Source organism: Helianthus annuus, chromosome 1 (genome assembly GCF_002127325.2).
Source record: "Helianthus annuus cultivar XRQ/B chromosome 1, HanXRQr2.0-SUNRISE, whole genome shotgun sequence".
Classification (NCBI taxonomy): Eukaryota; Viridiplantae; Streptophyta; class Magnoliopsida; order Asterales; family Asteraceae; genus Helianthus; species Helianthus annuus.
This window is the reverse complement of record NC_035433.2, coordinates 108765527-108837615: the sequence shown is the minus strand read 5'-3', so window position 1 is coordinate 108837615 and position 72089 is coordinate 108765527. Positions and strand designations below refer to the sequence as shown.

Sequence of the window (72089 nt, the reverse complement as noted above, 5' to 3'; positions counted from 1 at the left end):
TCGTACGGTCGCGATGTTCGGTTAATTACGACGGAATGCGCTTAAGCGCGAAAGACGATCCAAATTGCGCGACGAATGGATTTTTCTCATGCCATACACTAAGGCATAATATAAGGATGTTTACATAAATTTTTGGATGTCCGGATGTATTCAGAACGTAAGTTATGCGTGAAAGTGCGAACTTATGCACTTTTTGACACTTTTAGTCCCTGAATGATCCAAAAGTTTGTTTTAACACACCAAGCACCTCAAAGCCTATTTCTAAGCTATGTAAAGGATATTTATGGTATGTTTAACTTATGGACATGTTCCAGAATGTCTGTTACAGTTCAAATTGGCATACTTTCGCAGTTTGTCAAGTTTAGTCCCTGTAAGCGAATTAACTTGTTTTTGCCATACCAAAGCCTTCAAAACTTATTTCTAAGTTATGTAAAGGTTATTTAAGGTATGTTGAGTATATGTTGATGTTCCAGAGTATTTGTCGCATTAAACTGAGTACGTTTACGCACCAGTTTGCGTATAATTCTCTAGAAAGCGATGTAAAGTTTGAAATTGCACAAGAATTGATATGTGCAAAAGATACACATATTTATACAAGATCCCAAGTATGAAATACAATATTTCATCGGCTTGGTATTTGTTTGAGGGTCGCGGTGACACAGGTGTCACATTTTCTATCAATGATCTTCAAATTATTGGTTATGTAGAAAGTTTCCATTGGTCCAATATCTTTCAAAATAACAAGTGGTTGATAAAAAACATTTGTAGTGGTGCTGTTGAAGCTGACCTGAGCAATGAAGTTTTTAATTACGTCCAACATGTTGATTCCTACATTGGTGCGAAACGAGCATTATTTATCGAGACCACTGTTTCGCCGATCGATTAGAAATTATTATGCTATATTATAGGGAATGGTGGTCGTTTTTTCGAATTTTGTTTCTTGTTGCAAGTAGTTACGTATGTACAAGTGTATTAACAATTGTCTGCATGGATATTTAATTCCGATTGGTGTTATTTAATCATATATTATTTCGAACTTTTAATATTTTCATTTTAATTTGTTTTACTATATATGTAGGTAAAGAAGTCCTACAAACCTGATATCATGAATTTTGTTTTTTCCAATGGTTTTTGTTTTACCAACGAAATTGTATTTTGGTATTATACATCGTGTATTTTTTGGCTTTTGTGTAGATTCTGATAACATCAATTACTTTTTTTTGTATATGTATCATGTATGTTTATCATTTAGTACAACTCATTCATGGGTGCTAAAAGGCAGTTGTAGAAATATATGGTATGTTTATCATTTGGTATTATCCTTCTTTTGTATAAGATTGTGTTATTATATTAAATGAAATCTTTAATATGTGTAATTTTAATATATGGTATGTTCTAGTGGTTTATAATCCAGGATTTTAGGTTAATAAGTTGTTGTAGTCTTTCTTGCATGTTCTCCTACAAAGATGGAAAGGTAAACTGCTGTGTTCATTTCTTAATAAACCTCTCTTAACCGATTCTAACTCAATTTTGATGTAGATGTAGTTAACTGGAATGGTTATTATTGTGTAATTTTTTAAGAAATTGTGTTGTTTTATGAAGAGTGATATTTTCTCTTATTATATGACAATGTATGTGTTAGAACTTTTGTATTTAGGTTTAACTATTCTTTTGTAGTTGTGTGTCTTATTTTATCTTATTGTATATCATTAAATGCTGTGTTTATAAATTCTGGTGGTAATAATGTTTCAAGTGTTAAGATTGATGATGCTAATACCAGTTGTAATACCAATGAAATCAACAAACGTAAATTGGTTGACGTCTATAAGTCTTCAACTCCAAGTAATTTCAAGGATTTGGAGAAAGTTAGCAAGAAATAATCTTATGTCATATCTCTATTAATTTAAATCAGTAGTTATGATTTTTAGGTTTTTTCCAATGGGTATTTTGGATATTTCAGTTTGTTTCATTAAAATTTAGTTATATGCAGTATGTTTTTTATATGAATTGTGTTTTTTTATATGTTGGAATCGAGTGTAGTTGTGGTTTCTGATTCTGATGAATAGATAATAAGAATAAAGATCAGGTTAATCAATATAACTCAATGTTTGTTAACTAGAAAGACTATGATATATTAAAAAGTCAGTGATGTATTGTATGTTGTAGTCATTAGATAATGTCAGTAGTAGGATTAAATAACGTTATACAATCAATATTTTTGATGTGTAATTCAATTTAAACAGTGTTAGTTTAATTCAGGTATATGTTTTAACATCGCTATAGTGTTATTCAACTTAAACAACTTTAGTTAAAGTAAATAAATATTTGATAAACAACGATGTCATTTTACATATTCATTGTGTATAAAACATCGGTTTATGAGAGATGTATTTAGTCGTGTATTACCTCCATCCACTAATTTCATGATTTCCGAAAATTTTGCAACCTCAGCCAGTTTACAGTTTTTTATTCAAGTAAATATATCTTACCCCTCCAATTGAGTTTAAATTAAAACTTTATTATAAATACATATTCAAAGTTGTTTCAAATTCACACATTAGAAGAGAAAAGTCTCTCTTTGAGGTTGAATTTTTTGAATATTTCAGTTTGTTTGATTAAAACATCGGTTTATGAGAGTTGTATTTAGTGATGTATAACCTCGATCCACTAATTTCATGGTTTCCGAAAATTTTGTGACCTTACCCAGTTTACAGTTTTTATATAACTTGCCTGTCCAATTGAGTTTAAAACCGTTTAAATATTTACCTATATAGAGGTGTGTTCTATTACATTTTCGTTCTAGTTGTTTGAAGAATATGAACGTAGATGTTTATAAGTTAGTGGCAAATGGTGCCAAACCGGAAGAAATCATTGGCTGCCCTGTTTGCAATGTCATATGCCTTAATGAACAACAATATAGGCATCATGTAATTTCAAGGAAGCATACTACAAAGGTATAAGTGTTTGAAATATTAATCACTTTGTGTTTTTACTTGGTAATTTTGTTGTTTACTCATTCGAGTGTTAATCCAACAGTTACAAGATTTATCGTATTGTTGTGTGGATTTTCACTGTGCTCTATGTGACATATATTGTACAAGTGCAGATCAGCTTTATGCTCATTGTAAAGGAAAGAAACATGCAAAGATGTTCCGGCTTACTGTAGGGGATATGCAAGTTGAATCACATTCTGCGTTTGATACTTCTGGTGGTAATAATGTTTCGGGTTACGAAGGAGATTGTGACGAGGGTGATCAACAACTGATGTCTGCAGATGATAATCAAGTCAGTGTAGTCAGTAGTGATATCGAAACTAGAGATGTAGATAATGTTTGTGATGTAGAGGTCACTGATGGTTGTGATGTTGATGGCGGTTTTTCTGTTTGTCCCGGTCATGTGTGTTATGCGTGTGACATATATTGTTCTTCACCCATTAAGGTGCCGTTTTGTGTTGAATGTCATAAATATATATAACTAAACACGTTGAGGAGGTGATTAGTTTAAATGATGTATTGTTTTGTCGTTTTGTTATATTTCAACTTTCATAATGTTTGTTCTTATTTGTTTCGTCATGTTTCAATCGATTGCTTTGGTGCCTTAAAAAAACCAGCACAATCTATTTATTGTCCAGATTTAATATATAAAGTACCACATAATCTGTGTAGTAAAAGTTTGTACAACAATGTTGGCATTACCCAAAATCATATATATTACATGTTTTTTAAATCAAGCTACGAAGCATCATAATAAAATATAATGTCATATGAACCTACAACCAAACATTTCTTAAACTCATAAAACATAGGGTACAATACATATATGTCCTATGAATTTACAACCAAACATTTTTTAAACTCATAAAAGATGAAATAAATAATAATAAAAATAAAGATAATAATAAAATATAATGTCGTATGATCCTACAACCAAGCATTTTTTAAACTCATAAAACATAAGGTACAATACATATATGCAACCCTAAACTATAGTGCAACCAACCATTGCAAAAAGTCACCCTATAAGCATAAAGTACAAACAATGATGCATAACATTGTTTTAAATTAATAATATATAAATGTTTTGTTTATTTAAAGAAACCTTGATTTGGTATTGATTTGTTTTGACCTAGCCAAAGTGGACATTATGATGGTGTGGTTATGTTGGGCTGTTACAGATGGTATTAGTACTAGGGATTGGTCTGGTGTGCCATCGAGGATGTTGGGACCTGTAAGGAGTGTGATTTGTAACATCCCACATTGGTTGTGAAGGGGAATGAAGGCTTCGTTGTAAGGGTCTTGATACCTTCAACTTCAAGACGCGTTGTAAATCAGTGAGGAGATGTTGGAACATCTTGGCTAAAGCGGATAGTATCATGGTGTGGTTAGCCTGGGATGTTACAGATATACATTATATTGTTATCAAAACTTGTCACTTGTCTCTTTGTAATAGTTTCTTACAGTTTTTTTCAATCCCTTTGTATTATAAGTCCACCGTGGTTAGTAAAATGTAAGTTATTTGATTGTGTGTGGTAATGGTATGTTATAGTCGACATTTGAGTGGTACAAATCTTTTTTGATTGTGTCGTCGTCTATTTGAAGACACAACGAGTAAAAACACAATAGTATTTACAACATATTAGCTTTTTACTTTTTTTTTTCAGAAACTGGGAGGGTTTGATATTCTTTTTAATTCATATTTGGAGACTTGTATTAAATAGCAGTTTCTTTTGTATAGTGTTATATTTCTTTGCTTTTATTGTGTTTTTTTGTTAGGTTTTTTATATCACATTATTTTGTATAGAAATTTATCTTTTATTATATTTTTTCGTTACATATTTTTATTTATCTTGCGTTTTTTTTTAATTTTTTATCATTAGGTTTTAGTTGTTGTGTCTCATGTAAGTTTAATCATATCATATAATATTCAATATATATGTATGTTTATAATTATTAATATTTTTATTTAAGAATATGTGTGATTGTTAAATTAACGACATATAATGACATCACATTTCCTTGGTAAAAGGATGACTAGCCATAATGTGTTTTGTCTGCAGAAGTTATAGAGTGTACTTGATTACATTGAGAAGTTCAATATGTCGTTTCTTAGCAAATAACTTTTAAAATCCCAACTGCTATATTCAAGGCACAGTTATATTATATTTGTAACTTCCCACTAACTTATATTTACGTGATTTTTCGGTAACCATATCTAAGAAATACTTTCTCAGTTATATTCATTTGTATGTTTATTTTTTCCCATATAGTTGAATTCGATTTATCAGAAAGATCCCCCAATATAGCAAAGAAAAAATAGTTGATTTCATATTCCAGTTGCTGTTTTAAGGTGTGTAAGCATTGTCTTTTCGTGCTTTTCCTTTGCAATTGTTAGCGAGTTCTCAATCGAGTTTTACTTTTTTAAATTGGGGGTTTTCCTTTTTTCATGTATTGTTATGTTGTTTAGTAATTTTAGTAATTTCACATGTTTATGTTCATAAATGTTAATTTATCGTATTTAAATTTAAATGTACATTGTAGGAAAGTGTTACCATGCCGGAGATTCCGATTGACTTATTTATGTTTGAGATATTGCCAAATCTTACTGCAAGAGACGTAGGCCGTTATAAGTTGGTGTGTAAAGAGTGGTGCTCTTTCCTGTCAACGGTATTCTTTGCTAGGCTTCATTCTTGTAAGATGCCATCGTTAACCAAGATGCAGTTTGTTTTATTAACAGGAGGCATACATCGTCCACTTAGTTATGGTTCAGCCAATATTTCTTTAACTGAAATTGTGAAAGTGCCTTTCAAAACTCGTGCAGAATATATGATGATCTTAGGTAGTTTGCATGGAATGCTGTGTGTCTGTCTAAGTAACACTTGTCAGTTGTTAATATGGAATCCTCTCACCAATGCCTATAGGAACTTGTCCATTCCTAAGAAATATGGGTTTTTTCAAAGTAAATTTTGATGCTGTTGGCTTTTATGTGGATTACTTGAAGGATCACAAACTTTTACATGTTGTATTTAGGCGTAACAATTAGTCGGTTTACATTTACTCCATGGAAAGCCAATGTTGGAGGCAAATAAAGTTTGTTAAAGACTTTATTTTCGATGATCAGACCGTTCAATGGTCATGTGGGACTTTGTGTTGTGATGGATTATACTTCACTGTAGGTTCGTGTTGGGATTATAATGTGGCGTTAATTGTTCGCTTTGATGTGAATTTAGAGACATTTACTAAAGTTTCCTTTCCCTTTGATGAGTATGAAGTAAATTTTAGAGGGTCTTTGGTTAATGTTTCTGATGAACTTCATTTTTTTGTTCTTCATGGTGCATTTGATGTTTCTGTTGATTTGTGGAAGTGAATGTGAAGAATGGATAAGGATTTTGTCTGTACCTAATATTGATTGTATTCCATTGCCTATAAAATGCTTTGTGAGGTACATTGGTTCAAGTAAGAAGTGGTTGTTGATGACTGATTATGGGGATGTGTATGAGTTTGATTTGGAGGTGAGGAAAGTTGATAATTTCTTTCCTGTTGTCAACTTTTATGCATTAAAAGGAGCAGTGTACTATGAGAGCCTTATGTCTCCAAATGTTTAAATCTACGATGTTAGGTGATTTACTTTGTTTTATTTTTGTATGTTTGTTATGTTTTTCATTTGTATTGTGATATACTTTGGTAATGTTAGAAGATATGTTATTTTTGTATGGTATTTTAATTGCTTATGTTCTTTGTTATATATATGGTTATCAACTTCTTAGAGTAAGTTGTATGTTGTGTATTAAAAATTGTTGATTTCTTGTAATTACATAAGTAGTATGATAATATGTGATGTGTAAACTTGGCAGTTAATTATTTGAATAAATTTTAGCAGGTATAACCCCTAATGTTAAGGAGTGGTTATTATTGTGTTTTATTTTATTTTATTGTGTTTTATTTATTTATTGGTCTTTATTTATTGTGTTTTTGTTTTGTTGTGTTTTTTATTATTGGAGGGCTAAAATGAACTCTAAATGTGGGGCCTTTTCCAGTTTTTAACTTATATATGTTTTCAATACTTTATACTAAGAGAAAAATGCAATTTCCGTCCCTGTTGTATGTGTGAAACATCAATCTGAGCGCCTAAATTCATTTTTTGTTTTTTTGAGCCCCTGAGCTTATAAATTCATTACACTTTGAGTCCCTCCGTCACAATTCCGTCTGTTTGACTGTTTGAGCCAGGGGTAAGACCGTCTTTTTGGATTTCTTTCCCTTCAGTGCCTTTTTTGTTCTGTGGGGGAGAATTATTAATGTAATGTTTATTAAATGTTTAGAATTTGTCTTAAAATATTGTTTATTCAATTATCCAAAAATAGTAAATTGTAAAAACCCCAAAATTCTGTATTAAGCCCTAAGTTAAACAGTTAAGCATCAAACATGGACAGAACATATCACTAAGTTAAACACTTAAGCATTATTACAATTAAACACAACATAAATGCACACTTGGATTATGTTAAACATACAATACAGAGACAAAACGTCATACCAAGAAAGATAGAAGGATATCCAACTTGGTAGACTTGATGGAACTTACAGACTCGATAACAAAAGACCGTATCATACAATACAGAGACAAAACGTCATACCAAGAAAGAAATTGTGGATCTTTACTGGCTGGTGCACTTCGGAATGTAGCTGATAACCCCCTTTAGTGTAGCTCTTCGATTTTCCTTGAAATTCCAGAGCTCGCTAATTACATATCTGCCACTAGGGTTATATTCATTTATATGCAATTGATCGTTCTGATCAATCACTTCCTTATGTGCACTGCACCATCTTCTAGGAGGTTGTCAAGTATTCTCGCTTTCGTAGGTGGTGTTTTGCGTATTTTACATCCGCAGCCATTCTCTACAATAAAAACATCCATAGTAAGACGGCTGATACATTACTTTCATAATGCATATATGTATACCCAATATGAGGAACCCAATATGAGGAACCCAATATGAGGAACCCAAAACACAGTTGATCTCATATCAAGAAAACACATTCAAATGACCAATATGAGGAACCCAAAACACAGAGTCTTTAACCAACTTTATATGAGAAACAAAACAATAACCATACCCAGATTTCAACATGAACAAAAGAGACTTAAGAAACCCAGATTTCAACATAAACAGCAGAGACTTAAGAAACCAAGCCCTGTTTTAATCGATTGTATATTTTAAACATTTCAAACAAACTATAAAACAAAAACAATCTTAGATTAACGCCAAAAACCCAGTCTTAATAAACAGAGAAAACCAAAACCATCACAAACAAACCTTCATAATAACCAAAACCCAAACCTCTGTGTTGATACCCGAGACAAAAACCCACAAGAATCAAACAAAACCTCTGTTTTGATACGCGAGACAAAAACCCTCAAGAATCAAACAATATTTTCACACAAAACCTGAAACAAACCTTTATAATAACCAAAACCCAAACCTCTGTTTTGATTCCCGAGACAAAAACCCACAAGAATAAAACAATATTTTCACACAAACCTGTTGCATTCTAGCATATAAAAAACATATACAGATAAGAAGTGTAAAAACATGAGTGGTGAAAATGAGATATCATCAAACATCATTAAACATCAAGTTACAGAGGGTTATACAAGCATCTAACAAGAACAGAGGGTAAACCATAGTGTCGATCATGTTTTAGGTATGTGATTTTACCTTGGATTGTTATAACAACAAATGGTCGGTGTGGAGATTCAATGAAGATGAAGATGAAGATGATGAAGATGAAGATGAAGATGATGATCGATGGAGATTCAATGAAGATGAAGATGAAGATGTTGATCGGTATTGGGAGTTGGGAGAAGAGATTTTCAGATCTTATTGAGAAGTGTGATCGGTGTTAGGGAGTTATTAGATTTTCAGATCTTATTGAGAAGTGTGATCGGTGTTAGGGATTATATGTGTTTATCATTAAGGGTTAAGGGTATAAAGGACATTACACTCAATAGTAGTTGTTTATCTTTAAGGACTGAATTTATTAAAGTTGTTTAACTTTAGAAATGGAATCCTAGAAATCATTAATTGTTTTAACTTTAATGACTGAAATTCATTTTTGTTGAATAATATATCTCATTTTACCCCTTGATAAAATGAACAAACATGATTCAACAATATCAGTGGTTGCAACGGTTATAATGAAAACAGTGGGTGATTTTATCTATAGTGGATGAAAACACTGATTTTGAACAACAGTGATATCCAAGGAAATGAGAGAAGAGGGGTTGACTTTCAGTAGTGGACAGCTTTTCACAGAGCAGATGTTTGAACAAAACAGTGGTTATGGCAGTGGACAGCTTTTCACAGAGCAGATGTTTGAGATAGTGTTTTTTTTTTCATGTGTGCAAGTGCAACTCTATATTCAGGCACAATTTAACATCAAAATAATCCAAATCAATTACAATTCTCCGGATGGTCGCTCAAAGAAATTAAACTGAAGATATTAAATGTTTGAAATAATATATGATTAAATAACCACAATAAAAAACGACCATAATAAAAAACACAATTCATCCAGACTAACTTTCAAGAAACAAAACAAAGCATTCCATTAAAATAAAAATACCACCAATAACTCTTAATAATTGAATACAAACCACTTTACCATAACAACAACTATCACTAAACTTAACAAAACTACTTATAAGGAAAGTAAAAACCGACGCTGCAACTCCATTAACTCATTAACTTGTCTAAATATCTCTAATATCTGTGCCATTAACTGAACATCTTTGTTCCCACTCTCACCATTATTCAAAAGTGTTATGTATTGTTTATGGTATGTATTTGCAGTTAACTTAGTGGAATGTATGGGTTTTTGTAAGTTTGATAGTGTTGTATGTAAAGGGAGTATGACTAATACCTGATATTTTGAGTTGTTTGTGTGGTTACATATAATATTGCGTTTTTATATGACATGATATAAATTTTGTTTTGTGTTATTTTACCGGATAAAGTGTATTAGAAAGTTGGAGATATCATCTGCTATGTTGCCTTTTCTATATATTTATATAGAAGTTTTGCCGTTCAAAAAAAAAAAAAAATTCAACTACTATGTTAGTGGTTACTAATCCTTTTATTACGTGATTAGTTATTAAGCATTTCTCTCCCATTATCTCCAGTCTTTTATGGGTTGACGTTTCTCTCTCACATCTTCCTATTTATATGATTATAGGGTAACATTTCAGTCAGAATTGTTCCAGATCTTTGAGCAAATAAAAGTTGCTGTTTGTAAGTATCTTTTCTTCAATTTGTTTCTTTGCCTTCTATTCTTCATAACTATGATTTACACTTTGATGTTAAAGTGAATTGGACTAACTAACATGTGTTGATCTAATGTGAGCAGTTAATCAATATTTGTTATGTCGGAGTTGCTTGTAGAGATATTAACGTATGGTATTTTAACAAAACTTTCTGCAAGAGATATAGGTCGTTGCACATTGGTGTGCAAAAATGGTTGTCTATTCCTGTCCACACTGGAGTTTCCATTAATTCATTGTCGTAGTACGTCACCGTCAGCTACCAAGTGGGTGCTTGCGAAATTAGATCGTTGTGGTTCTCTTGAAAATTGTTTTATGCATGCACGGGCTTTTGTGGTTCTAAAATGATGTCTGTTAAACCATTCAAAACCCGACCAGATTAATTGATGATATTAGGCAGTTTGGATGGAATGTTATGTGTGTGACTGGAAGAGACTTCTCAAATTTTAATTTGGAATCCTCTTACACAGGCAAGTACAACTTTGTCATCATGTGAATCACATGGTTTCTTCAAAAAAGATTCTGATTCTGCTGCTTTCTATGTGGATTCTGCAAATGAGTACAAGGTTTTACATGTTATAAGAAGACGTGGCACAAAGGCAGTTTATATTTATTCTACCCGACTACATTCCTGGAGGAAAATTACGGACATTCTGTCTGTTAAGCATGGTGGAGAATGGTCATTAGGTCCATTGTGTGGAGATGGTGTATATTTCATTGTTGATTCATGTTCTGGTGATTGTGTGCAGTCAATTTTACGTTTTAATGTTAACCTAGAGCAATTTTCAAGTGTTCCATTACCATGTGATTTTTATGGAGGAGGTTTTGATGGATCTTTGGTCAGTATTGCTGGGCAACTTCACATTTTTATGCGTTATAAGATGATATGTATTTAGTTGGTTTGTGTAAGTTGGGATATGAAGAATGGATTAACTTATGGGTTCTACCTTGTATTGGTGTTGTTCCATCGAGTTTCCTCGGGTTTGTAGAGTATGTAGAGTCTACTGATGAAATGCTGTTGATGACTACTTGTGGGGATATTTATATGTTAGATATGAAAACTATGCAAGTTGGGTACTACTTTCCTTGGAAGTACATGACTGCCTTACAAGGGTCTGTCTATTTTGAGAGCCTTGTGTCTCCAAATTACTAAAGGTATCAAGCTTGTGTTCTTCTTTATGTTTTGATGTATCATGTTTGTTTATAGTTTATGTTAATGTCTTTAGTATTTTAGTAATTTAATGTTAATATAGTGGTTTATTGTGTAAGGATCTTCTAATGTTCGATATTATGTTTTATTATTTGATATATGGATGATGTTTAATGTAGTATTATTTAATATATGAATGATGTTTAATGTAGTTTCTGGTTCGGGTAGTGTAACAAATTGTATACAGGTTTTGTGTTTTTAATTTGGCATTATATATACAGACTGCTAAATGATCAAGTCAACTCTATTGTGGTTTACAAGTTAAACCATTAAGAAAGCTACATCCAAAATGATCGTATCACTAACAACATTAATTAAAAATCCTAACAGTTATAGTGATTTCATATTCAATTTTTAAATTACCAAAAGTTTTTTAAGTTCAAATTAGAAACATAAACTCAAAGTTATGATTAATTATCCAATTGTAACCCAAGCTTAAAGTTTATCATTTTTTATTACAAGTTCAAATTAGAAACATAAACTCAAAGTTATGATTAATTATACAATTGTAACCCAAGCCTAAAATTTATCATATTTTATTAAATTCATTGAAACATTTCAAACAGCATGGGTCCATTTTTGTGTTTGTCCCCGGAAGTCTTGCAATGTTTTTTATTTTTGGTTCCATGTTATTGAAAAAAAGTCAATCTGAATTTAGAACTCGTGTCATTGTTTTTGAAAACACATATAATACATAAAAAAGATACTACATTTAAAATATTCTAAAAATAATATTTTGGTTATTTAGTTGATTAATAAAAGACGAAACAACATCTTGAATTGTCTTATGGATAATGTTAATTGTGTTTTTTGCAACAGTTATATGACAGGCATCCAGTGACTTGAGTCAAGATGAGATTAACTTAACCATTACATTAAAATGTATGCAGATATAAATATTTTTATCACTATACGTCGTTTGAACACAGCTTAAAATTTTGATATGTTATTTTAAACTATTGTTATAGCTCATGTAGTGTCTCATTTATTCAATTTATTAAAAAAAGAAAAAGAAAAACAAAACGTGGTTGGTTAGTTGTCATCTTTTTTGACGAAATAAATGGTGTGGTGACATAATTTATGAATCTTCCACGTATTTTCAGTTAGCAGGGTATCCACGTTTTATGCTCAAGTTTGTTAGCGGTGCATATATATATGATTATATGTATGTATGTATGTATAAATATAATCGTAAAGGAATATTTGAATTCTTTAACCTCTGATTATATCATTCGTTTGTATAATTATATCTGGTTTCCGTCGTTTTAACTTTTAAATAAAAGATGGTCGATGAGGTAGTTTGGCAGTTACAGAGGGATGTCTTGTATATGACTGTTTTGAAGTTCGGTTTCAATCGTGTGGCTAACTTTATAGAAGATATGCGTAAAATAGTAGGTGATTTGTTGGAATTACCTGCTTGCGATGTTCGTGACATTGGTGTTCGTGCTTCTATCGATATGATTAGGAAGGCAATTAATCATTTGGATCGTATTGTGTCCACTCTTGAAAGCGTGAAGTGTTGCATGGAAGTTAAGATTAATTATCTAGAGCGATTTTAGTGCTCATGTTTGTTTTTTTTATTTTTCTATGTTTCTTATTTCTGTTTTTTTTCTTTTTTTTTGTAGGAGAGTATTTTAGTTTGTATAAAAGCGGCTTTTGTTTCAGTTATTGTATTTCTTACAATTAAAGTTAGGCCATCTTTACAGAAAAGAGTGTTTGATTTATATAGTTTGGGTTGTGTTTGTGCTTTTTTTCCACTTAAACAAGTTTTCATTGATAATCAGAATTCAGTAAAAAAGTAAGGTTTAATAAAAAACACAATGCCTTTATTAGAGCTTAATATTGTATAAAATATACATACAACTACAAATAGTATATAAGGACTATTGCAATAGGGTAACATACTATTCTTAAACATAGTGATTTCGTATAAGCACAATCTTTTCCATAATAAAACAAAATGTAATCAACAACATAAATGGTATAGAACAATGTTAGTATATATTATATTTCTATAAAAACACGTTTTGTTTAAAAAAACTTAAATTAGGTTAACACACCTAATGTTTGTAATTATAATTAGCATTTTAAGTTATGCATTCATTTGTGGTAGTTTCGTGTTTACTTTGTTTTTGTATAACATATATAATATTATCTAATTAAAGACAATTATAATTCCTACAATTATGGTGTATGTTCAAAAACTACCCACTATGTTGCCCCATTATTATTTGAACTTTGATAACTGTATTTAATAACCCAACTGTTGTCTTAATATTTTTTACTACAGTTCTTTAGTTTCCCTTATCAATAGGTTTTGAAAAGTTGTAGTTGGAAACGAAGTATCAAAGGAGCTACTATCTATTTAGCAATGTATGTGTGATTTTGTTTTTCATAGTGTGTATCGGTGTTTCATATTCATATTTAATTTCATTGCTTTCTTTTGTTGTTACTTGTATTTAATAGTTGGTTGCAGGTCTTCTTATAGCTATGTGTTGCCATTGTGTTTTGTTAATTTAAATTATGTAGTATAAATAATAGATTAGGGTATAGCTTGACAATGGCGTATTTGTGATCGAGATGTTTGCTTTACCTGCATGAAACAGTGTTATGTTCTAAGTATGTATATAGATCCGATGGTGTTTCTATATAATAGTCGTCTATTTTCTTGGAGTGATATCAAGTATGGATACGGTGTTTTGTGCTTATGTAATGATGGGTTGTGAGATGGTATTTTGGAGTGCATTATACACAAAAGAAGTTTATAAAGTGATAACAGGAAGTTTACTACAAAATATTTTCAGATGTTGTTGGTTTATCTGCTGATTCTTCTAATAAATGTCAGAGCTTGCATATAGTGTGTAAGGTTGGTGTGCATTGGTTGTTTGGTATATTCCATGATACTATGTACGTATGGATTGGTAAGTATTGTGTAGAGCTTCCAGTATGTAATAGCTATCACTATTAGTAGTTGAGATATTTAAGGACTAGATATGAAGAGGAAGAAGATGGAGAATAAAACATTGCCATTATTCATCAAGCGGTATCAAATGAATGTTGTTTGTATACAGATTGTGACAACCCGTAACTTCGAGATATAAATTGTTCGTTTCGCTCATACAAATAAATATATACTTATCTATTTTTGTTCGAAAAATTAAATTTATACTCGTTAGTTATTGCGTGCAAACTTGTAGTCGAAGCCAAGTCCATTTGGTGATGAACCTACCCGCACCGTTTGAACCATGATCTAAACCGCATAACTCAAAACTTTTGAGGCCCGAATCCTTAGCGTAAATATTCTACATTTATGTGAGTTGATTGATAATTATCATTATTAGTTACCCAAGTATATTAGCCCAAATCAAGCTCCCTAAACCCCCCCCATGTGCGTACACTTATCATATATATGCATATACGTTGTTGCCTTTCCTTGTGTAATTCTCGGCCCAATCAATTCTGTTGTGACAGTCAACATCGAGTCCCTTAACATTTGCATGAACTATTAATTGGGCTTGAGCCCATTTATCGACCAAAAATAATGCACCGCCCAAGTTGTAGTATATAGGTATGTAATGTTGTAACTTTGATCACAAGAAATTCAAATCCATACCTTACCTTCCCCAAGAAAAATACGTGCGGCAGACCCCCCCACCCCTATTCGCAAATCTTTGGAGCTCGTCCCTGTGTCTGTTTTCAATTACCCATTTGGTTAGTATTATTTATGTAATATATATAGTGTTGCCAATAAATCTCCTGATTGCATGTATGTGTTTAATGTTTGAATCGGTCAACTCATCATAATTGCCGCCCACCTATGTGTCATAATTGCCGCCCACCTATGTGATAACTTGCATGTGAAATTGTCAGAGAACATGTGTTTATTAATTAAGTTCTTGTGTTTTTTTTTTCGGTCCAATCACAAGTAGATAGCAGCATCCTTGTTGGCTAGTGAGTATAATATGTGTTGAATCAAGTCTCTAAACCTCTTTGTCCTACATGCCTAATGGTACCGAATCTTGACTAGGGAATTACTGATTTCATTAGTATTTGTTTACTATGTGAGTTAATTGTTGCATGTTACTACTAGATGACTTTTGCTTTGATAAGTGGGCTGTGATGAACATAAAATACATATAATCATAATCGATTGTTAGGAAATAATATGGAAGTTAATATGCGATGTTTAATATATGTGGGCCGATTACATATTAGTGTGCTTTATAGATCAAACCACAAATATCTAAATTAGATGAGGTATATGTCCAATCTGAATGTAATAATTAGTATCTGACAATAGTTGATGATGTTTCAAATGAATGATGGCCGACAACTATAATCTTAAATCAGTTTCTATTGGGCCGTTATTGATAAAGCTGGAATTATGAATTATAGATGTATTAGGATAGGTCATGATCTCGGCTATGTTATGATAGGATCATAACACTAGTTAATAAATTGGATCCTTTAGGGATAATAAGAATGGTGGCATGATAGATAACTGTTGTTTTAACCAACTTAAGTAGCTACTGTTGATGATAAATATGACATGGTCATTGGATGATAATTTAGGCCGATTGTTTTGATTATAAGGGACGGGTTATGTTGTTAATAATGTTCATTATATGAATTAATTGGGGTATTGGGCCGAGAGGTTTAAAGGGGCTGCATAGCCCATTGCGTAAATGGCTGGGCTGCATGACCACGGGTCACCAGCTCAGCCCACATTTATCAAAATTACTGATTTGTATATTGCTGGATTGCATTAAACTGTTATGTGAAATTGGGCTTGCATGCTATTAGATTGTATATCTTCTTGTGGAATTATGTGACATGGGCCGCATAAGGTATATATTGGTTAGCTGTGGTATTGGGTAACGGGCACCCAAACAAGGGGCTTGGGTATGAATGATTTTACTATGTGGGTATTTGCAATGTGTTAAAAAGTATTCATGATTGAATACATGCAATAAGTTAGGAGACATGAACTTATGCCGTAAATGTACTATGACCCGGATGCTTGTTATGACATATGTGATAATATATGTTTGGTTGTTATTGCTTGAGAAATACGTGTAACTAGATACGTGAATTGTGAATCCATGAAACTGATTGTCTCTGGTAACCACGATAAGGTTTGATTGATCAACTGTAAACACGTAGCTAATCTTTCCGAGCAAACCAAGGTGAGTTCACACTCTTTCCAAGGCATGGGATTCCCAAGGGTTGGGAATGGGTAAATGAACTAAACGGTAATTACGACCATCCTCTGGGAGTAGGATGCCAAGTATACACACTGGACCAAACCTCTATCATTGAAGTCCCTCACTTTATCGACTTAATCGCCGAGGCCTATGGCGAGCGGGTCATTAGTTAATAGCGCTATTAGGTTTAACAAACCTCACACCGTGTCATTCGAACGGGCGTGTACTAATGGACTATGGGCAAAGGGTTAATGCTGATAAACATTGACTTAGGGCACCACTTACATTTTCATAGTAGTCGATACACTCGGTCTGGTAACACATGGGAAGCCCCCACTAATCTTCACACACATGTATGGGAGACCGTGATACGAATTAATTCGATACTTGGTTTACAAAACGAACATATGATTTTCGAAATGAATACTATAACTAAACAACCAACTGTGAACTCGCTCAACTTTGTTGTTGACTCGTTGTTACATGCCTTGCAGGTCGTTAGGTATCTATGGAGCTTGCACGAGCAAGAGGAGTCGTTGTGGGAGATGGACCGTTGTGTGCCATATTAACATTTAAACTTATTGAACTTATGTTTTGGTTTTACCTTTCTTGCTTCTGCTATTTAACTTGAACTTGGTTAACTTGTTTTTGAACACCAATTATATTGCGTGGTTGGATTTTATTTATTTTAAACACATTGTTCAATATGATTGGTGGCTTGATCCTGGTCGGTCACGCCTCCATGCGGTGATACTCCGCTTGTGGATTTTGGGGGTGTGATACAGATCTTGGTGGTATGGATAGTGTTAATATTAACCATGGTATTGCAAGTGATTCTGAAATATTATCAACACTGTCTTCTTCATCTATGTCGACATTTCGATCTGATGAAACATCCCGTAATATTAGACGTCGTGGTCGTCCTCGATTACGAGATCGCCCTGCTGGTTCAAGCATTGAAAATATGCCAGTTCAACGACGTTGTTATGGTACGTGTTGTTAATTTTTTATGCCAAGTAATGTAAACGCGTTCATGTTTTTAGGACACATCTGATTGTATCTACGTGTATTGCAGTTGGCCCAAATTCAAATCAATTCCATGGATCTAATTCAATGAATAGTGATGCACCTTTTGTATCACATTCTTTAACTTCGGAGTTTGTTTCAACATCGCCTTCTATGCACAACCGGAGGTCATCTTGTGCTGGTGTTTACCAAGATGAAAACTCATCAAGTATGGATTGTTCATTAATGACTGTTAGTTGTTTGAACGCCTCATGAAAATGATAAATATAACTTTCTCTTATATGATTGTTTTATTTTGTATAGGAGATGTATCATATTGGGATTGTGGAATTACAGAATATGTATGTCCTTATTGCAAAGTGATCTTGTGGTATGGTGAGAGAAGTACTAAATATCTTACCCCGTCTAATCCAACTTTCTCTATTTGTTGTGGTAAAGGCAAGGTTGTTTTACCTTTACTTCGGCATGCTCCGCAACCATTGCGATGGCTTTTACAGCCGAATGGTGAACCGCGATCTAAGGTGTTTAAAGAGAATATCAAGCTTCTAACTTCAATGTTTTCGTTTACTGCTACTGGCGGTAAAGTCTGTTCGGATGTTAATGATGGAGGTGGTCCCTATACATATGTGTTGAATGGACATAATCATCATAGGATTGGTACTTTGTTACCTCAGCATATTGATGGACGGCCAAGATTTGCACAACTATATATTTATGACACAGAAAATGAGGTTGACAATCGATTAAAAGCAGTGGAGAAGTGTATTCAGTCTGGGAATGATGATGCATGTATTCGAAGTTTAGTTAATGATTTAATTAAAATGCTTAATCGACACAATCCATTAGTTCAGAGCTTTAGGATGGCCAAAGAAAGATTTACTCACTTTTCGCAGCAACCTGTTAGACTTAGACTGCTTGGTACACAAAGAAGGGATGCGAGACAGTTTAATTTGTCTACGTTCAATGAAGTTACTGCATTGATTTCGGGTGATGGTAATCCTACAGATTGCCGTGATATTATTGTTGAAGATCGTGGTAGTACAAATGCAAAACGTATTTCTGAACTTCATCCCAGTTACATGTCGTTGCAATATCCATTACTTTTCCCGTATGGAGAAGATGGTTTTAATGTGGGCATTCCTCTAAGTAATATTAGTGCTGAAAGTAAAAGAAAAAATGTTTCATTGAGAGAATACTATTGTTTTCGGTTGATGGTTAGAATGGAAGAAGGTAGAACATTGCATAGTTCTGGCCGGTTATTTCTTACATTTGTTGTTGATGCATATACGCAAGTGCTTGAACATGACTTACAATGGTACAAGACTCATCAGACAACAATTCGTTCGGAGTTGTATAATGGGTTGCATGATCGTATATTAGAAGGTGAGACAAACTGTGATTCTATAGGTCGACGTGTTGTGTTGCCAGCGTCCTTCACCGGGGGGCTAGGCATATGATACAACAATATCAAGATGCGATGGCAATTTGTCGTTGGGCTGGTATTTCGGATCTTTTTATTACCATGATGTGTAACCCAAAATGGCATGAAATTCAACGGCATTTGCAGGAAAACACAGTGGGTCACTTAGTATCTGAAAGACCTGATATTGTTGCACGGGTATTTAAGATCAAACTTGATGAGCTCATGAAAGACATAAGGAAAAAGCATCATTTTGGTGTTCCTAAAGCGGGTAAGTTAAGTGAATTTTATTCTCAATGGTTGTATGTTAACATGTGATTAATGTGTTATTATGATGTGTGTTAAAACATTGTGTTTTTTTCTTTTTTGTCTTTGCAGTTCTTTACACAATAGAGTTTCAAAAATGTGGTCTGCCACATTGCCACATTCTTGTGTTTCTTAGTCAAGCTGATAAAATTTCTTCACCGGATGAAATTGATAGATTTATATCTGCTGAGCTGCCTTCTGAATCGGGTGACCCAATCGGTTTTTTAAATGTTGGTACTCATATGATGCATGGTCCATGTGGAAACCTTAGACCTTCGAGTCGTTGTATGAATGATGGCAAATGTACTAATGGATTTCCGAAGAGTTATTGTGACGAAAATTTTATTAGAAATGATGGGTGGTCGTCGTATCGACGACGTAATAACTCACGTAAAGTTCATGTTGGTCGGCAAGATATTATGCTAGATAATGGATATGTTGTTCATTATAATCGTGCGTTGCTTATAAAGTATGGTTGCCATATCAATGTTGAATGGTGTAACCAAGGAATGTTGGTTAAATATCTTTTCAGCTATATTAACAAAGGTCAAGATCGTGCTACCGCAGTATTGGAAGGTCAAGGTGGGAGAACAACATTTACATTGTCACACCCCCAAAATCCACATGCGGAGTACCACCGCTTGGAGGCATGACTGACCAGGATCTTAGCCATCAATCACATTGAACTCATAGGTATATGTAAATAAAACTTTCATTTATTAACAACAAGTGTTACAACATTACAATATTTCACAGTTTACAGTGGAAGCATATTTAACTCGTTAAGTGTTTATAAACCACATGTATAAGCCCTTAGTCGTGTGTTGCGTTTCCATGTAACTCGACCCATGACCACTCCAGCTTCTCAGACAACAAGTTCCGTAGATATGCACCTAAACGCCTGCAAGGCATGTAACAACGAGTCAACAACAAAGTTGAGCGAGTTCACAGTTGGGTGTTCGTTTTACGTTGTTTACGAAAACATAGTTTGTCTTTAGTTGGCTTACTTGCCGTGGGGTTTACCCCATAGTTGAAAATATGATTAACCAGTTTACCCTTTTTCCCAAACATATCCATAGATGGTGGGGGCTTCCCATGTGAATTACCAGTTTACCCTGTTTCCCAAACATATCCATAGATGGTGGGGGCTTCCCATGTGAATTACCAGTTTACCCTGTTTCCCAAACCATAACCATAATCAGTGGGGGGCTTCCCCTGTGAACCACTAGACCATACCATATCGACTACTAACGAAATATAAGTTGTGCCCTGCATCAGTGTCTATCATCACTGAGAGTTTGCCATAGTCCATTAGTACACGCCCGTTCGAATGACACGGTGTGAGGTTTGTTAAACCTAATAGCGCTATTAACTAATGACCCGCTTGCCATCGGCCTCGTCGATTAAGTCGATATAAAGAGGAGGGACTTCATGATAGAGTTTTGTCTAGTAAGTTAAGGTTGTTGTCCTACCCAAGGAGGACGAACGTACGTAGTTCTGCCCAAGGAGAATACGCAGGATTTATAGTGGCATCCTACCCAAGGAGGATGGCCGTATATATCCTACCCAAGGATGATATGTAGATTCTGTTTTAGTTTATTAACCCATTCCCAACCCTTGGGAATCCCATGCCTTGTAGAAAGTGTGAACTCACCTCGGTTTGCTCGGTTGATTTAATTACTTGATTCCAATTAATCAGTCAAAGCCTAGTATATGCAAGTACACAATCAGTTTACACCTACACAATTCACGTACAATCATAGCACGTAGCTGTTGTACAAGTCCATGCAAATCATACATCACATATTTCATTCATATCAACACATAACTGTTTTTCAGTTTAGGCTAACGCAGTTAATCATTAAGAGACTTAACAGACTTAACAGACTTAACTTTGTTACATAACAGTTTACCTACTTGACGAAACATCCCTGTTTCATCGTGATTTCCCTTCGGCGAAACATCCCTATTTCGTCGTGATTTCCCTTCGGTGAAACAACCCTGTTTCGTCAACACAAGGGTTTCGTCGACATATATGAGTTTCGTCAGAATTCATCAGTTACGTCGGGGTATGAACAACTCTATACACATAAAACCTAACAGTTTAGGATTAATATCAATCAGATCCATATTACAACAATAGCAATCATCAACACTTCTCATGAAATCATAGATCAATATTTGATTCCTAATCGTCTATACCCGTTCCATCTTAACCATCGATCACGTAGTTACAATATTCATTAATCACCCTGTATGAACCTTAGTTAACAAACAGCCATAACGATTTAGATTACAACATGTATGCATCCAACGATAATCGAAATACAGCAGGTGTCATACACTGTCAACATCAAACATAACTATTAACACTGAACATAGGACATAACAAGAACTATTACAATCATCAGGCCTAGTCTAACAAGACATCAAACCCTAGTCGATGGCATATGATAGCACAGATATTAACATCATACAAGATAGTCAAGTGACACCACAAACATATCTAGTCGGGTAATCAAATGCTTACCGGTTACAAGGTGTTCTAGTAAGGGTTTCAGGGAGTTGGTGATTGCCGTCGAGTGTAGAGAAGCAAGAGGAGAGGATTAGGGTTTCGCTAAATGACACCCCGCGTATAAAACGTAAATATAACAAATCATGATCGGGCCTTACTTGGGCCTAAAGCCCAAATGGCGAAACAGTCCGCACGGTGATGACGAAACATCGCGTTTCGTTGAGCATATGGTGGTGTTTCGTCGAGTGGAGGTGTGGTGAAATTCTAGATGTTTCATCAGGGGGTTAATGACACAATTCCACATTCCAGCATCCATAAATTTAGTTTATTTACATAGACACTCAGATAATTCACCAGTTCATAATTTAATCAACCATAATTCATATATCAAACATAAATCAAACGTAAACAAATCATAGTGCACAAGTTTCAATGCAACGAACCACAAAACACAATAATCACAATACGATTTAACATATCACAAACGTGTACAGTTACAAAGCAAACAAGTCGTGTAAACAAACAACTTAAACAACTAACGTGCAATTAATGCGAATATAGAATCTTGGAAACTCGAGTTGTCACATTATCCCCAACTTGAAAGAAATTTCGTCCTGAAATTTATCATGCGGTTACTGAGGAAGCTAGTTAAGTTGCGTGGTTTAGCGGTTTTTCCTGGGGTGTCACATCATCCCCCCGTTGATTTGGAACTTCGTCATGAAATTCTGTAGTAGCTTCAGCCTCAGTAGTGGTTGCATTGTTCTTGAACAACTGGGGATACTTGAGTTTCATTTGGTCTTCTCGTTCCCAGGTGAACTCTGGGCCACGACGGGAATTCCAACGAACTCAAACAAGAGGTATTCTGGTGTGCTTGAGGACCTTAACGTCTCGGTCTGTGATTTCAACTGGTTCCTTGACGAATCGCAACTGATCGTCGATAGTGAGCTCCTTCAGAGGAACTACGAGGGTCTCATCTGACAGACACTTCTTCAGATTTGATACGTGGAAAACGTTGTGAACTCCACTGAGTTCTGTTGGTAGGTTCAGTTTGTAGGCCACTTTGCCTATTTTCTCAATGATTTCAAAAGGTCCGACGTATCGTGGGTTAAGTTTACCTCGCTTGCCAAAATGAACTACACCTTTCCACGATGAGACTTTGAGTAGCACTCGATCCCCAACCTGGAACTCGAGTGGCTTCCTGCGCTTATCAACGTAGCTTTTCTGACGGTCACGAGCTGCCGCCATTCGTTGCTGTATCTGAGCAATCTTCTCAGTTGTGTCTACCACGAGTTTTGGGCCAGTGATTTGGCTGTCACCCGCTTCTGCCCAACAAAGAGGTGATTGGAATTTACGTCCGTACAATGCCTCAAATGGGGTGGCCTGAATGCTGGTGTGGTAACTGTTGTTATTCGAAAACTCCACTAAAGGGAGGTGTCGTCTCCGAGCGTTGCCAAGGTCGATTTCACATGCTCGAAATGTGTCTTCAAGAGTTTGGACGGTGCGTTCAGTCTGTCCATCCGTCCATGGATGATATGTTGTGCTCATGTCCAAATGCGACCCAAAGGATTTGTGCATTGCTTGCCACAAATCAGATGTAAATCGTGAGTTGCGAGTAGAGGTAATGAAGGTTGGCACCCCGTGCCGAGCAACCCCTTCCTTTAAGCAGATGACTGCAAGTGTAGAAACTTATCTGTTTCTTTGATGGCTAGATAGTATGCGGACTGCACAAGACAATCAATGAGTATCCAGGTGATGTCGTTTCCGTTTCGAGTTATAAGTAGACTATCGACCAAATCCAGGGCAGTATGTTTTTATTTCCATGTGAATGTTGCTGGTTGCTGCGCTACACCTTGACTTTCCACAAGTCGATCTATCATTCTCATACTTAACTAGATGAGACTTCATGTCGATTACCAGTACAGGGTTTATAAATCCTAATGCCTTCCATCAAAAACCCAGGCGGCTAGAATGTCGAAGCTGGTGCGCTTGCTCAACGCAATTTCCCTACAGTTGCCGTGTAATGGGACCCACATTCGTTTCAGGAAGTAGCGTGTATCGTTTGACTGGTCAAAGGTTACTTCTCCATGCCCTGCATGGGTTCAACTTGAAAAATTCCTCTTCCCTCAGTTCTCCAGTCTGAACAGAGCGAGCCTGATACCGGTAAGTTAGAGTCGATAGTGAGCTGGAGGGCTCGTGTACATTCAGGTTTCGCAGTCGTATTCATCTAGAAGTTCCATCCAGCGGGAACGTTGCATGCTTTAGCTTTTTCGAATGTCGGTACTTGGGAGGCCCTTGTGATCGGTCTAAATGATGCATCTGGTACCGTCCAAGTAATGCCTCCATCTAAATTCCAAGGCCACGGTTTTCACCGCCAGTTGTGTATCATGCAGTTACTCATTGTAGCTCCATCACGTGAGTCATCATTCTCTCGTGTTGCATTGGTGTGTAACTGGGACTCTGATTCCGACCATCATGGTATACCATTATATCACCCATACCCTCGGGTAAACCGATGCTCAGAGCATTGCAGTGTCGGGATTCGAAAGCTGAGATGACGTCCTCCTGTACTGTCTTCCACGAACACAGCACCCTGCTGTGCTAGAGACATTTAAGCTGCGCGACTTTCGCAAATCCTGTGATTTATCTATGATAGCATCAAATAAGGCTAAGAAGTTGCTGTATCCACGAAGGACTTTTTGGTGTCGATCAGTTCTAACCAAGACGGATCTCAGCGAGATCCACGTGCATTTCCACTTTGCTGATTATATAACCAAAAGGTACTCCTCTAATCCAGAGATTACATTTAACAAGGCCTTAAGTAGAGTGGCTCCTCCCTCAGAAGCCCTAAAATAAGACACCAATGCCACCCATGGCGTTCCTTTCTCCTGGTCAGGATTCAGAATGTTGTCCATAAATGCGGTCGATTCATGTGATTCCCTGAAGCTGCTGGTGTGTTGGTTAACTCAATGGTCATGGTGTATAACGTTGGAATGGCTGCATTACCTTCGACATATTGTTCTAAGAGCATTCTCCCCTTAGAATTTCCATTTGACCATAGCTTGTTCACCTTCGAGTTTTCGAATGGAAACTTGTTCCTCGCAACTGGTCGGCAGGTTGTCCATACGTGGTCGAGGCAAACTGTTCTTGACTGTCACCTTGTTGAGTTCTCGATAATCAGTACACATACGGAAAGGCTTCTCTTCATGGGTATAGCGAGGGCTCCTTAAAGCGAAAGCTAGATCCGATGAAACTCAAGTCCAATAATTCCTGAAGTTGATTAGGCAGTTCCTGCAACCTTCCTGGTGTAAGATAATAAGATGTACTAGTAACAAGGGCTACTTCTGGCATGATACGAATCTGATATCCCACCTGACGATGTGTAGATAAACCTGACAGTTCTTCTGGTAACACTTAGGGAGAAATCACGAATAATTGGTGGATCCTCGATCCTCCTTTCCTTAGCCTTGACATCAGTATCGAGTGTTAACATTGCGGGGTAATCCTTCCGTAGACACTCATGGCCTTTCTTGTTGAAATGAAGCTAACCGTTGTGCCACTCTGGCGCGTTAGAACAGATAACAATCCTCCACGAAGGAGAGGGTTACGTAGAATTGTCCCCTCAGAGGGTACACCTATCAAGAATAACAGAAGAAGGTCGTTGTCGAACACTTGTCCCACAAGGTCGTGTCTGCATCCCAACGATCATATGAGGTTTCCGTTAGCTTTCCATCAGCCGATTCCACAACAGGTTCAAACTCCTAGAAGCATCCAGATCAAACGGAACAGAGACGAAACGGGTTGCTACTCATACTAGCTATCACGGTGATAAAGTCCTGATGTCGCCCATGCCAACTCTAAATGCCTTTCCAAGAGCAGCATTTCTGGTGTTGCTGGTTTTCGTCACAAGAATTCCATGTACTGTGGTTGTTCCCTTGGTCGTTGACCTCTTAACTTAACTACGGCCAATCCATGATGTAGGCACCTTTATTTCTTTACTGAAAGCTAGGGTTACGAGCACCTTGTTGTCGTTGTGACTGCTGACTCCAATGTCGTTGCTCGAAACATGCCCTACAATTCTTCACCATCATAGTCCATCTTTTCGCATCCTAAGCCACGTTCTAAAGCATTACTCACTGTGCTGGCAGTTACGCATACCACACTAAGGGTCAATGATTACCACTTATGCCTCGATTGGTTCGTAGGTGTTGACTCCCATGAGTCGCTGACGAGGGTTAAGGATTCGATTGAAGCCAATTCGCTGGTGCTTGTTGCCGGTAATCAGGGTCGTCAAAGTACCGGGGTCGGTAATGTGCTACGCTCATCCTCCTGTCCGTCGTCGTTGCAAGTGGTTTGAGTAATTCACGGTCTGTTACAAGAGTGTTGCAGAAGTGATCACACTTCGGGATCGAAGACGTCAATACATGAGTTTCAGCAAACGAGGAGGAGTAAGAAAGGTATCTTTCAATCATTCGACGCTGGGACATCCAACTTAGGGACGTTCGTATAAGAACCTAACATTCTACACGGTTCGCTAGGTGTTCAGATGGGTGTTCAGGTAACACTCGACAGCATCGAGTTTCGAAAGAATCCAACGATAAATAAGAAGTTCACATTTGAATTTGAGTAGGGGACAATTACTGCTATGGCCCCTATAGGTTCGTTTGTTTCACATTGATCAAATAGCAAGACGGAACCCCTTTTCACTTGTTAAGCATCACAGGGACTCGCATGCACCCCACATTATTATTATGTGTGCACCCACAATAATATTGTGATTTGCCTGCTCATCTCAGCTCCTCTTAACTCATGTCAAATGGTTCCTCAAACTCGAGTAGCAAAAAAAGGGTATCACGAAGTGTAAGTCATGAAGGTTTAGGGATTTACCACCCTATCAGTCACATAACATGTGCAAGTGTACATGAATTCATATCGTTGTGCTAAACATGCAATCACATGCAATATCGTATGTAGTACAATGAGTATAAGAGAGATGAACCTTGCAGTCTGGAGCTGAGTGTCATGGTCGTATTCACGTCTTTAGAACTGTTCGGTTATAGTCTGGTTTTACCAAAAACGTTTTTCCCCTTTTTAAATAAAACCAAGTTCACTATAACCAATGGCTCTGATACCAATCTGTCACACCCCCAAAATCCACATGCGGAGTACCACCGCTTAGAGGCGACTGACCAGGATCTTAGCCATCAATCACATTGAACTCATAGGAATATGTAAATAAAACTTATTTATTAACAACAAGTGTTACAACGTTACAATATTTCACAGTTTACAGCGGAAGCATATTTAACTCGTTAAGTGTTTATAAACCACATGTATAAACCCTTAGTCGTGTGTTGCGTTTCCATGTAACTCGACCCATGACCACTCCAGCTTCTCAGACAGCAAGTTTCGTAGATATGCACCTAAAGGCCCGCAAGGCATGTAACAACGAGTCAACAATAAAGTTGAGCGAGTTCACAGTTGGGTGTTCGTTTTACGTTGTTTCTGAAAATATAGTTTGTCTTTAGTTGGCTTACTTGCCGTGGGGTTTACCCCATAGTTGAAAATATGATTAACCAGTTTACCCTGTTTCCCAAACATATCCATATATGGTGGGGGCTTCCCATGTGAATTACCAGTTTACCCTGTTTCCCAAACATATCCATAGATGGTGGGGGCTTCCCATGTGAATTACCAGTTTACCCTGTTTCCCCCACCATAACCATAATCAGTGGGTGGCTTCCCCTGTGAACCACTAGACCATACCATATTGACGACTAACGAAATATAAGTTGTGCCCTGCATCAGTGTCTATCATCACTGACAGTTTGCCATAGTCCATTAGTACACGCCCGTTCGAACGACACGGTGTGAGGTTTGTTAAACCTAATAGCGCTATTAACTAATGACCCGCTCACCATCGGCCTCGGCGATTAAGTCGATATAAAGAGGAGGGACTTCATGATAGAGTTTTGTCTAGTAAGTTAAGGTTGTTGTCCTACCCAAGGAGGACGAACGTACGTAGTTCTACCCAAGGAGAATACGCAGGATTTATAGCGGCATCCTACCCAAGGAGGATGGCCGTACATATCCTACCCAAGGAGGATATGTAGATTCCGTTTTAGTTTATTAACCCATTCCCAACCCTTGGGAATCCCATGCCTTGTAGAAAGTGTGAACTCACCTCGGTTTGCTCGGTTGATTTAATTACTTGATTCCAACTAATCAGTCAAAGCCTAGTATATGCAAGTACACAATCAGTTTACACCCACACAATTCATGTATAGGTACAATCATAGCACGTAGCTGTTGCACAAGTCCATGCAAATCATACATCACATATTTGATTCATATCAACACATAACTGTTTTTCAATTTAGGCTAATACAGTTAATCATTAACAGACTTAACAGACTTAACTTTGTTACAGAACAGTTTACCTACTTGACGAAACATCCCTGTTTCGTCGTGATTTCCCTTCGGCGAAACATCCCTGTTTCATCGACACAAGGGTTTCGTCGACATATATGAGTTTCGTCGGAATTCATCAGTTACGTTGGGGTATGAACAACTCTATACACATAAAACCTAATAGTTTAGGATTAATATCAATCAGATCCATATTACAACAACAGCAATCATCAATACTTCTCATGAAATCATAGATCAATATTTGATTCCTAATCGTCTATACCCGTTCCATCTTAACCACCGATCACGTAGTTACAATATTCATTAATCACCCTGTATGAACCCTAGTTAACAAACAACCATAACGATTTAGATTACAACATGTATGCATCCAATGATAATCGAAATACAACAGGTGTCATACACTGTCAACATCAAACATAACTATTAACACTGAACATAGGACATAACAAGAACTATTACAATCATCAGGCCTAGTCTAACAGGACATGAAACCCTAGATGATGGCATATGATAGCATAGATCTTAACATCATACAAGATAGTCAAGTGACACCATAAACATATCCAGTCGGGTAATCAAATGCTTACCCGTTACAAGGTGTTCTAGTAAGGGTTTCGGGGAGTTGGTGATTGCCGTCGAGTGCAGAGAAGCAAGAGGAGAGGATTAGGGTTTCGCTAAATGACACCCCGCGTATAAAACGTAAATATAACAAATCATGATCGGGCCATACTTGGGCCTAAAGCCCAAACGGCGAAACAGTTCGCACGGTGATGACGAAACATCGCGTTTCGTCGAGCATATGGTGGTGTTTCGTCGAGTGGAGGTGTGGTGAAACTCTAGATGTTTCATCGAGGGGGTTAATGACACAATTCCGTATTCCAGCATCCATAAATTTAGTTTATTTACATAGACACTCAGACAATTCACCAGTTCATAATTTAATCAACCATAAGTCATATATCAAACATAAATCAAACGTAAACAAATCATAGTGCACAAGTTTCAATGCAACGAACCACAAAACACAATAATCACAATACGATTTAACATATCACAAACGTGTACGATTACAAAGCAAACAAGTCATGTAAACAAACAACTTAAACAATTAATGTGCAATTAATGTGAAGATAGAATCTTGGAAACTCGAGTTGTCACATACATCACTTTTAAATCATGAAAATGAGATTGAGCAGTACATGAACTGTAGGTATATTTCAGCATCAGAGGCGTGTTGGAAGATATTTGAGTTTGACATGCATTATCGTTCAGTGGCTGTTGAAAGACTCCCATTTCATGAAGAAGGCTGTAATAGAGTATATTTTAAGGATGATGATTAAATTTCTGATGTTCTACAACGAACAACAGCTGCAATGTCAAAGTTTACTGAATGGATGGCTGCAAATGAAAGGTATGACTTTGGCCGGAAATTGACGTATGCCGAATACCCAACTTTGTTTACATGGCATGAGAAGGAAAGAGTGTGGGAGCCCCATAAAGGTTTATTTCAAACTATTGGACGTATATATTATGTAAGTCCTACGATGGGTGAAAAGTATTATCTTAGAATGCTATTAAATGTTGTGCGTGGTCCGAGAGGTTTTAAAGAGATTCGAACTGTTGACGGGGTGGAACATCCAACGTATATGTCTGCTTGTAAAGCATTAAGTCTTTTGGGTGATGATGTTGAATGGGTTGATGCTGTACACCAGGCTTATCATTGGCAATTTGGGGATCGCCTTCGTAAATTGTTTGTTACAATTTTGTTATTTTGTACTGTTAGTGATCATCGGCGATTTTTTTTATTGTTATGAATACCTATCAGAGGATATTCCTCATAAATATCGAACAATTTTGAAAAATTTTTCATTGAATTTCTCAGATGCTGAAATATTGAATTATACTATGAAAGAGATTGAACAAGTGTTGATTCAGAGTGGCCGGTCGTTGAGTTCCTTTCCAACCTTACCGCAGATTGACCATACTTCGGAAGATAGATTTATCAACAGGTTGGTTCAATTTGAGAGAGTGTATGATGCTAATGAGGAAAGGACACATTTTATTAAGCAATACGCTGGATTGAATAGTCAACAAAAGGAAGTGTTTGATAGTATATATTCTGTTGTTCAGGCTAGAAAAGCAGGCGTATTTTTTGTGTTAGGTAGTGGAGGAACTGGGAAAACGTTCTTATGGACGACCCTTATAGCTCGTATTCGATCAAATAATGAGATAGTTTTGACTGTTGCGTCATCTGGTATTGCTTCCTTATTACTACCTGGTGGGCGTACAACACATTCTCGGTTTCGCATCCCTATTGAAGTTGATAAGGACTCTTGTTGTGCCATTGATGTTGGTTAAGATTTGGCTAACTTAATAAATTATGCATCACTTATTATTTGGGATGAAGCACCTCTACAACATCGCCATGTATTTGAAGCTGTTGATCAAACATTGAGGGATGTGTGTCGAGACAGCATGGCTGGTGCTGAGCATAAAGTATTTGGTGGAAAGGTTGTCGCATTTGGTGGTGACTTTTGGCAGATACTTCCTGTTGTTTAGTTTGGTTCACGAAGTGAAATTGTTGCTTCAGCGATTAACAAGTCGCCGAATATATGGAGATCATGTAAAGTGTTTTCTTTGACAACTAACATGCGTTTACGTGATCCAAGTATTTTTGGTAGGGATCTTATTCAAATGCAGGAATTTAGTAAATGGCTTTTAGACATGGGGTCTGATTGTCTTCCTTCAGTTTCTGTGGATGGATCAGATGATGCTACCTAGATTCGTATACCAAGAGATATGTTAATTTCTGTAACTGATAAACATCTTGAGTCTGTTGTGTTAAATACGTTCCCTAATATTCTGAACAGATTTAATGATGTCGATTACTTGAAGGAACGTTGCATTCTTTGTCCGACTAATGATGAAGTTGATACGATTAACCAACATGTTCTTGAGAAGATACCAGGTGAAATGTATACATTGTTTAGTGCTGATGAGATATGTGTGAGTACAGAAAATGTTGAAGAATTGCGTGCTATGTATGCTCCTGAGTTTCTTAACAGTTTAAAATTTTCTGGACTTCCGAATCATGTATTACATCTCAAGATTGGTGCACCTGTTATTTTGTTGCGTAACCTAAACATGCAACGTGGCTTGTGTAATGGGACGCGGTTGGTTGTAAGTCAAATAAGTCGTCGTGTTCTTGAATGTACGATTATTACAGGCCCACATGTTGGAGAGAAAGTATTCATTGGTAGAATTGATATGACTCCAAGTAATTCGTCTTGGCCTTTTGAATTTAAGCGACGACATTTTCCTATAAAAGTTTGTTTTACTATGACTATTAACAAAAGTCAAGGCCAAACTTTTAATAATGTTTGTGTTTACTTAGTAAAGCCCGTGTTCTCCCATGGACAGTTATATGTTGCTGCATCTCGTGTAACATCTCGTGCTGGACTAAAGTTCTATGTGGATAATAAAGAAAAATGTCCTAACAATTTGACTAAAAATGTTGTGTACAAGGAAGTTTTTTATAATTTGCCATTATCGCCAGCTGATAGTATTGTGTAATTGGTGTTGTGAAACTAGGTTATTCAAAGGTAACATGTTTTCTTTGTTGAGTATTATTAGCCTTGTGTGTGTATATATGGGTCTATATGTGTAGTCTTTGTTTATACTGTTATGGATTATATGTGTGATGTTGATTGCAGTCTTATATATATTTGCAGCTTATTACTTATAAAATGAATCGTGCAAGTATTTTGGATTTACGTGCTTATTTTACCAATAATTGGCAAGTTGATGTGTTGGTCTCGCGTGCTTGGACATCGTTCAACTCTAAAACAAATCATATCCTTTCGTTTGACATGATTCTATCTGATGCACAAGTAAGTATTTCTTTGTAATGCGATATTGTTTAGTTTTTGATTTTACATTGGTAATTATCTAATCTTAAAATGTATATGTTTTTTCAGGGTTCATCTATTCATGCAAAGATTCCATCTAACTTGCTGAGGTTATTTTAGAATGCGTTTAAAGAGGGATGTGTTTACAGGATTCGTAAGTTTGTTGTTCATAAGTATAGTACCATGTATCGTCCATTGCGGTGCGATATTTTCATTTAGTTCTTGTATTCAACAAGTATTACTACTTGTCTGACGCATCCGTCTGTCTTCAGACGATATGTGTTTGATTTTCTTCCATTCAATTTGTTATCCGATCGTGTTAATGATGACAAATATCTTACAGGTATGTATGCATTTTATTCTGTTAGTTTTTTATTCTTCAAGTTTTCTTATGTTATATATATGTGTGTGTGTGTATGTGTAGTTGTTATTGACGTTCTTAGGGAATGGGGCTCTGTTCAGTATCAATTGGAATCTGTTTCATCTTGCAATCCTGGTGTACGAAACATTGTTATCTCTGACACCAAGTATGTTAGTGTTGTCTATATTAATTCTTTCGTCTATATTGTTTATTTTTACTATCTCATTCTTAAATATATATAATTTAGTGATATGAAGGTGAATGTTTCATTATGGGGACACTTGGTGAATCAGTTTAGCGATGGTTATATTCGAAGAATTGCAAAAAATACAGTTGTTATTATTTTGTCATCTTGCAAAGTTCGATCTTACAAGGGTATGGTGTTATGTATAGGATATGTTGCATTGTTAATTGATTATTTATAACTTATTTTTAAATGTTTGTATTGAATTAGGTTCTACAAGTTTAATGACAATTGCGGCGACTCAAATTTACTTGAATCTTTCTATACCTGAAATTGATGCCTACAGGATTATGTAATTATGTGATTTGGCATGTTTTATTAGATGCATTCTTATTTTATGTTTTATATACGTTGCATTTTTTGTTTTCAGTGAGTCTCCTCAAATTACTATCAATGAAGACAATGCAGCCACCTTTCAAATTACGAGTATTGCAAACATATACAGCCTTCTTACAGCAGGAGATGTGGCTGAGGTATTGTATTGCTAATACACCCAAATAAATTATTTTTTGTTAGTCTTTGACTTTTAATCATTAGTTTTTGACTTTAAATCATGTACAGGGAACAATTTTCAACATTGATGCAAACATAAGTGGTGTGGAAATGCATAGTGATTGGAAATATGTTAAGTGTAACAAATGTCATAAGAAGGCGTCAATGGTTGACGGTTACTATTTGTGTTGGAACTGTGAAGAAGATGTTGTCAATCCACATTATGTGTAAGTTTTTTTTAATATTTTATTTGTTGTTTTTTTTTCGTTTTATTAATCATTTCTGTTTTGCAGATACAAATTGGAACTTTGTGTTACTAATGGTAACAGTGATGAGATGACATGTGTTGTTTTTAATGAAGCTACAGTATCTCTACTTAAAATATTGCTGATGAGTTAGTTAACAAGTCTTTGTCAGAGGTTTATTTTACATTTCCATTTACAATTATTAGTTGTTGAATTTTTTGCATGATTAGTATATATTAGTTTGTTCAGTTGTGTTGATAGCTTGTTATGTTTTTTGTAGGGTGTTGATGATCCAAATTGGATAGAATCGTATTTGAATGAAAATTTATGTTCTCGAATGGTTATTTTTGTTATTAAGATCGATCCCTATAATTTAGCGCCTAAATTTTCCAACCGTTTTACTGTTTCTAAATACCTCGGAGATGATATCAATGCGCTTATACAGCCTAGGTCTATATCTACAACTGCTGACGCTGCCAATCCTCCATCAGCTGGTGTTCTTCAAATTGATGAGGAAACCGAAATGTGTGCAAAGATCAAAGATGTTGAATGGAGATGGCTGATGAAGTATTTAGCTGATTAGTTGATAATGCTGTTTCACCGTCAAAGCAATCATCGGTAACTCTTTATCTTTTTTGTTTTTTATTTTCAATATGTATTTGTGATTTGGTTTTTTGTGAGTTTCAAACTTTTAATTGTTTTCATGACTGTATTAACTTTGTAATATAGGTTACTGTTACTATTATTTTAATATTACTTAATACGTTTTGTTTTCTTAGGTTATTGTTGGTAATGGGCGAGATGCTAGCCTTACCCAAAGTGTTGTACAGGTAAATGATTTGTTTTATTTGGGTTTAAGTGACTTTTCCTTAGTAAGTTGGTTTGTTTGATAATAGTAACATTACTTCGTATTATACAGCCTAGGTCTATATCTACATCTGTTGACGCTGCCACTCCTCCATTAGCTGGTGTTCTTCAAATTGATGAAGAAACTGAAATGTGTGCAAAGATCAAAGATGTTAAATGGGAGATGGCTGATGAAGTGTTTAGCTCAGTAGTTGATAATTCTGTTACACCGTCAACGCAGTCATCGGTAACTCTTTATGTATTTTGTTTTTTATTTTCAATATCTGTTTGTGGTTTGGTTTTTTGTGAGTTTCAAACTTTTAATTATTTTCATGACTTTATTAACTTTGTAATATAAGTTACTGTTACTGTTATTTGATTAATTGTTTGTATGTTACGTTTAGATTATTGGAGATAACAAGACAGCTGGCAACCATTTGCAACCTGAAGTAGAGGTTAAGTGTATTTTTCTTTAAATTTTATAGTATTAGTTAGCTGGAAATTGATTTTGATGTTATATATAGGTTATTATTGATACGGAGGTAAATGATTGCCTTACTAAAGCGAGACTTCAGGTAAATGATTCTTTTATTTGGATGTGTATTATTATGTACTTTGAATGAAATATTGGTTGTTTTGTTATGGCAGGATATTTGTAATGATAAGAAGCATGATGACAATTTTGGTCAATCTACGATGGAGGTGAATAAATCGGTTTATTTTTATGTTATTACGTTGGTTATTTTTTTTATGTACTTTGAATGTAATATTGGTTGTTTTGTTATGGCAGGATATTGGTAATGATAAGAAGCATGATGACAGGGTTGGTCAATCTGTGATGAAGGTGAATAAATTGTTTTATTTTTATGTTACTACATTGGTTATTTTTTTAGTGTAACATGTTGGTTTGTTGCATTTAGGGTATTGTTGGTACTGAGCAATATGAGGGCTCTGCCAGACAAATCAATAAAGAGGTAATTCGTTTTTTCGTATATCATTTTAATAATTTAGAAATTATAGAAGTGTTTCATGTTGTTTGTGTTTCATGTAGGGCGCTGTTCAATATGATCAAATGACTGATTCTAACAAAAGTCATATAGGAGTGCAAGATGCTGTCAACAATATGTCTAATTCAACGGTTGGTGGTTCTATGGTTGTTAAACAAATTGGAGTGAACTACAAGAAGAGACTTAGGAATAATTTGGAGAAGGTGAAACACATTAAGAAGTAGTTCGTTTCCGTCGTTATCTGTTCACATTCCATAAACGGTTTATGCTTATGTTTTTTTTTTATTTTAATGTAGTTAGTATGTTTGTGTGTTCAAGTAATTTGTTAACTTTATGTTTGTACCTTGTAATGCCGTTTTCGTGATTGCGAAATGTTTTGTTTTCTTTGTTTTTTTTTTTTTGGTATTTACTTTCAAAGCTTTTGACTGGTGTATTTTGTGTGACTATTATTTGTATTAGGCTGTTATTAATGTTCATAGATGTCAATTTGTGTGCAGATAATAGTTAATTACTTTTGTAATAGAGAAATTTATATTAGATTAATATTTAACAAATATAACATATAACAAAAATGCAGTATTTATGGTAATGTTTCCCAAAACCACATTGTTATTATTAACACAATGGCAATAACACAATGGTATACGTTAAATACAATTCTTTTGTAATAGCAACAGGCATTTGTAAATTAACAAATACGTTTCATCTACTGTCTAATATTTATTAATATTTTACACGTAAAATAATCAACCTAAATATTGTAGAGCAATCTTACACAAGTTATGTAAGAAAATAAACGTTTATCAATTATAGCTGTGTTAATACTTTACAATCAATTAGTATACATACTTCTATATGTTACTTGATCATGTGTTTTGTAATATGTTACTTTATGTAATACATCTAAATTCTAAGCAAAACCAATACAATTTTTGGTAAAATGGTAAAATAGAGTCATTAGGTAAATTTGTTATAAGACAGTCTCAATATTTAAATACGTTATTACATTAAGTAGATAGGATACACTTGTAGAAGGTCAAATACATGAGCGATAAAAAAAATAAAAGTAATCATGAAACGTTTCTAATAGTTCTTCATTATAGTAACCTTTTCGTTCTTCGTCTTCATGTACTCCGACAAGGTATCCTTGAGTTCTTCTAACGAAACTGCTATGTTTTTCTTTATCTGTAACTGTTTATCCAGATATTGTATAATCTTTATTTGATCTTCGTTCTGTAGCCCATTCGAAATATACTGCAGAACGTTGTAGTTCATGTCAGTATTGTTTCTCTCTACATCTGCAGTGGCGGTGTTATGCATTCTCTGTAGTGTTCGTAAGATTTCTGAATCCTTTTGATCGTCTACAAAGTGTGCAGTGGTTATAATTTTCTTGGCCTCTGTTGTGTCTCCGAAATGGTAGTGTGATCTAGGCATGATTGTAGTTGTGTTGAATGTAGAGATGTTTCGAGTTAGTGTTAGAAGATTGGTGATGTGTTATGGACTTCTGGGTTAGTTTATTTTATAGGTGGTCAGGGGTAGGGAATTGAATAGGCGGTAAAGCGATTGGATTATTCCGTTAAAAAAAAGCGATTGGATTATTATGTTATAATTAGAAAGGTTATTAATATTTTTCGTTGATTCATGCGTAATAAAGCGTGTATCAGTTTAAGTTTCCCGTGTTAACTGAATGGGTTTGTGTGTGTAGTAATAACTGTGTGTAAACGTGTGTCTCTTCAGTTATTCGCATCGTTTCCTCAAGCAGTTTCTACATTATGTAACCGTTCCTGCCATTAACCGTTTAGTGTACCCAGATCCAGGTTTATCTAAGTTTACTAACTTTTAAATTGTTTCATATTTATAAAAAAAAAACAAACGTGTGTTGGTTGTGTACCAATATGTTATACAATTGTGTTTTTATCATTGTGTTTTTATGTCATTATTTTTGTGTATGTGTGTGTGTCATATATTACATGTGCAGCTTCACCTTTTAAAAACATCAATCCTTTACAAGTCATTCATTTCACCAAACACTTGACATCTTCAATGAAAAAGGATTCTTTGAAAAGGTCAATCCTGAAACATTTGCCTTCTTGCTGGCTTTCTACCATCTCATCAACAAGTCATGCACCTTGGGGTACTAAAAAGACAGAAAGTTGGGTAGATGTCTTGTAAGAGGGGCTTCTACAGTTCAGTGACAACAAGTTTGAAAAACTTGTGCCACACTCAAAGAACATAGCATATGCTAGGAGCATGGTTGTCAAGATTTATCATACACAAACAAGTATAGATACCAAGAGTGTGAAAAGCTTACATCAGGGGGATATCAATTCCTAGGCGATAAGCTTAGTGTTTTAACCGTACACATGCAGCAGATGTTTTCTCAACCACTGATTGAAGAATATTATGATGCTGTTGCTGCTGCTGTTGCTGTAAAGTCCAACTGATAGACAAGTAGCTGAAATATATCATCAAAGATTCAATATCTCATTGATTCACCATCAGACATCACTGTTTTTGTTCAAACATTTGTTATGTTAATACTGTCCACTGCTGGAAGTCAACCCTTCTCCTCTCATTTCCTTGGTAATCACTGTTGTTCAAAATCAGTGTTTTAACCCACTGATGGCTGTCCACTGATAGCTTAGAATCACCCACTGTTTCCAGTATAACCGTTTGCAACCACTGATCTGTGACAACCCTCACCAAATCAGGTATCCGTACGAATTAATTAATATCTAATTAATGCTTAATTACTGTGCTTGCTTACAATTGTGGATAAACTGCTACTTGAATTCTGATACATACATATACATGCATCATACTTTATTTACTGTCACTCCATTTATTTACACAGAACTATAGTGACAAACTTGATGCACAAAAGCACAGTAGCACAATGAACGGATAGCCCAGTAAACGTGCTGACATAGCCAGCACCAGACAGACACTGTCTCTAAGGCCAGTATGAGCCAGGAATAGTCTACTACACTAGTAGGGAGTGTAGGGAGGTGAGGATTGTAGAACTGCGTCACTAGGTGATAGTTATAGTGACCGGATGTGCCTAAAACATGTTCTAATTACAAAGTGTCGGGAATTCATTGTATCACTAGTAAAGTGCAAAAACATGGGAAAATAATACTAGACACTTTCAAAGTGTCGGGAATTCATTGTATCACTAAAAATAATATTAAAGACACTCTAAATGCTTATTAAGCACTTTAACGGATCCGCATCCAACCGAACAACCGGACTTTACCCGGAACATAAAAATTTTGTCAATGACACTGTTTTCCTTTTCTGAGCTAGTTAGGGTCCCTGAATACCCTAACACCCATTACAAAACACTACACACTAGTAATTAGTTTAAACTCCTAACTAAATTTAACTAGTTACTAACTAGCTAGTTAAAATCAAAACATACCCCCCTTACAACTGAATCGGTCCCCCAAGGGGACACACTCTTACAAATTTTGAATATTATATTTCTTGTTGTCTAATATCTTGGTTACATAATATATGATGGACAATGGGAAAGTTGGTCTATAAATATAAACAAGAGTCCATCATCTTCATTCACAAATCACCACACAAAAATTTCTCATCTCTCTCCCTCCCTTGATACCTCGGCCGAACACCACAACCATCACCCCACCATCATTAAACCTTGATCTTGCAATTCCACTTACATAAAAAGGTGAAAGAGTTCATACGAGGAGGCTCGGTGCTTACGGAATCACAAGGACCTCTCTACCTCGCTTTTATCCACCTAGTTTTCGCCTTGATTCTTCCCTAGCCTTGGGCTAGTTGTAAGTGATTCTAAACACCCTCTTGATCTTGTCTAAGGTGGTTAATAAGAAGTTTAACGGATAAAAATCAAGAACTTGCGAAAACAAAACCAAAAGTCTTGTAAGAAAGATGAACATGGTGGTTAAAGAGTAAATAATGGTGTAAAACTCATAAATCTTGTTTAGTTGTGGTTATTTTATGTTGTTGGTTGCTAGTAGTGGAACGGATCGTCATCTAACCACGCTAGATCATGTTCATGGAAGATGATCTAGCATTATGTTAAGTAGGAAAGTTACAAGATGACGAACCCTTTCATACATAAACATGAACTTGTGTAAAAATAGTTTTTCTTGTAAAATGGAGTTCTAAACTAGTAGATCTAAAGATCTACATGTGGTATTTTCGAAGAACCAAGTGTATGATGCAAATCATGCTTAAAAGCCGGATCTTTCATGACTAAAAGCATTTTTGTGAACAAACAAGTGTGTAAACACTTGTGTGACAAAAGGTTTTAACAAAGAAATATTTTCGTAATCCTTGGACTAGAAGTTGTAAACTTGCATATTCTTTAAAAATAAAGTTTTCAAGGAACCGATTTTATTTTTAGAAATAGGAAGATCTACTAAAAATGTTGGAGGATTACTATGTATTTTCACACAACTTACAAGTTCATGTGTTTGCGATTTATGTCTATTTTGACTAGTTTGATGGTTTGAATATGGTATATTGTTGATTGAGTTTTTAAAAGAAAATGATACGCTCATAAGCGTGGCCACCTCCAGTTACAGAGGAAACTCTGGCGAAATTTTTCCAGAAAATAACACTTAGAATATTTTCATGACAAGTGTCTATAAATATATTTTTGACTTGCTTTTCCAAATAAATTTCGCCATGATTTTGTTACAAAATTACCAAATGTCGGAGGTGGATTTTCGTAAATAAAACTTGTTAAATATATATATTTAGAATATATATTTTTCATAGTAACACTTGTGTGAATTTTATGATTATTTGTGAACTACATATGTATTATTTTTAGAGTAAAAAAAATAATATTACTGGAAATATCATGAAGTTATGACTTCCAAAATAATACCAACGCCCTCACCATAAATATTTAAGTTACACCGGTATTAATATTACCACCCGAACTTCAAATGTAACTTACGTATTTTCGGAAAAATACTCTTAAATGCGTATTTTGATAAAAGTATTATTTTGGAAATTATATGGAATAAAATATAATATTTTTGGGAAAAATATGTATATTTTGGAGATAGAATATTTTAGACAAATAAATTAAAATATATTTTATTAAGTGGGACTTTGTTGGTGCAGTCATCTGTCGACTACGTCTTAATATCGAGTCTCGATCTCGTTGCGGGTCCGATCGGGTATGACATCACGAGTGACATCACCAAGGTGACATCACAAGTGATGTCATGTTACAAGAAATGGCCGTTTACATTATCATACACAAAAGACAATTTCAAGTGTTGGTTTTGATTGGACCATTAGGAGGTCCAATGATGTGTCATCATGAAAAGGTCCAATAAGATAAGAGTTCAAGTGAAGACAAAATTATATCAAAGTGGTTCGCTCTTTCGGTTTAGTATAGGATCGCTTTTAAGACCACATGATGGATCGCTTTTAAGGTCATGTACATGGATCGCTTTTATGACTGTCATTATGAGCGGTCCTAGACTACTATAAATAGGCGTCATTGTCATTTCATTTGTAACATTGTTCAGATCTGATACCGAGGTATTGCCAGTTTTCCTTGTAAACGTAAACGCTGTAAAATCAATATACAAGAGGATTAAAGTGTGATTGAAGCTGTGTACACGTCCGTTTCTTTGTTTCCGCCTCTGAAACGGAGTTGAGCTCTTCCGAACGACTCGTTTTAGGTCGAAATCGATCCTATAATTGGTATCAGAGCCAAGGAGGAGGAGATCTCGCATATACAGCTCGTTTTCATCATTTTTTCTGCTTCTACACCTTTCTTTTCGAAAAAACGGAACTTTTTACGGTCAAAATCGCTTAAAATTCACACAGTGTGTGCGTAATCATGAATTAACAAAACCTGGAAGTTTTCAGAACTTAAATCGGCCTAAAATTGGTTCAAATTGAGTTTTCGCTTGCATTCGGTTCGTGTTTTGCTGACGTCACATAGGACCGCTCATAAAACATCATCGATTCGCTCGTATATAAGTTTACAGTCCGCTTTTATGTCACTTCTTGGGTCCGCTTTAATGACAACAATTCTTCACGTGATTGTTCGTTGAATAGTGTGCACCGTTTGAAAAACATCATATGTGCATGTGAAAATATCATTTCGAGACTTGTGAATTAAATAAGCCCAACCTTCACGGCCCTATCAGAATAAAGCTTGCACCGCCAAATCATTGGCCCTTCATTTGTGAATTTGAGTTTGCATGTGAATAAGATAAATGTTAAAGTGACAGGTAGTGGCCCAATCAAAAGTAGCGGCTCATTTAATCAATCGGTGATTAGTTCAGAATTTAAAAAAAACGGCACAAACATACATAAAAGCTTATATCATAAAAGATTGCCGCCCATTTAATCATATTGTTGTTGACTTTGTAGTGCCACCCAACTTGTTGCCCCATGAAATGTTTACAGCCCACTATCATCTACGGCCCAGTTAAAAAATAACAAGTTGTATTTGTGTCAGATGGTGGATGTTAACGACCCAATCGGCTTCTGTTGATCACTTAAATGGTTACTTTATAATTGCATGAGAAATTGTGAATGTCAGGCATATTAAAATTGTGAAACAGTTACTTTATAGTTGTTGTCTGACATAAGCGATTAAAGTAAAAGTATAGGTCCTCTAAGAAATTGTTGAAAGTCAAAGTATCTCATATATAGCCGCCCATTAATCATAAACGTCCAATGGATATGTTTTTTAAAAAAAAAATAAATATATACTTTTCGGCCCAATCCCGTCATTCAGTTGTCATCGGCCCATGTGTTGGTCACTGTGAAGTTTCATTCATCGGCTAAATTTTATATCAGTTTAGGGTGATTTCTGGTTCACTTGAGATTTGATTCCAGTTCAGGTTGTTTGAGTTCGATTTCGTTCCAGATCGTGTGATTTTGCCAGGTCATTGAAAAGGTCAAAGCTGTCCGTCAGTGTGTCAACTTTCAGTCCGCACAGAAAATTCATCAGTTCGAGTACCAGTTCATTTCCATTAATTGATAAATCTTTAAACTGATTGTGTTTTTTGTTTGTGTGTTATCAGGTATTTCCCGAAGCATTATCTGCGTTTTAAAACATGGCTGAAGAGTTTTACAATGCTTTTGCTACACCGGTTGATACAGTTTCAGCTGCGTTATTGAAGAAATCATTTGATATGTTTGTGGCTTTTGAAGAAATCATTTAATCATATTGTTGTTGACATTGTAGTGCCACCCAACTTGTTGCCCCATGAAATGTTTACAGCCCACTATCATCTACGGCCCAGTTAAAAAATAACAAGTTGTATTTGTGTCAGTTGGTGGATGTTAACGACCCAATCGGCTTCTGTTGATCACTTAAATGGTTACTTTATAATTGCATGAGAAATTGTGAATGTCAGGCATATTAAAATTGTGAAACAGTTACTTTATAGTTGTTGTCTGACATAAGCGATTAAAGTAAAAGTATAGGTCCTCTAAGAAATTGTTGAAAGTCAAAGTATCTCATATATAGCCGCCCATTAATCATAAAGGTCCAATGGATATGTTTTAAAAAAAAATATATACTTTTCGGCCCAATCCCATCATTCAGTTGTCATCGGCCCATGTGTTAGTCACTGTGAAGTTTCATTCATCGGCTAAATTTTATATCAGTTTAGGGTGATCTCTGGTTCACTTGAGATTTGATTCCAGTTCAGGTTGTTTGAGTTCGATTTCGTTCCAGATCGTGTGATTTTGCCAGGTCATTGAAAAGGTCAAAGTTGTCCGCTCAGTGTGTCAACTTTCAGTCCGCACAGAAAATTCATCAGTTCGAGTACCAGTTCATTTCCATTAATTGATAAATCTTTAAACTGATTGTGTTTTTTGTTTGTGTGTTATCAGGTATTTCCCGAAGCATTATCTGCGTTTTAAAACATGGCTGAAGAGTTTTACAATGCTTTTGCTACACCGGTTGATACAGTTTCAGCTGCGTTATTGAAGAAATCATTTGATATGTTTGTGGCTTTTGAAGAAATCATTTAATCATATTGTTGTTGACATTGTAGTGCCACCCAACTTGTTGCCCCATGAAATGTTTACAGCCCACTATCATCTACGGCCCAGTTAAAAAATAACAAGTTGTATTTGTGTCAGATGGTGGATGTTAACGACCCAATCGGCTTCTGTTGATCACTTAAATGGTTACTTTATAATTGCATGAGAAATTGTGAATGTCAGGCATATTAAAATTGTGAAACAGTTACTTTATAGTTGTTGTCTGACATAAGCGATTAAAGTAAAAGTATAGGTCCTCTAAGAAATTGTTGAAAGTCAAAGTATCTCATATATAGCCGCCCATTAATCATAAACGTCCAATGGATATGTTTTTTTAAAAAAAAATAAATATATACTTTTCGGCCCAATCCCGTCATTCAGTTGTCATCGGCCCATGTGTTGGTCACTGTGAAGTTTCATTCATCGGCTAAATTTTATATCAGTTTAGGGTGATTTCTGGTTCACTTGAGATTTGATTCCAGTTCAGGTTGTTTGAGTTCGATTTCGTTCCAGATCGTGTGATTTTGCCAGGTCATTGAAAAGGTCAAAGCTGTCCGTCAGTGTGTCAACTTTCAGTCCGCACAGAAAATTCATCAGTTCGAGTACCAGTTCATTTCCATTAATTGATAAATCTTTAAACTGATTGTGTTTTTTGTTTGTGTGTTATCAGGTATTTCCCGAAGCATTATCTGCGTTTTAAAACATGGCTGAAGAGTTTTACAATGCTTTTGCTACACCGGTTGATACAGTTTCAGCTGCGTTATTGAAGAAATCATTTGATATGTTTGTGGCTTTTGAAGAAATCATTTAATCATATTGTTGTTGACATTGTAGTGCCACCCAACTTGTTGCCCCATGAAATGTTTACAGCCCACTATCATCTACGGCCCAGTTAAAAAATAACAAGTTGTATTTGTGTCAGTTGGTGGATGTTAACGACCCAATCGGCTTCTGTTGATCACTTAAATGGTTACTTTATAATTGCATGAGAAATTGTGAATGTCAGGCATATTAAAATTGTGAAACAGTTACTTTATAGTTGTTGTCTGACATAAGCGATTAAAGTAAAAGTATAGGTCCTCTAAGAAATTGTTGAAAGTCAAAGTATCTCATATATAGCCGCCCATTAATCATAAAGGTCCAATGGATATGTTTTAAAAAAAATATATACTTTTCGGCCCAATCCCATCATTCAGTTGTCATCGGCCCATGTGTTAGTCACTGTGAAGTTTCATTCATCGGCTAAATTTTATATCAGTTTAGGGTGATCTCTGGTTCACTTGAGATTTGATTCCAGTTCAGGTTGTTTGAGTTCGATTTCGTTCCAGATCGTGTGATTTTGCCAGGTCATTGAAAAGGTCAAAGTTGTCCGCTCAGTGTGTCAACTTTCAGTCCGCACAGAAAATTCATCAGTTCGAGTACCAGTTCATTTCCATTAATTGATAAATCTTTAAACTGATTGTGTTTTTTGTTTGTGTGTTATCAGGTATTTCCCGAAGCATTATCTGCGTTTTAAAACATGGCTGAAGAGTTTTACAATGCTTTTGCTACAGCAGTTGATACAGTTTCAGCTGCGTTATTGAAGAAATCATTTGATATGTTTGTGGCTTTTGAAGATGAAACAACAAAGCAAACAATTGATAGATATTGTCATCTGGTATTGGAAATGGGTAGATTGGACATTAAGAAAGAGGATGATGAGTGGATCGATAAGCTAGCTGAGGCTTTACCCCAACAGAAGTGGGGAACTTATCTGTTGATTGTAAAACACATGAGGAAGTCTCAAGTTATGAATCTGGCACAGTTTGTTCATAAAATTGAAGAGCATGAGTTGGATATCCAAAAAAAGCAAAAGTTGAAGAAAGTTCAACAAAGGAAGCTGAAGGACAGAAAGCTGAAAAAGAATCTGATGAACCAGTGACTGAGAAAGAAGTTGAAAAATTAGTGGATGTCGAGAAACTCATGGAAGTTGAGAAAATTGTTGAAAAGATTGTCGAAATAGAAAAGATTGTCGAAGTCGAGAAACTTGTAGAAGTTGAAAAGACTGTCGAAGTCGAAAAGATAGTTGAAAAGGTGGTTGAAGTTACAAAGCCTTGTGAGAAATGTTCAGAATCTTGCAAAGAGTGTGATGAGAAAGACAAAAAGATTGTCGACTTAGAAAAGATTAAGGAAAATCTACTGTTTGATGTGAAGTATGTGAAAGAGTCATACGATGTATTGAACAGGACAGTTGACAGTTTGAAAAGAGCAAATGCAGAATTTGAAAAAGCAAATGACAAAATGAGTGCAACTTTAATGACAAAGCAAAGCGTCATCAATGACTATATCAAAGATTGTGCTAACTTGAAGAAGGAGTTGGAACTTGAGAGAATTGAGAGTGAAAGGATCAACCGATTACTTTTGAGTTATACTACTTGTGATTATCTGATTGATCGGATTTATCCTACTGTCGCAGGTCTTGAAGCTTTCAAGAAGAAAGGAAAAGAAGAGGATACTGGTAAGAAACCAAGTGTCAAGTACAACAGATGTCCGCCTCCTATCTTTGAGAGTTATTCCCCCAGGAAACCAAACGAGGAACAAGTAGACAAGGCTCTAAACATCAAATTAAAGTCTGAAATCACTGATGAATTACCAGACAATATTGATGTTACATTCACAGCGTCTGACACTGATCATGAGTCCGAGTTAGTTAAGAAAGTTGTCGATCAGGTGTTGGATACGGATGAAGAGTCAAAACCGGAGTCTAAGTCTGAAAGTTCGAGTTCGTCAGAAAAGAGTCCGAGTTCACCGGTTAAGAGGAGTTACAATAAAGAATTCCTGTTATCAAAATCTAATTTGAATGACGAATCAATCAAAGTAGCATATACATTGAATGATTCAGACAAATTATATTCTGATGAGGAATTTCCAATAAGAAGTGTCAAAACTGAAATGATCAAACAGGTTTTCAAATTAACAGAAATTAATATTTCTGAAATAAAAGATTTAAATCTTGCTGAAAAACCTAAAAAGTACACTTCAAGAGTTCAACATAGATTGAACAAGAAAAAAGGTTACGATTATGGTTCAGGTTATCGAAAGAAACCAAACCATAATGGTAATCTCAAAAAGAAAGGTCTTGGTTTCAATTCTTCAGAAAAATATAAAAATCAGAAAACTTATAAACCAAAAACAAAATTTGTTTCAGGAGGAAGTTCAGAGGATGAACAAAAGAAACCGTTCTGGAAGCAGTCGAATCAAGAGTTTCTTGCTGAAATAAAGAATAATGTAAGGAAGTTTGCTTCGAGAGTTGACAAAAGAACTTGTTTCAAATGTCAAGAAGTTGGACACATAGCGTGGAATTGCCCCAAGTCCAACTACCAAAAACAGGGAGTTTCTTCTAACTCTGTTTTGAGAAAAACTTGTGTTGATCAGAAAGAATAATCTGAAAAAATTGTTAAAAAGTTTGAAAATTCTACTTCTGAGGAAGGAGAAAGTTCAAAAAGGTTTTACAAACGAAGAGGTGATTTAAGTAAACAAAAATGGATTGTTAAATCTGAGGGTAATTCTGACAATGAATCTGATTCCATAAAATCAGAGGAGTCACTGGTTGATAAAAAGATTGTGAATTCCGTTCCAGTGGTGAACGATGAAAATTTTCCGAAATTGTCAAAGGAAAATTTGATGAAGAAAGTTGGAAAGACTGAGATTTCAAATCAATTCTTCGCTGATAAAGGAGAATTTGATGTTGAGAAGGCTTTCAACGGGAAAGTCAAACACATTTTTGGGAAGATGGTTGATAAGAAGGTAAAAGGTGCTAAAGAATTTTATAAATCAAAATGTTGGTGGGACAGATGTGTTCCAAAGTCACCCAAGGCTGGTGAGGCTTGGGTGGACATTATGTTTGAGTAAAACACCGGACTTGCCGGAGATCCCAAGTTGGTAATCGTGGATCAGGAATCAGCATCTTTCATGATTAATTAGGATGATTTGAAAGTGTTTGAAATTGTTAAAATTTTTACAGGTTGAAGGACTATGCCGGAGCTTCCAGGTAGGTAAGCGAGGAGCAGGTATCGGCATATTTCTTGAGGATTTTACGACGGTAATGTCAATCATACAAACGGTAAAAAGGTTTGGTTACGGTTGTTTACAAGTGGTTAGTAGATTTGATTGTACATAACTTGTGCTTATGGTAAATCAAGGACATTAATTTGTACTTGCATTTTCCTACAAGTGATTGAGAGACAAGATGATGAACCACATCCCCGACCTTAGTATTGATATACCTACAGGTGGTAAAATCAATCAAACTTATTTTCCGGAAAAATCATTTTGATTAAAACAAACTTAAGTGTTTTGAAATCTAAATGAGAAAATAGTTTGTTGATAGGGGGAGTTCTGATTGTTTATGCCAATTGATGCGATTTGATATCGGTTGTCAAGTTTCTGTACAGTTCGTTTTCAATTTTCGTTAATGTGTTTGCATTTTAGGGGGAGTAGAAAATTTCTGAAAATCCAAAAACATTAGAAAATTTGAAAAAGACAAAAACATGATAAAATCCAAAAATGAGTTTGTTGTGAAAAAGAGGAAATGATAGTACATCAGCGGACTATCACAACATGCTAAAGAATTGGAAAGATTAAAAGTGTTAAACAATCTTACTGCGGATATGTCAGTAGGTTTTCGCACATTTAATAAACTGTGACGAGATATAAACCTAAATTTCAAACTTGCTTGTTCTGTGGGTTAACACAAACTTGGATATATAGGTAACCCCTGAAATCTTGTTTGAAAGGTCCCTTATTCTGAGATACTAGGTCTTTATGCTGAGTGATATCTGGGGTATTATCCCGGGACTTATGCTGTATGGAAGTACTGACCTAGTCCCCAGATAATACTTTCTGCAAATGCTTGAAAAAGCGCCGCCCTCAGCAAATCGATGAAACAATAAAATTGATAGTCATTGCTGTTGTAAAAAAGATCCTCTAAAGGGGACCCACCAAAAGTCGAGCCGTCATCTCTCTGCTGAACGGAAGTTCTGACCTGAGCTCTCACGGTTTCGCACCTAACCCCTTACAGATATCAGCTGTGGTATACTCACCTGTAAGACTGAATATTGGGATCTGGATACGGGAGTATATTCAAGTAGTGGGACACACGGATAAGTTTAAGTGCTTAAAACATTAATATCGTATCTCGAATCAGTTGAACTTTGTGTGAAAATTTAAGTGGACCAATATACTGACAATCTAGGTAAATTGTTTAGAACTTAAAATGAAATGAAGCTTAATGGTGTTGGTGATTTGTCTCATAAGTTGATATGATCCTCTTACACACACAAAAATAATTGTCTGTAAATATTTCTTTACTGCATTTTATTTCTCCTATGTCAAAAATCCAAAAAGATTTTCAGTGTGTTTTAGCATAATTTTTTTTTGAAAAATACAAAAAGATTTTCGACAACTGGTATTGAAAAGTTGATTTTCAAAATTCCGAGTGCTAAACATGACGAACAAATGGTTTGGGAGAGTGTGTTGGTTTTTGAAAACAAAAATGATATATATCGCAAAGTGGTTCTTCAAATTGTAAAATCATTCTGTGATTGTATACTGTCTGCGAATGATTCATTAGATCTTTACATGTTATCATCAGAAATTTTATTTTTGGGTAGAGGATGTGCAGGTTTCAAAGAGATAGAGAACCAGGTTCCGATACCTGAAGTCTTGGTGATCTCAACATGCCAGACTGCGATCCCAGCATATCGAAAGGGGGAGTCTGAAGACATCCAAGTAAAGTTTGTTCGTGGGGAGTTTGTTGATGATGATGAAAAGAGAAGAAAAAGATTTGAGGATGCTTTCACTGATAAAGACTGAAGTCGTTGAAGACTCGACACTTAAGACTCGTCAACATCTGAGGGGGAGTCTGTTGGTGCAGTCATCTGTCGACTACGTCTTAATATCGAGTCTCGATCTCGTTGCGGGTCTGATCGGGTATGACATCACGAGTGACATCACCAAGGTGACATCACAAGTGATGTCATGTTACAAGAAATGGCCGTTTACATTATCATACACAAAAGACAATTTCAAGTGTTGGTTTTGATTGGACCATTAGGAGGTCCAATGATGTGTCATCATGAAAAGGTCCAATAAGATAAGAGTTCAAGTGAAGACAAAATTATATCAAAGTGGTTCGCTCTTTCGGTTTAGTATAGGATCGCTTTTAAGGCCACATGATGGATCGCTTTTAAGGTCATGTACATGGATCGCTTTTATGACTGTCATTATGAGCGGTCCTAGACTACTATAAATAGGCTTCATTGTCATTTCATTTGTAACATTGTTCAGATCTGATACCGAGGTATTGCCGGTTTTCCTTGTAAACGTAAACGCTGTAAAATCAATATACAAGAGGATTAAAGTGTGATTGAAGCTGTGTACACGTCCGTTTCTTTGTTTCCGCCTCTGAAACAAAGTTGAGCTCTTCCGAACGACTCGTTTTAGGTCGAAATCGATCCTACAGACTTAATAATGTATTTCTGAAGTTAGAAAAACACACATGTATTAAAACCCCCATCCTTGGGAAGGAATATAATTAATACATAATTAAGAAGTGTAAATACGAAATAGTTGCCTAACTATTTCCCAAAAACATTAAACCTTAAGCCAAGGCATGGCCGTCCGTCTAATAGAAGTTAGTACGTGTAGGTCGTTACGCAGCAGGTTGACTGGGAGATTACTATTTCGAGACGCACTTCAGTGAGTTCATGTCCCCCTTTTCTTTTAACTGTTTTCAGTTTCTATACTGCAGGGGTGAAATAGATGTTACAATGTTTACGAATACTTTTTACATGGTATGGTTAGCGTAAGGAGGGTCACTACTTAGATCATGTGAGTGAGTAGGCGGGAACTGAAGGCCATTAATCCTCAGTGTAGGACCGAGGGTCATTAGCGGTAGATCTATCTGGGTGTAGCGAGCCCAGCCCCAGGCCCAACAGAACGGACCTCGGGGTGACTTTGAGCCCGACGCAAAAATCTGCTAGGTTTGAGTCTTCCTACTGCACTTCACACATACCAATGGCCTTGCAAACCATTGGTGATCTCTTTATTTCCTTATTTGCTACATACCAGGGTTTTTATACTTACAAAGGTTTTACATACTCACTACACATGAACTCGCTCAACATTTTTGTTGATTTTTCAAACTTACATGCATTTCAGGGAATTAAGGATCTGACGAGGTATGCTACGTTTTCACGCTGCGTAAGAGTTATGAGGTCATCCAAGTTTAGGGGTTGTGGCTTTTACCTGGACGAGTCACAGTTCTTAAACTGCGTCTGTTTTATGTTTGTGGTTATATCTTCTGAACAATGTTTTTAAATTGTTATGTTGTAATTCCGCTGCATGTGTCAACATTTTAAAACTATGTTGTGGTACTTTTATTTTAAAACTTAAATCAATGGATGATCTGCATGGTTTTACTTTCATATATCTTTGTTGTGATTAAGCTATGGTATTAAGAAGTCACACCAAATAAACCCACGCTTCCGCAAATCCAGGGTGTGACATGATCTTGCTGCATCAGTGGTTTCATAAATCAACTGTCTTCCATTATTCATTCCTTCACCAAGGGTTGGCACGTGGACTTTTGTATTTGTTGGCACGTCAGCATTCACTTTTTCCCTTTATAAAACCTTGATCAAAACCCCCCAAACAGGGTTTTTAATGAGAAACATGTGTTTATGAAAACTATTTTCCCTTAGATTGTGTTTACAAAGTTTGATTCCACTTCCGCTGCATTTAATCTGATTTTACTTTCGTTCATTTGTTCAATTATGACAAACAAACTCAATCATAAGAAATTCAGATCCTAACAAAAATAAAAGTAAACGTGAAGTCTCTGTGTTGTGTGTAATCATATATGTTATACAATTGTGTTTTTTGTCATTGTGTTTTTTATTTTGGTACTTTTTAAGTAGTTTGTATGTTATGTATACCATTCTTTTTAAGTAGATTTGTGTTATTTATCATAAACAGACTGTACGGATGAAATTATCATGGCAATCTGAATTTAAATATTAAAAAAACCAACGCATTGTACTACAAACATAAAAAAAGGGGGATCGAAAAGTAAATGTAAGATATATGTTTTTCGGGTTTTCAATATAAACTGAAACTCTATTGCTGTAACACTTCTGCTTGCTGGAGTTTCGTAACCAATAGCCTCGAATTCGTTTTAGACCAGTTGAAAAAGCAATCGTCACCTAAGGAAATATGTTCAGCTTGAAGTATATGTTTCCATCCAACAACACCGTACCTATGGTAGAAAAAATATGAAAAATTTTGTTAGTGATATATACACATTGGGCAAAAGAGAAATAATAACTAAGATAATAAATTGATTGACAAACCTTATTTGACCATCAATGTTGTGTGTACGAAGATCCGTAACCCAAATATTTCCTTTAACAACTTTGATCTTTACTTCAGAAAACTCATTTAAACCAGTTAAGTCAGTAATTAACTTAGGAAGGATCTACATTTTGTAAAAATGTTAAAAATATGTAAATGTTATTAAATGAAAACACTAAAAAGCAAAAAAAAAAAATAATTAACATAAAACAGGATAGTATAATACCAATTGATGAGTTACTGTCATTGCAAAAAAAGGATAGTTAGGATCGTCACTAACTTGTCGATAACCTTCCACATTGCTAATAAGTTCATATTCTGGCTCAATCAAAGGAGTGTTGTTTAATATGATTCACGTCCTTTTTTTGAAAACACAGAATATCGCCAGGATTTAACGTTAGATCTTCAATAAATTTAAACCAGCCATCAGCAATACAATAATTTGGCCCAATCTTTCTAATCCGGACTTCCCATTGATGATACTCGGATACATTAAGTATAACCATGTTATCCGGTAAACGATAATCATAATGTTTTGAAATAAAAGTATCTGGTAGAACCTGTAAAAAAATAATTTTTACAATTTTATGCGTATTATGTTTTTTTAATAAATCGTAACAACAAAAAAAAATGTATAAGAAAATTACGTACCGTTGGACTTTGTATAGGATTTTGAATAATTTTACAAAACGATTTTCCAAACTCTTTATTTGGATCATGAGAGAAGAGGTTGAACTTGAAAGTATGATCACCAAGATAGTTGAAAATCATAAAGAAAGATTCATGGCCGAAGTAGTTTAAAACCTCACACCATCCATCCGTAAAGTAGAACACATCTTTTATTAATTTGATAACAACAGACCATGAATGCATTTCATCAAATTTAAGACTAACAGTTGAAGATTCTAACTTATTCATCCATATAAATCTACTCATACATATAGGTATAGCCTGAAAACCAAAAAACAAAAGGCAAATTTCTTTTGAATAAAGGATGAAACAATAGGAATCGTTACTTTAAACAAATAATTCGGAAAGGTATGTACCTGTTGAAGGGATAGCGGATCAAATATAGTTATGATAAAATTCGGACCATGACGATACATGTTAACCCAAACACGAAAAATCAGAAAGAAGACTAACAATCAAATAGTACATGCAACACATACAATGAAACAAAATATTTCGAGTATGTATTTATAAGAGAAAGTTGCTATATTATACTTAAAAATACGATTGAATCAAAAGTTGTTATTACTATTTAGGTAAATTATTATTCAACTGAATATTGGCCAAAAAAAATTACTGTAAATGTGTACTAAAAATTTAACCGATTTAAAAAATCTTGATAGTTATCTATTTAATAACTACCTACTACTCGTAATTGTAGGAGCTCCAATATACGTGTGTTAACTACTGCTTGTGATAATATTTGTTGGACTTTCATCTTCTTAGGAATCTCGTTTCATATATGTTGTATTGATCGTCAAAGTGTTTGTTATTTAACCTACATTGACAATGACTGTGAAGTTTCTTCCGTCTCTGCTGATACTGATGAATATAATCCCAAGACTTCCCTTAAAAGTTGTTACACAGTGCAAGGTTGTGTGTAAATATTGGTTAGTCTATCTTTCAACACCTAAGTTTGCTATGAATCATTGTCGTTTCATGCGCAGATTAGGTGATCATAAGATAATTGCCGTTAACCGATTATTGTGTGATATTCGTTATGTAGATAATGAATCCCCTAAATTGTAACACCTCGAAAAATTTCGTCCAATAATGTATTGACACGTGTCATAAGGTTCCGGTATGTGAAAACAAACTTTAGAGGGACTAAAAGTGACAAACAGTGAAAACTATGGAACGTAAGGGACCAAAGTGTCAACAATGGATAAATAGACTCTATGATAACCCTACATAATGTTCATAACCTTAAACGGATGGTTCATGGATCATACGAAGCGGAAAATGCCCAAAAGTGAGGAATTACAAACTATAGGGGTCAAAAGTGTCAACATGTTGAACTTATACCTCTGAGTGAACTTTTGGCAGACCCGAAGCTTGGTAATGCTAAAATATACTCACTAGAATGTGTGGTAAAAATTTCGTGAAGTTTCGTCAACGTATGAGAAAGTTATGGCCAAAACCGTACTTGAGGGGTTAAAAGCGTCAACGTCGAATTTCATAGCTTTTCGGTTGAGCGCAAAGTTATCCGAGGACATTACCATGTTGGTAAATGTCCCAAGGTTCTTAAAAACCAAGTTTGGGGGTTTACGAGTCAAGATAAGTAGCCGAAACATCGCGTACAAGAACAGGGACCAAAGCTGCCAAGTTTGAAAGTTGTTTGGCTGTTAAGCAGGTCAGGCGACCCGCCTGGACAGGCCCAAGCGGGCCGCGAACCCCTATCAGATGCAGAAATCGCGAAAATGACCATTTTGGGTCTGAATTTGAAGTGCATTACAGCTTTCATCACCTCTCTTTTGCTCCAATCAGCTCCCTTGCATGCCTAGGCTATTGTGACCTCTCTATAACATCTGAATTCACCTTAAATCAGATTATTCATTCACTTTCTTGAGGCACTTGTTGTAAACAAAGAACACACACAACTTGCAAAACTCTCAAGGCAATTCTGGAGCATTTCTGAACGACAAGGCTGACTCTAAGTGTTAACTAAGCTTCATTAGGACCTTTGTAAGCTTCTATATCAGTCTCTAATTCGTTCTTGCTTTGATTATTTGTTAAAAGTCAAACCGTTGTTCTTATTATTTGACTTTTCGATTAAACGAGTTTTACTCTGTCATTTCTCAAATTGAAACCACTGATATGTTGGTATTTATGTGGGAAACAAACCCTCAAAAGGGTATTCTCTGATTCCCACTCTAAGCATGCTATTTGTCGAGTCAAAGTTGTTTCTAAAAAGTCAACAGAAATCGTTTTTGCGAAAAATAGCTCAAATGGTAATATAGAGGACATGCAATCTGTTTGATCGTCATAAATAACTTATAACATATGTAAGAATGTGTTTTATCATAATCAACTCGACAATCTTGAGTATAAATACGAATCGGAACCGAAAGTCTTATAAAAAGACTTTTTCGTAGACTATCGATTCGGATCCGTGCATGCATGTTTGAGATCTGTATTAGAGCATATTTTGAACCATTTTTATTTTGGTAAAACTCTCTGGAATTTTTATTGCTTGAGTCTATGTTTAGCCGATTCATTTGCATGTTTCCGATTTATGCTTAAAGTTGACTATTTTGCCCTTTTTGATATAAAACGTGATTTTTGGAAAAGTGAAAGAGTAGAAATCTTTATTTCTAATATATAAACTTGCACCGAAAATTTGAGATCAGTTAGTGGTCCAGATTTTGAGTTATGGCCGATATCGTAAAACTATATCTTAAAGTTACATAAACGGCGCATTTAGCGTATAACCTATTGCAGGCCACGTTTTGGTATAAAACTTTTTACCCACTGATGTTATATATTATTTTGGGATTTTTGATGATTTTTATTTAATTTTTGGCTGATCGGATCATACGTCGCTAAGTCGATTCGGTTAATGCCGGTTTTGACCGTTTAAGCCATAAAATGAGTTTTATACATCCTTTTGACCCTAAACCTTTTTCTACTGATTTTATATGTTAAGTAAATTATTTTGAGCATTCTGGAAATATAAAAATCTCAGCTTTCTTTTAAAAACCCGGAAACGGCTCTAAATCGCATTTTAAGCGTTTTTAGCGCATAGTAAGCGTTATACCCGTTTTAAACATATAAGACTCATACCTACTGATGTAATTAGTATATTTTCATATAATAACAGTAAGTATAAGTATATGAACCCAGATTTCCAGTTTTGGCATTTTTAGCCCTTGTGAAATTACTAAAATACCCCTACGGTGCATAGTTTGATTTTAAATGATGAGTTTGGTATATGGGTCATACCCTACTGTTATATTATGTTAAATGAAGTATATTTACTGTATAAACCAGACCCGAAACTCAGATTCTAATATGACTCTTTTATAATCTTTTAAATGACCAAAATGCCCTTCTAAGGCATAAATTGAGTTTAAAATCATTCGGGGCATAATAGAACATAACTTACTGATATTATATCATATTTAAAGCATATTATCTCAGGGAACTTGCATTTGACTCTTTTGGCTACCCGTAACGCCCTTTTAGCGTTCGGTTCGGTTTACGTAACTAGTTTGCGTAAATTGACCGAAACGGGTCAAACGTTGTCATTTTTATCTCAAAATCCAGAATGTATTTAGTATACCCATATTATACAAGTATTCCAACTTGTCGGGTCTAAATCACATTCTATCCGGTCTTTCGCTTAATCGTGCGCTTGTACCGTATCGTCCTTAAAACTAACCGGTCAAAGCTTAGGCTTAAATAAAAGACCCGTTAGGAATCTAATAGGTTATTATAAACCTTTGTTCCAGATTAGGAGGCCCAGTAAAAGCTACCTACACTTACCGTTTGTGATTCATACTTGCTCAGGTAAATACATTTTGACTTATTTTCCCTATACGGGCTTGGGGTACGGTATTTAAAATACCGCTTGATCGAGTGCACAAATCCTGCACCCTATGGGTGTACAGTCTTGAATAGTTTGTGCGACTCGTTTAAACAGTCTTGTTCTTACTTTAGGCTTTGGGGGGTTATTGACCGTGTCCCGGATATCCTTGGCATTATCTTACGAGATGGCCACGACCAGAGCACGGGGTGTAGGCGTACACCCGGCGTGTATAACTCTTTAATGTGGTGTGTCATTTAATCTTTAGCCCGGACAGAAGATCCCGGGCCACCAAATGTACGAGTAACATGTAATTCGTTCACAAGTTTATATTGCATAATTATCCCAAGTTAATAAAAATATTTATGCCTTGTGCATTTAAATCAATTTTCAATCATTTTCAAAATGAGTCAGTTGACTTGTATTTACCAGTGTAAACTGACGTATTTTCACAAAAGGTTAAGTGCAGGTACTATACGAACTAGGCTGGCTGTTTCCTAAGAGCGTCCACTATAGTCTCGCAAGCTCGGACGACAAATAAACTGTTGAACAATTTATCTTATTTTATTGATCCGCCTGTGGATCCGTTTCAACTACTTGTGATATTTATTATTGCATTTTATTTAAAGTTGAAATGTATCTATTTCTGCTTCCGCTGTGCATTATTATATTGTGTTGTTTGTCTATGACGATGCCAACCACGTCACTGTACCCCACACCGGGCCCACCGGTGACACGTGGAGATCGGGGTGTGACAGGTTGGTATCAGAGCCAACTCTGAGTGAATTAAACACTAGTCTTTTGTGTTTAATCTCAGTTACACAATTGCACATTTCTCGATTTTCGAGTCTAGACAAAGAACTTAGGAAATATTCAAAATTTCGTTTATTTTTATTTTCATTTCCTAACTTTGTCTCATATATATTCTTGTTGTGCAACTTGTTTGATTTTTGACAGGTTCATCATGCCGCCACGTATGCGAGGACGAGGAGGATTCGCCACATCACATGACCACGAGGCAGGGCCTTCGCACAGGCGAGCCCCATCAGCATCGCACAACACTGCTGCCCACGATCTTTGGAGATCATTTGCTGAACCAGCCAGGCACTCGGTAACACTGAGTACCTCACCATCCTTACCTCACTCCTTTGGGCCACATTCTGAAAATGGGCCCCACGAATCCCATGGATCTTTCATACCCCTACACCAGTCACCTCACCACTACCCAGCACCAGTTTATCAGGGCCTGTATAACCCTGATGCCTATTTGGATGAACCAGTGGGTCATAACCCACTAGGACCTGAAGACCACTTCTCTGGTGGTAACGAGATGGAGGTCGACGAGGACACTGACCCTTCCCTACCACCGTCCGGCACGCCTAACCATCCCATTGAGATATCGGATGGGTCACCATACAGGGGATCACCATTCAATGGTGTTGACAGCTACGAGGAGAGGTTTAAGCAGCACGAGTGGTTTTATACCCCCAGCCACCACAACTCTCCCATGCACCAGTCTTATCACGGTTCTCCCGTGCACTCTCAGCACCACTCCCAGCAGCAGCAGCAGCTTCAGCAGCCGCCTTTGCAGCAGGACCCATCTGAGGCCTTCTGGCGCGACGTAGTCACTCCGTCGCCACCACCAACACCGGTTTTGCCTCCTCCGCCTCAGAGGCCAAGGAGGAACGCGCGTATGTCTACGCGAGGAGGGATTCGCATTGCCACCCCTCGACATTCAGGTAGCGGCCGCTACTCACCGCTCCACGAGGAGTCAGAGATGGGAGAGTCTCAGCATCCCGTCTCAGAGGTTACTTCTGCGACTATTGCGCCACTACCGCCGCAGAACTTTGGAGAGCCCATCCCTGCGTATGCTAGCGCAGCACAGTTCAACCCTTTCGAGCCGACTTTTCCTCCCGATTATGATTATACGGGAGATCCCTACTGGTTAGCTTCAGGCTACAACCCTCTCAATCAGGAGAGTACTTTTGGAGGTCCCTGGGCTATGGGACAATCAGCTTTTGGATTCCCACCGCAGGGATACCAGCAGCCGCAGCCTCCACAGCCACCGCAGTATCAGCCACCGCCGCCGGCGCCGATGATGTCGCCACCGCAAGTCCAAGAAATCCTGCAGGGGATACATGACGTGCGACGGGAATTGCAAAATGATCGCCGACACAACCGCGGTATGTTCAAGAAGATGGTCGACTTGATTAAGGGTAAGAGTAAGAAGGATTATTGAATCCTGTGTTGTTAGCTCTTTTACTCATGTCCCTGCGTGGACATTTATTCCTGTATTCTACCCCTGCGTGGGTATATTTCTCTTATTCTACCCCTGTGTGGGTATGTTATTCCTGTTTAGCCCCTGCGTGGGTTTGTTTTGTCTGTTTGTTTGTTTTGTTGTTATTGTTTGGTTTAGCCCCTGCGTGGGCATGCTATTTGAGAAAAGTCCCGTTTAGGGCAAAAGTTGTACTAGTTTACTTAAATTTAAATGGTTAATTTAAATTTTTCATTTTATCTATGTGCATGAATTTAATATTCAAATAAATGGAAAATATCAATTTTTATTTGATTTGCCATTTTAATAAGAATCTTAGTAAGGTAGAACCTAGCTTGAATGTCTTATTAAAAGGCCTAGCCAGTATGGTAAAACCTGGTTGAAAAGATTCAACTCTCTGTTAACGTCTGAAAACATGTTAACATTCTTGACTAAGCGTGATTCGTAAAATCACACATGTCACCCTTTTTAATAAATTATCTACAGATTATATCTGTATACAAGTCTGATTGTGACTTGATACCTACGGGTTATGACTATGTCATATAAAGCAAAAAGGCGGTTGTGGTTTATGACTCCCTGCCAAGTAAAGGATTATTTGTTTAATTATACAATGCTAATCCTATAAAAAATCTAAATTTATAATTTAGAAGTTGTCCGAAGTGACTAGGCCTATTGTGCCAATATATATATTTCATTCCATAATATAGTTGCTAATAAAAGCCCTGAATGAAATTAAATGAATTAACTATTATGATTCTTAATATCATGGTTAATAAATCGTCTAGAACGATAATACTGTTAGGTTTCTAAATAAGACCTTGTCCTTTTATGTAGCTTAAAGCTACATGGCCAAATCGGAGGAGACCAACAGTCATTCTGGAGAACACCCAGATGATACAAAGATTCACGTCACTGGTGCGGAACTGCAAGCACTGGTTGAAAACGCTGTTGCCAAAGCTATGGATAGGCAATTCAGGGAATCTAGCGGGACTCGGAGTAGGACCCGAACTGTAACGCATGTAAAGCCCAAGACTCATTCGGAGGCTCATAGTAAGCCACCTTCTAAAAAGAATGAGCCGAAGAAGGATGAGGGGGATAATCACTCCTCCAACCACAGCAGTATTCCTAAGCAAGAAATCAAGCTGAAGCATGATACGCACAGCAAGTCCTGTACGTACAAGTATTTCGTTTCATGCAAGCCCAGGGATTTTACTAGGAAAAAGGGGCAGTTGACTGCATGACATGGATTGATGAGATGGACACTGTTGTTGATATCAGCGGGTGTGCTGATAGGGACGTGGTGAAGTACGTGTCCCAGTCGTTCAAAGGAGATGCGTTAGCATGGTGGAAGTCACTCCTACAAGCTGCCGGTAAGGCCACTCTGTACAGCATGTCATGGGAACAGTTTGTGGCCCTGGTCAAAGAGAATTTCTGCCCGCAGCATGAGGTCGAAAGGATTGAGTCGGATTTCGTATCCCTTGTGATGAAGAACCTCGATTGTCAGGCATATCTCACTACGTTCAACACCTTATCTCGATTAGTGCCGTATTTGGTGACCCCGGAGCCGCGAAGGATTGCTCGATTTATTGGGGGTCTGGCACCAGAGATCAAGGCAAGCGTTAAGGCATCAAGGCCTACGACATTCAGATCCGTAGCTGATCTATCCCTCTCCCTCACTCAAGATGTAGTCAGATTGAGAGCTATGAAGAGCTCAGAGGAAAACAAGAGGAAACGTGAGGATGACACCTCGCGAAGATCTGAGAAACGACACAGAGGGAACAACGACCATAAGAAAGGGTCGGGATTCAAGAAAGGAGATCAGTCGGGTGAAAAACCCAGATGCAAGACCTGCAAGAGACACCATTTTGGGAAATGTCGTTTGGAAGCGAAATCCCAGTCTCACGAGAAACGATGTGGAATCTGCAAGTCCACAGACCATAAAGCCTTAGATTGCAAGAGGTTAAAGGATGCAACTTGTTATGGTTGCAATGAGAAAGGTCACACCCGACCTAATTGCCCAAAGAATGCAAAGAAAGCCGATGAGGGAAAGAAGACCAATGCGAGAGTCTTCAGAATGGACGCCAAGGAAGCAGTTCAGGACGACAACGTCATTACAGGTACTTTTCTTGTAAATGATGTTTTTGCTAGAGTTCTATTTGATTCAGGAGCTGATAAGTCATTTGTAGATGATAAGTTCTGTAAATTGTTAGACCTACCTGTTAAAACCTTAAGTGTGAAGTATGAGGTGGAATTAGCCGATGGAACCATAGAAACCGCCTCGACTGTTCTAGATGGATGTGTTATATCCATTAGGAATCATTCCTTCCCATTATCCTTGCTTCCCTTTAAGCTAGCTGGATTCGATATAGTGATAGGCATGGATTGGTTATCGCATAACCAAGCCCAGATTCTGTGCAACAGAAAGCAAGTAGTAGTGAAGACTCCGTCTGGTGAGTCACTCACTATTCAAGGAGATACCCAGCATGGATTGCCTGAGCAAGTATCCATGCTCAAGGCATCCAGATGCATGCAGAAGGGATGTGTCATTTATATGGCACAAGTTACCATTGATGAGCCGAAGCCGAAGATCGAAGATATCCCTGTTATCTCAGAATACCCTGAAGTATTCCCTGAAGAGCTACCCGGTTTGCCACCAGATAGGCAAGTGGAGTTTCGGATAGACATCATTCCAGGCGCTGCGCCTGTAGCAAGAGCACCATACAGATTGGCACCAACGGAGATGAAGGAGTTGAGGACGCAGTTGGATGATTTGTTAGCTAAAGGTTTTATTAGACCTAGCTCGTCTCCTTGGGGAGCACCAATCTTGTTCGTTAAAAAGAAGGATGGATCGATGCGTCTGTGCATCGATTACCGTGAGCTTAACAAGGTCACTATCAAGAATAGGTACCCGTTACCCAGGATCGACGATTTGTTCGATCAGTTGCAAGGAGTAAGCTATTTCTCCAAGATTGACCTGAGGTCAGGTTATCATCAGCTAAAGGTCAAAGACGAAGACGTACACAAGACAGCGTTTAGGACTCGTTATGGACATTACGAGTTCCTAGTGATGCCGTTTGGGCTCACCAACGCACCAGCCGCATTCATGGATCTCATGAATCGTGTCTGCAAGCCCTATCTAGATAAATTCGTTATCGTCTTTATTGACGACATCCTTATCTACTCGAAGAACCAAGCTGACCATGAGAAACACCTTCGTTGTATTCTCAAACTTCTGCATCAAGAGAAGCTTTATGCCAAATTTTCGAAGTGTGAATTTTGGCTTCGAGAAGTCCAATTCCTTGGACATGTAGTAAGCGAGCGTGGTATCCAAGTAGATCCCGCTAAAGTAGAAGTAGTCATGAACTGGCAGGAGCCGAAGACTCCTACCGAGATTCGCAGTTTCCTCGGATTGGCAGGATATTATAGGCGATTTATCGAGAACTTTTCAAGAATTGCTGCGCCCCTAACTTCGTTGACTCGTAAGAAGATTAAGTTTGATTGGGGCCCTAAGCAGCAGGAATCCTTCGACATCCTGAAGAAGAAATTGAGCAACGCGCCAGTGTTGACATTGCCCGATGGTATTGAAGAATTTGTGGTGTATTGTGATGCGTCACACACTGGCATGGGCTGCGTACTCATGCAGAGAGGCAAAGTCATTGCCTACGCTTCTCGCCAGCTCAAGGTGCATGAGAAGAACTACACCACCCACGATTTGGAATTGGGTGCAGTTGTATTTGCTTTGAAGCTATGGAGACATTACTTGTATGGAACCAAGTGTATAATATATTCAGATCACAAGAGTCTTCAGCATCTGTTCAATCAGAAGGAATTGAACATGCGTCAAAGGCGATGGATGGAAACTTTAAATGATTATGACTGCGAGATAAGATACCATCCAGGCAAGGCAAATGTGGTTGCCGACGCCTTAAGCAGGAAAGAAAGAGTGAAACCGATCAGAATCAATGCTAAGCGCATTGAAATAAGAAATAATTTGAATGAAAGGGTATTAGCTGCACAGAAGGAAGCTGTGTTGGAAGCTAACTATCCTGCAGAGAAGTTAGGAGTAACTGAGGAGCAGTTATCCTACGACAAAGATGGAATGCTACGACTAAACGGACGAATATGGGTTCCAGTTTATGGAGGGCTTCGGGATGTTATCCTCCAGGAAGCCCACAGCTCTAAATATTCCGTTCATCCTGGAGCTGATAAGATGTACCAGGATTTGAAAGCAAACTACTGGTGGATTGGTTTGAAAAAGTCAGTAGCTGAGCATGTAGCTAAATGTTTGACTTGTGCGCAAGTCAAGGCTGAGCATCAGAAGCCGTCAGGTTTGCTTCAACAACCTGAAATTCCCAAGTGGAAATGGGAAATGGTGACAATGGATTTCATCACCAAGTTGCCGAAGACGAAAAAGGGAAATGATACCATATGGGTCATAGTAGATAGACTGACTAAGTCCGCTCATTTTCTACCCATCAAGGAGACGTATAGCTCCGATATGTTAGCTCAATTATACGTCGATAAGATTGTAGCGTTACATGGTATACCTATATCTATTATCTCCGATAGAGATACTAGATATACGTCGCATTTTTGGAAGAGTTTCCAACAATCGTTGGGCACTCGTTTGAACTTTAGTACGGCTTTTCATCCTCAGACCGATGGTCAGAGTGAGCGTACTATTCAAACTTTGGAAGACATGCTTCGTGCATGTGCGATCGATTTGGGTGGTAGTTGGGATAAGAACCTACCACTGATTGAATTCTCCTACAACAATAGCTACCATTCCAGCATCAAGGCTGCGCCTTTTGAGGCCTTATACGGTAGAAAGTGTAGATCGCCCATTTGTTGGGCAGAAGTTGGAGATGTCCAACTGTCAGGACCAGATATCGTCTTTGAGACGACAGACAAGATCGTTCAGATTCGCGATCGTTTGAAAGCTGCCAGGGATAGGCAGAAAGGTTATGCGGATCCTAAGCGCAAGGATTTTCACTTCGATGTAGGTGATAAAGTATTGCTTAAAGTATCGCCCTGGAAGGGTGTGATGCGATTTGGAAAGAAAGGCAAGCTAAGCCCGAGATATATAGGACCTTTCGAGATTATCGAACGTGTCGGGTCAATCGCTTACAAGTTAAACTTGCCTGAAGAACTTAGCGCTATTCATAATGTGTTCCACATCTATAACTTGAAGAAGTGTTTCGCTGACGATTCACTGGTTATACCGCATACAGATATACACATAGATGAGAGTTTGAAGTTCGTGGAAAAACCTTTGTCGATTGAGGATCGACAGGTGAAAAAACTTCGAAGGAAGTACATACCTATTGTAAAGGTCAAATGGGATGCCCGTAGAGGTCCCGAATATACGTGGGAAGTGGAATCCACGATGCAAGAGAAATATCCTCATTTGTTTCAGTAAATCTCGAGGTCGAGATTTCTTTTAAGGGGGGTGAGGATGTAACACCTCGAAAAATTTCGTCCAATAATGTCTTGACACGTGTCATAAGGTTCCGGTATGTGAAAACAAACTTTAGAGGGACTAAAAGTGACAAACAGTGAAAACTATGGAACGTAAGGGACCAAAGTGTCAACAATGGATAAATAGACTCTATGATAACCCTACATAATGTTTATAACCTTAAACGGATGGTTCATGGATCATACGAAGCGGAAAATGCCCAAAAGTGAGGAATTACAAACTATAGGGGTCAAAAGTGTCAACATGTTGAATTTATACCTCTGAGTGAACTTTTGGCAGACCCGAAGCTTGGTAATGCTAAAATATACTCACTAGAATGTGTGGTAAAAATTTCGTGAAGTTTCGTCAACGTATGAGAAAGTTATGGCCAAAACCGTACTTGAGGGGTTAAAAGCGTCAACGTCGAATTTCATGGCTTTTCGGTTGAGCGCAAAGTTATCCGAGGACATTACCATGTTGGTAAATGTCCCAAGGTTCTTAAAAACCAAGTTTGGGGGTTTACGAGTCAAGATAAGTAGCCGAAACATCGCGTACAAGAACAGGGACCAAAGCTGCCAAGTTTGAAAGTTGTTTGGCTGTTAAGCAGGTCAGGCGACCCGCCTGGACAGACCCAAGCGGGCCGCGAACCCCTATCAGATGCAGAAATCACGAAAATGACCATTTTGGGTCCGAATTTGAAGTGCATTACAGCTTTCATCACCTCTCTTTTACTCCAATCAGCTCCCATGCATGCTAGGCTATTGTGACCTCTCTATAACATCTGAATTCACCTTAAATCAGATTATTCATTCACTTTCTTGAGGCACTTGTTGTAAACAAAGAACACACACAACTTGCAAAACTCTCAAGGCAATTCTGGAGCATTTCTGAACGACAAGGCTGACTCTAAGTGTTAACTAAGCTTCATTAGGACCTTTGTAAGCTTCTATATCAGTCTCTAATTCGTTCTTGCTTTGATTATTTGTTAAAAGTCAAACCATTGTTCTTATTATTTGACTTTTCGATTAAACGAGTTTTACTCTGTCATTTCTCAAATTGAAACCACTGATATGTTGGTATTTATGTGGGAAACAAACCCTCAAAAGGGTATTCTCTGATTCCCACTCTAAGCATGCTATTTGTCGAGTCAAAGTTGTTTCTAAAAAGTCAACAGAAATCGTTTTTGCGAAAAATAGCTCAAATGGTAATATAGAGGACATGCAATCTGTTTGATCGTCATAAATAACTTATAACATATGTAAGAATGTGTTTTATCATAATCAACTCGACAATCTTGAGTATAAATACGAATCGGAACCGAAAGTCTTATAAAAAGACTTTTTCGTAGACTATCGATTCGGATCCGTGCATGCATGTTTGAGATCTGTATTAGAGCATATTTTGAACCATTTTTATATTGGTAAAACTCTCTGGAATTTTTATTGCTTGAGTCTATGTTTAGCCGATTCATTTGCATGTTTCCGATTTATGCTTAAAGTTGACTATTTTGCCCTTTTTGATATAAAACGTGATTTTTGGAAAAGTGAAAGAGTAGAAATCTTTATTTCTAATATATAAACTTTCACCGAAAATTTGAGATCAGTTAGTGGTCCAGATTTTGAGTTATGGCCGATATCGTAAAACTATATCTTAAAGTTACATAAACGGCGCATTTAGCGTATAACCTATTGCAGGCCACGTTTTGGTATAAAACTTTTTACCCACTGATGTTATATATTATTTTGGGATTTTTGATGATTTTTATTTAATTTTTGGCTGATCGGATCATACGTCGCTAAGTCGATTCGGTTAATGCCGGTTTTGACCGTTTAAGCCATAAAATGAGTTTTATACATCCTTTTGACCCTAAACCTTTTTCTACTGATTTTATATGTTAAGTAAATTATTTTGAGCATTCTGGAAATATAAAAATCTCAGCTTTCTTTTAAAAACCCGGAAACGGCTCTAAATCGCATTTTAAGCGTTTTTAGCGCATAGTAAGCGTTATACCCGTTTTAAACATATAAGACTCACACCTACTGATGTAATTAGTATATTTTCATATAATAACAGTAAGTATAAGTATATGAACCCAGATTTCCAGTTTTGGCATTTTTAGCCCTTGTGAAATTACTAAAATACCCCTACGGTGCATAGTTTGATTTTAAATGATGAGTTTGGTATATGGGTCATACCCTACTGTTATATTATGTTAAATGAAGTATATTTACTGTATAAACCAGACCTGAAACTCAGATTTCTAATATGACTCTTTTATAATCTTTTAAATGACCAAAATGCCCTTCTAAGGCATAAATTGAGTTTAAAATCATTCGGGGCATAATAGAACATAACTTACTGATATTATATCATATTTAAAGCATATTATCTCAGGGAACTTGCATTTGACTCTTTTGGCTACCCGTAACGCCCTTTTAGCGTTCGGTTCGGTTTACGTAACTAGTTTGCGTAAATTGACCGAAACGGGTCAAACGTTGTCATTTTTATCTCAAAATCCAGAATGTATTTAGTATACCCATATTATACAAGTATTCCAACTTGTCGGGTCTAAATCACATTCTATCCGGTCTTTCGCTTAATCGTGCGCTTGTACCGTATCGTCCTTAAAACTAACCGGTCAAAGCTTAGGCTTAAATAAAAGACCCGTTAGGAATCTAATAGGTTATTATAAACCTTTGTTCCAGATTAGGAGGCCCAGTAAAAGCTACCTACACTTACCGTTTGTGATTCATACTTGCTCAGGTAAATACATTTTGACTTATTTTCCCTATACGGGCTTGGGGTACGGTATTTAAAATACCGCTTGATCGAGCGCACAAATCCTGCACCCTATGGGTGTACAGTCTTGAATAGTTTGTGCGACTCGTTTAAACAGTCTTGTTCTTACTTTAGGCTTTGGGGGGTTATTGACCGTGTCCCGGATATCCTTGGCATTATCTTACGAGATGGCCACGACCAGAGCACGGGGTGTAGGCGTACACCCGGCGTGTATAACTCTTTAATGTGGTGTGTCATTTAATCTTTAGCCCGGACAGCAGATCCCGGGCCACCAAATGTACGAGTAACATGTAATTCGTTCACAAGTTTATATTGCATAATTATCCCAAGTTAATAAAAATATTTATGCCTTGTGCATTTAAATCAATTTTCAATCATTTTCAAAATGAGTCAGTTGATTTGTATTTACCAGTGTAAACTGACGTATTTTCCCAAAAGGTTAAGTGCAGGTACTATACGAACTAGGCTGGCTGTTTCCTAAGAGCATCCATTATAGTCTCGCAAGCTCGGACGACAAATAAACTGTTGAACAATTTATCTTATTTTATTGATCCGCCTGTGGATCCGTTTCAACTACTTGTGATATTTATTATTGCATTTCATTTAAAGTTGAAATGTATCTATTTCTGCTTCCGCTGTGCATTATTATATTGTGTTGTTTGTCTATGACGATGCCAACCACGTCACTGTACCCCACACCGGGCCCACCGGTGACACGTGGAGATCGGGGTGTGACATAAATGTTTCTTAGGTAATAAAGTTCACATTCCCTTCACCGCTCATCCGTGCAATATTTTATTTCTAGCAAGTTTGGATGGGATGGTATGTGTTTGCCTAATCAATACTGGTGAATTGGTAGTTTGGAATCCATTAACTCGTGTGTTCAAGATGCTATCAAATTCTAATTCACAGGGTTTTTTAATCCGGATCAGGATAGTCTTGGGTTTTGCGTCAGGTCTTCTGGTGATTACAATATTGTGCATATTAAACGGACTCATATGATGTTGGCTGTTAACATTTATTCTCTCAGTGAAGGGTCATGGTCAACTCCAATGTTCTCAAACTACAGTCTGTTTAATGTTGATGTCTATAGTTGGTCTGTAGGCACGTTTTGTGCAAATTGTTTGTATTTCGTATTGACCAGGTTGTGGTGTGTGGGTAACGCATGTGTACTTCGTTTAGATGTTGTTAGCAGGGTAATTTCTGATGTTGGATTCCCAGATACAATGGATGTGGAAGCTACAGGTCACTTGGTTAGTATTCGAGATCAACTCCATATGTTGGTTAGTATCGGATTCTATAGTGTGAATATGGAATTGTGGAAACTTGAAAATGAAAAGTGGTCAAAAGTATTTTTTTTGTCCACCTGCTATTTCTATGGCATTGATGATTGGGTCGTCTGTGCACTATATCAACAGAAATAAGAAGTTCATTATAGTTCAAGAATGGGGTGATATTACTGATGTAACTATAGAGGCAGAGGAAATGCATGTTTTGTTTGCCTATCATCTTTACTCAAGGTGTGAATGGATCTGTTTATTTTGAAACTACAATTTCACCAAATGTTTAGTTATGTGATTTTATGTAGTTCTTTTTTTTGTTCTTCGTTGTTTTGATCAGTTAGTAATTTATGTTTGTGGTTGTTTTTATGTGTGGTATAGTTTGTCACAATGAGATTGAATCTATATGAATTAATGTGCTTATATTATCATGTTAAATATTCATAGAGATTGTATCATTTTAATATTTGCTTTGTGCGAATTTATTATGATTACATGTGATTGTGGTTTAAAAGCAGAAAGGTCTACCAAAAAAAAAAAAAAAAACACAATGGGCCCTTGGAGACCAAGCCCTTAGAGCAGCTTGGATGCCCTTACCATTACGTGCCGGTGCATGCTTCTGTCGACTTCGTCTTGTATCGAGTCTTGTATGGAACTAGTTAGATCAGGTCACGAAAATCAAGAAAGTAAGAACTAGAGGTGATTCCGCTTGAAATGATACTAGGTCATTTCAAGCGAAATCAAAATCATTCTAATTTCGCCTGAGTTAAAGTGACTGATTTCGCGTGAAGCTATTATGTTAATTCCGCTTGAGACATATTCAAGCGGAATCATACGCCTATATATAGGCTGTTCCAAGCGAAATCAAGTAACAGTTTTCCGGTTTGTGCAACGAAGTGCTGCCGAAGTGTCGTCTCGCTGTAATTCATTGTGAAATCAATATAACGACAGTTTAAAGTGATTTGTGTGTTGAATTGACCTCGATACGTCTGTTTCTGCCTTTCGTATTGAGATAAACTGTTCTGATCGACTCGTTCGGGTCCGAATACGATCCTACAAGTGGTATCAGAGCTCAGGAGGAAGAGTTCATACCAATTCAGCTGCGAATTCTGTTTTCTACACCTTCTTTTTCAAAATTCAAAATTTTTCACGGTTAAAATTGGCTAAATTTCTCACAGAATGTGCGCAATAGTGTTTTAACAAAGCCTTGAAAGTTTCAGGCCTAAAATCGATCTAAAACTGACAAATTTTGTTATTCCGCTTGAAAATCAGCGAGAGAATGATGACATCAGCAGCATTTCAAGCGAAATTAGTTTGCTGATTCCGCTTGAAAGTTCTGTTGATTCCGCTCGAAACTGGTATTTCGCTTGAGTAGTTCTGCTTGAAATCACATATTTCGCTTCAATTTGTGTTTCCGCTTGAAAAACCATATTTCGCTTGAAAAGTATTGCCGATTCCGCTTGAATCAGAGATTTCACTTGAAAGTGTTTTAGCTTTAACTTGTTATCCCGCTTGAACAAGTGATTTCGCTTAAACAGAACAGTTTTGTAAACTTTGAAAAACCGAAACATGGACGAGGAATTCTACAACGCCTTTACTACCCCGATGACTGTGACTCAGCAGACAATGTTGGAAAATGAAACGGGGACTATGAAAAAACCGCCTAAGCTCATGAATATTGAGGAGTATAAGGGTTGAGAAGGATGTTTTGAGAACTGGGTACAAGCTAACTATTTAGATGCTTGGGAATGTGTTGAAACAAAATACGTTAGACCGACAAATGACGATAAAGAGGAGATTGCTATCAAGGATATGAGTGCTGATGATAAAAAGAAATATAAGAATGAAAAAATGATGCTAAGTTTGCTACAACAAGCTGTGAAAGAAGATATCTTGGTCTTGCTACAACACAATGGTAGTGCTTATTCAATCTGGAAAGCTTTAAGATCAAAGTTTGTTGGTAGTCAAGAAATGATAAAGAACAAAAAATCACTTTTGAAGAAAGAGTTTGATATATTTTGAGGTTTGAAAAATGAGAGCACAAAGCAGATAATTGAAAGGTACTGCAATTTGTTGGTAAACATGAGGAGAGTGAGCATCAACAAAGACAATGAAGAGTTGATTGAGAAACTGGCAGATGCGTTGCCACACAAAACTTGGGGCACATACTTGATGATGCTAAGGAACAAGAAAGGTTTTAGCAATCTGACACTTAGCAAATTCATTGAAAAGATTGAGGCTCAGGAGATGGAACAGATAAAGATTTCAAGAATGAAAGTGTTTGATGGTGAACAAGAGATTAGTTTGTACTACAAAGCAGGATTGAATGAAAAGACAAACATGTCACCGAAAGTTGAAACTGCATTCAATGCAAAGGGTTCATTAGGAGGTTCATCTAAAGGATCAAGCAGCAAAACGAGTTTTCCTTCATATCCATCATTTGATCCGAATTTGGCAACAAAGAATGGCAGGAAATTACAGTGCAATATTGTTTTGAATCTTGAGGATGATCAAGATTATACTGAAGAAGTTGCAAAAAGCCATATGTCTTTGTTGGGAACTGTTTTAGAATCTTATGGAAGTTTTGTTGCAGGTCGGATCGGGAATCCAATGCTGATTAAGGAGGATTACGATCAGATCGATGCTGAAGAGATGGAGCTAATGGATATAAAATGGTGTTTAGTTAGTGTGTTGAGGAGAGCTGAGAAATTCAGGCAGATCACAGGAAGAGATGATCTTCGTGAGGCTAATGTTTCAACTTTGGGTTTTGATAAATCTAAAGTCACTTGTTTTCGTTGCAGGGAAAAAGGACACTTCTAGAGGGAGTGCACCAATCACGAAGCAAGTGGAGCTCAAAATCCATTTAACAACAATGATTACTACCGGAAGGCCATCTACCATCAAGTTGCTCAACAACCAAATCAACAACATGCACAAACGGCACATGGAAGGAATGTGATTGAAGATTCTTCAAAGAGAGCTTGTATGGTGAATCAAGATAAGAAGAAGCCATCAACAGGGTTCAACTGGGACAAATATATTCCATCAGATGCTAAAGCATGCTAAAGCATGTGTGATTGATCAAGATGATGAAAAATTACCTGAATGGTTTAGCTGGGAGAATTTTAATTGGGATGATTATGATCCTAACAAAGCTCCAGTTCACACAGCTTTTGTTACCCGAATTGAAGAAGATAGTGATGATGACACTGAATATTATGCAAAAAGAATGAGAGATCATTTAAAAATTCTGGCAGAAAGTGACAGTGAAGATGAAAAAGCTAAATAGAAAAAGAAAGAGATCAAAACACCGGTCAGCAGTGATGATGAAGATGTTCCAGTGGTCAGAAGAAAAGTTAAAGAAGTTCCAAAGTTCAAGATTAGTGAAGAGGTTGATGCCAGGGAGATTCCTGTGAATTGTGAAACCTGTGAGATCATGAAGAAGAAAAACAGTGAGTTGATCAACAACATGAACAGGTTGAAGGAATCTTATGATGTGTTGAACAAAGCAATGAATATGTACAATGGCACAAGCGAAGAACAAGCAACAGCAATGAAGACACTCCAAGGAGCTTTCATGATCAAACAAAAATTGTGAATACCTACATCGAGAAGTGTGCTGTTCTAGAACAAAAACTGGAGGCTCAAAGAATTGAAACTGAAAGAGTTAATTGTTTATTGAAAAGCTACTCATGTACTTCTTATGTAATTGACAGGATTTATCCAACTGTTGAAGGCATGAAGGCATTTGAGGATGATGAAGTAACTGAAGAAAAGAAGAATGACACAAAGAAAAA

General features: G+C 36.5%; 1 protein-coding gene across 1 annotated transcript; it reads left to right on the top strand.

The window, feature by feature from the left end:
* Positions 1-19231: 19231 nt before the first annotated feature.
* Positions 19232-30785, top strand: LOC110928801. The gene is made up of 4 exons (XM_035988659.1): positions 19232-19445; positions 19553-20062; positions 29796-30170; positions 30310-30785. Exons 1-4 carry the CDS (start codon positions 19232-19234, stop codon positions 30783-30785), a joined length of 1575 nt encoding a protein of 524 aa, XP_035844552.1.
* The last annotated feature ends 41304 nt before the right edge of the window (positions 30786-72089 follow it).

What these genes read in the sequence shown, in the direction of transcription:
- LOC110928801 (XM_035988659.1), top strand. Translation starts at nt 19,232, where the DNA reads ATGGCAATTTGTCGTTGGGCTGGTATTTCGGATCTTTTTATTACCATG. An exon ending in TTTTGGTGTTCCTAAAGCGG is followed by an intron (nt 19,446 to 19,552) that starts GTAAGTTAAGTG and finishes TTGTCTTTGCAG; the next exon opens with TTCTTTACACAATAGAGTTT. An exon ending in GCAATTTGGGGATCGCCTTC is followed by an intron (nt 30,171 to 30,309) that starts GTAAATTGTTTG and finishes TGAATTTCTCAG; the next exon opens with ATGCTGAAATATTGAATTAT.